The sequence below is a fragment of the Microtus oregoni genome, unplaced genomic scaffold (assembly GCF_018167655.1).
Source record: "Microtus oregoni isolate MIOR12 unplaced genomic scaffold, Mior012 000054F_ref0000373, whole genome shotgun sequence".
Classification (NCBI taxonomy): Eukaryota; Metazoa; Chordata; class Mammalia; order Rodentia; family Cricetidae; genus Microtus; species Microtus oregoni.
The window spans coordinates 10,917,609-10,986,111 of NW_024543830.1; the positions used below are offsets into that span (position 1 = coordinate 10,917,609).

General features: G+C 45.7%; 1 protein-coding gene across 1 annotated transcript; it reads left to right on the forward strand.

Moving 5' to 3' along the window:
• The first annotated feature begins 35,017 nt into the window (after window positions 1-35,017).
• Window positions 35,018-43,303, forward strand: LOC121437812 (loricrin-like). The gene is made up of 4 exons (XM_041637871.1): window positions 35,018-35,026; window positions 38,300-38,526; window positions 38,696-38,800; window positions 42,358-43,303. The coding sequence occupies exons 1-4, from the start codon at window positions 35,018-35,020 to the stop codon at window positions 43,301-43,303; spliced, it is 1,287 nt and encodes a 428-aa protein (XP_041493805.1).
• Window positions 43,304-68,503: the final 25,200 nt, after the last annotated feature.

Genomic DNA, 68,503 nt, shown 5'->3' on the forward strand with positions numbered 1-68,503 from the left:
CTGGCCCAGTGATTGACAGGTCCAGCTGGATTAGGTGTTAAGGGAGGAGACAGTTTTGTAATGGAGCAGATAAGAATGTCATGCCTCACCCTGGGAGCAGACTGAGAGCTCAGATGAGCAGGAAGAAGTAGCTTTCCCTTAGGGGCCTCAACTTTCCCTTTTCATTTGGCATTTTAAATTTCAAGGAGGAATCAAAACTGATGCTTCTCTTTCTAGTATTGCCTGGCTAGAAGAAGCTGGGACCTAAAGTCAGCTGTTAGGTAGGGCTTCCTCCTCATCCCTGTTAGATCTCTAACATTACCACCTCAAGAGTGAGACTCACAAATCGTTTAGGAGCTAGGCTTTGAGTCAGTCTGCCTCCTCTGGCCAACAAGATGGTAATTGCTTTTTTTTTTTGGTGGTGATGAAGTATCTCTGTCCTAAAATTGTCTGACTAGCTTCTATTCCTGTTCTCATCATCTCCAACAATATCTAAAACTGGGCCTGGCACATAATAGATCTTCAACAGGAAAAGGCTGATGAGCAAATGAGAAACCACAAAGCAAAACAGTATACAGTTTATGCCCTGTAGCTGTGCCAGCTGTTGCTGTGAGCTGGTCCTCCTAACCACAAAGCCGGGCTTGTTCTGAGTTTTCACTCTGTCCCCTTTCTTTCACTCCCCCGCGCAAACAAAGTCCACGGCCCCTACCTTAGCTTGCCCTTTGTCGCCTTCTCTTATTCTGCTATTATTGTAGCAAGTCCCAGACCAAATCCTATCTTTTTCTTTCTTCTCCCCCCCCCTGCTATTCAAACATTGCTGCCAGGGTTTTGAGATCACTAATCTGTTCATGTCAATCCCCTGCTTAAAATTCTTCCCTGGCTCCTGGACTCTACCAGGATAAAGTTTACAGCCTCCCTCAGCATACACCTCCCCTCCAGCTCCTGCCTTCTGACCCTGCCTGCCTCTGCAGCTGAAATTCTTTCTTCCGTGCTGTGTTCCAAGCAGACGGGGCACCCGAGGTTCCGGAAGAGCAAGGCTGTTTAAGCATCCTTGCCTCTGCATGTGCAGTTCTTTTATCTCCCACTCTCTTTCCTCAGGACCTCAGAAATCACACTCATCATTCACATCTCATCTCGAGCATGACGGGCCCCAGAAGTCCCTCCTGACCCCTCAGTCTGCCATAGAGAACACTTCCTGTCTGTGTCTCATCACAGCGCTTCATGGTCCTGCAGCTTTGATGATTTTCTCATGTTTGCCCGACTGGAGGACACAAACCTGAAGGGTGGAGGAGCTGTCACGCTGCACTTTGACCTCTGTGCCCGGCATCCAAATGAGGGGTCAGACGTGTCTGCTGGGTAAGTGGCAGTTGTGTGAGAACGCTTGTTCGAATCTTGAAGCTGTCTTATCTCAGAGAAGAGGCAGGCTGGAAGACACCCACAAGGGGACACTGCGGCTCAACTCTCTTTGGGGTTAGCAAGTACCACTGCAGACAACCTGAGAAAGGAGCTGGGCGAATGATCGACACAGCACTGATGGGGTAAACACCCTCTGCACACTTGGTCTGGAAAAATGTCTCTGCTATTTTCCTTGTGTCTGTCCCTTTCATTGTCTTTTTGTAGTCCACAAAGTCTAATGGAGAAACAAAAAATAACAGCAAAACCAACCCAACCTGCCTTAGATGCTCTCAAAGAATCCAGGAAGAGTGGCTTGGCTCTGTGATTGAGCTACAGTATTAAAAGGTAGTGCATTTCCCCTGGTGATGGCAGCAAGGGCTTTTTTCAAGGAGTGAAAGACGCATCTCAGACGTTCTGCTGTGGGAGGGCTGTGGACGCCCTCTGGTTCCCATCTTCACACACCTATTAATAAAGTTTGTGTTGTCTAGAACAACAAGGCTACCCTCCCTGCCTTCACCAAAGAGACAGTGAAATAGTATGCACTCGTCTCTCACAAAGTCTCTTCCTTGAGCTCAAGTCTCAAAACATTTATGTTTTTTGTAGCAGAGAGATGGCCATCTCTCACAAGCGCTTGCTTCCCAAGTGCTGGATGTGGGGAGGTTTTCGGTTGGCTCTTCAGGCACAGTGAGGCATTCTAATTGGTGGGCTAGGCTAGTGGGTGGGGGATGGAGGGGAGAAGGTGATAGGAAGGCCCTGAAAACTCTTAAACCTATCTCAGCCCAAAGACACAGCCACAGTGAGTCCACAAACACACGCTACCTGGGAGGACTTCCTGCCTTTGAAATAAGCTGTTGTGTAAGCAACAGTTGGAGTGTTTGTAATTATAACTCCCCCTGATGAATAGAAGATGCTAAACAGACAGCAGAGGACCATTTGGCTCAGAGCGGAGTGCTGAGACTGTGCTAACAGAAAGCAGTCTGTTCAAGGAGAGGTCTTGGAGGGCACGGGCAACAAAAACAAAACAAGCCAGCAAAGCGGGTAAGTGACTGGAGAGAGGCAATAACAACCACCTTATAATCGCCGTGAAAAGCCAAGATCGCCACATCTTGAGCTGTATGTGGGATGCTGAGGATGAGGGAGAGAGCTATCAGGACAGGGTTGGCAAAGGGAAGTCGTTACACGGGGAACAAGCAGCAAAAAATAGCTTGTGCCGGAAAAGCTAAGAGATGCTCACCTGCCATTTACTTTCTGTGGGTATAGATCGCATCCATCTATAGAGCTTCTTTCCTTCAGAAATGTCAGCCGCTCATGAATATTCATCTCCACGGAGGTAGGGGAGAGTGATTTTCGACATCAAATTTTACTGCTGGAGTGTAGAGGTCAGCTCTTCCAACCGCTGCCACTTATGGAGGTGGACTCAGAGGTCCCAGAGATGGCATTGTGAGTGTCACATTCCCAGGGAGAGCAGCGGGAACCTCTTCCCGTGATGCTTCCATGACACTGGGATCAGGAAGACATGCTTTTCATGCCAAATGCATTGAACACTCTCACTTGGTGGAAGCCATGCTTTCTGTATCCACTGATGGAATAAATTCCATCCAGCGGCAATAAAAGGCTGCCCTGAAGTGAGAAAGGCTCTTAAAAGTATCTGCATGGTGTTTATTACAATTACACGCCGCTCGCTCGAAACTGAGCTGTGTATCAGTGAGGGCCGTGTGACTGTCTACCGCTCCTGGTACTCTGGGCTCAGACCGCAGCCCTAGGTGTGGCATTGAGAGTGTCAGGGAGAGCGAGGTCAAATTCAGCATGTCAAAGAAAACAGTTGTCAGACAGGAAGACCGGAAATCGCATATACCAAGGCCAACAGGTAACCTAGTGCGAGCAAAAAAGTACACACTATACCAATTTTCTACAAGGGCCTCGACCACCTGGGCATGATACCATTGAGAGTCTAACCTCCCTCTCTGCTCTGGCCTGCTTTTCCCTTTGAAAGAGCACCCTCTCGATAAGCTCTCTCAGTCCCTCTTCCTATACACGTGTCTTTGTGCCTTTTCTCATTCTGGGATACAAGGAGCTGGAAATCACCTCAAGGTGCCCACTGGATTTCCGTACCTGCCTGCCACACCGTCGGTTCCCAGGCTAGAAATGGCGCCTGTGCTAAGAGGAGCTGGCTCTTTCCAAACCAAGTCAGAAAACCAATAATCCTACTCTCTGAAAAAGGAAGACAGTCGCAAGTGAAGCCAAGAAGTTTGGAAGGGATTTCTTAGGACTTTGGATAGCTTCAGGCCACAGGAGAAGGAGGAGCTCTTCTGGGAGCCCGGGCTGGGCTTTGATCTTGTCAGGATCACTGGTAGGGCTCTAATAAGCAGAAAGTCCAGAACAAAGAAACTGGGGAAGAGAGAAGCTCTTTTCTCCTCCGAGAGGGAGGGTCTTTCAGCCCACTGTGGGCTCAGTGCAGGGGAAGGAGTGAAGGCTATAGCGGCCCTGGGGGTCTGGAGCTGGTTGGGTCCTAGAGTCTGCAGGTCATGTGTGTAGGACTGTTCCGTGTGAGGTGGCAACACTGAATACCTACCGTGTGCTGGGCGCTCCGTGGAATGCTTCGCACGCGCATCTTCTCACTTAATCCTCAGGGTAGCAGCTCCGGGTGCCAGCCCCATCCGGAGTTGAGGAGAGAAAAGCTTAGAGAGCTTTGTCACCTGCCAAAACCTCAGGGGCTGGAACTGGCACCTGGAGGGAGTCTAATGCGCCCGCTCCTAGCTGCACTTTTTAGCAAGGATCTAGAAAGTTCCATCGAGATAATTCTCATAAACTGCTTAGCCTGTCTGGTTGTATGTAAGGCTTTATCCCACGGAGACAAAGGCTTCCTATAGCTTCAGCATCATACTTCGGAAGCACAAATCGTATAAAGGATCGAAAGAATAAGGAGCTGTGACGACACTCACGTGTGAAAGCTCTTGGGATGGGGTTAAAAATGAAAAACGAGGGGGCGGAGAAACGGCTTAGGGGTAAGAGCTCTTACTACTTTTGCAGAGGACCTGAGTTCAGTTCCCGGCACCCGCATCAGGTGGCTCACAACTGCCTGTGACTTCAATTCCAGGGACCTAACACCCTCGTGTATTCTTCATGGACGTATGTACACATGTGGCTGGATGGGGCTGAGCTCTCGTAGGGAGACAAAGGCATCCTGGGAACGGGCGAGCCTGGGATTTGGTTTAGTGAGGGTCTGACACATAATCGTTTCATCTCCACTTACTTTTATCTAGTATTTTCCATTTTCTTGTGTCCAGGGTATAAGAGGTAATACTTGCCAGAAAATGATGTCACCGTGGGAAAAAAAAATACAGCTATGGTCAGGATGCAGACAAGCTCAACTTTAACAGTCAGAAGAGGAAACGCTACACTTGGTTAATCCATTTACGAAGCCAGGTGCGTGGGACTCTTTGAGACAGCCATTGACTAGCCCAGCTTTGAAAAGTCATGAGACACTTTGAAAGTCATTTTACGGTTGCACGTAAAAAGAAGGCCACAGTTTTGGAACCCGAGTTTTCAGAAGGTCTACTACGCTTTTGCTTTAGAGAATTAAAACTGTGTGTTTGTACTGAAGTGGCCTTCCTTAAAATTTCAAGCAGGACCTTAAAGACGTCACGCCTGGCTGGATTTTCTCGTTCTCCGGGGAGAAACTTTCTTCCACAGAGAATGGTTTAATCCGTGAAACTGGCTGCTGCCGCTCCTGCTAGAGGATGACATTTTCTACTTAATATGATGAAATTACTGAACACATTTTGTGGAATTTGGCAATTTCTCCTGTGGAAGTTGATATTTTTTCTTGTTGGTAACTGAAAATTATATATATATATATATATATATATATATGACAACATTCACAAAAGCAAATGCATTATTTTCAATAATTGGTTTATTTGAGGAGGCTCAGCTGGCCCACTTTCCTGGAAATTGCTGGAAAATGAGACTGGACTGTCCTGAAAAGCTTGGGGAGGTTGGAAGTCTTGTTATTTCTGAAGGCCTCTGGTGTATACTGTTGATTCACCAGAGATCAATAGCGGGGGCGGGGTGGGGTGGGGAGAAGTTCGCTGATGTTTTCAGGTGTCATCAGCTGCAACTGTCCCAGGAATGACAACATTCGTGTGAAGAGGTTGGCACTCTGAAGCAGAAATGTATCATAATAGGGACAAATGGGTAGTAATGGCCTAAGTGGGCTGGGATGGGGATGTACCACGAACTGGGCCATCACATCGCCTGATCGGGTAGCAGAGTGATGAGAACAGAACATGTTTTGCATCTTTTCCCATTGGACCAAGGAGCAGATGCTGGCTGGAGAATGTCCTGTGGAAGAGAGTTGTGCTTTGTTCTCAGGGCCCCAGATTTCAAATCTAGTCTCAGGTCTGGATACTTTGCAAAGCAATAGCTACTCCCGTGGCCTGCAGGCAGCCAGGAGGTGGCTGCAGACATGAAGCCTTTTTGGCCCCATGACTGTGAGGAGATCCTATAGGCCATCCATCATCTTAGCAGCTGCAGTGAGACCTCTTCTCTTTAAAGACCTAGAAGGTTAATTTTCTACAGCTTGGCTGGGTCTTGGGTGCCCTGACACCTGGGAAAACATCATTTCTAGGTGTTTCTGTGAGGTTGTTTTAGGCTTCATGGACCTGGGTCGTATATAGAATTGCAGCTGCAAAGAGTCTGGGAAACGTAGTTTAAGTTCAGGAAGACACTGGAGAAGGTCACTGGACATGGTTGCGTGCCCATGACATCATCATGTCACAACTCTGTTGTCTACCTCCACCTATGGGAAGCCTGTGTGAGCTTCTTGTACTCCAGGCTGCTACTTTGAATTTTAAAGGTACCTTGGAGATCATTAGGTTAGCAGTTTTCAAACTCTATTTTGCATGCTCTCAGGGCTCCTGGAGTGGTAGTGATATTCAGGGCTGCCATAGTGATCACGGAGAGAGAGATGGGGAGGGGCAGGGAATAGAAAAGGCTTCATAATGTCTCAGCTTTGATGAAGTCAAGCCAGGCATGGTGGGTCACACTCGTAATCTCAGCAACTCTCAAGAGTCTGGGGCAGAAGCATCATGAGTTCAAGGTCAACGTGGGCTACAACACAGGGAGTTGCAGGACAGTTTGGGCTGCATAGTAAGATAGGGAAGGGGACAGGGAGGATAAGGGAGAGAAAGAGACAAAGGAGGAAAGGAGGGAGGCAGGCAGGGAGGGAGGGAAGGAGAGCGGGGCGGGGGGAGGAACTCAGTCATGCAGAAACTTTGTCCTGGGTCTTAGAACCAGTTGTGGATAAAAATGAGACCAAAACAGAGAATTCTAGAATGTGTTCCTGCTTCTGCTGTGCTGTGATGTCTAAGGGTACACGCTTAACAATGTGATGATGGAAGGATTTCTGGGTTCAGCATAGTTGGTGCCGTTCCCCAGGTTTAGCTTGACCACTGCCATAGAGACCTCTGCCTTGACCCACCAGACACATTACTGGTGGCTGGGGCTTGGGCCTCTTATCCGGAGAGTTGAAAATAAGGGTTTACACAGACGTGCAAAAGAAAGAAAGATAATTTTCTGAGTGAATCAAAAGCACAGATTATAGAGGGTCATGCGGTCAAGTGTGAGAGCGGCCACAGCGATGAGAATACTCAAGGGCCCCACGCTATGGCTTGGCTTCTCTTTCTCTGAGATCTGAAAGAAGAGACTGGTTCCTAAAGGGCATAGCTGGGATTGTTCTCTGTTTTAATTGATAGTTTAAACCAGAAAATTGTTTTTCCTACTGTGCTTGTCCTTTCCCACAATGTATCCGATTTTAATCCTATGCATGCCCAATTATGCATAGGCATAAAATGGCAAACAGAGGGGTCTCCCTAAAAGTTCTCTCAGAGGACAAAGTTTTCCTTATAGCATCCACCTAAAACCAGGAGTGGGCACTGTGCTGGGCTCCCTTTAGCAGCCGAGAATCTCTGGCCAAGGCACTGCATTGGCGAGATCTGAGAGGCTGGGACAGGGTGGGAGGAAGGGAGAAAGGACTGTTTTCTTTCTCTTTTCTCAGTCCATGTTGCAGTGCCCACCAAGCAGCAGCTGCTGTTGCCCACATCTGCCCACATCCCAGAAGCCTCTGTCTCGCTCTACCTTCTTTGGCAAGCTTTGCTGAGATTGACCACATTCATCTGAAGATTTTCCCAGATTGGTGATTCTTTCTCTCTCCAAAGCTGGCCCAGTGCTCTGGCCTTAACTATTGGTCCCAGGCTCAGGAGGTTACTTTGAAAACAGGGCACAGCTTTTAAAAGTTCTCCCTGTAGGTGGAGTTTTCCTGTCTGCAACTGCTCTCAAATAAACACACTGAGGCTTATATTAATTGAAAATGCTCAGCCAATAGCTCAGGCTTATTACTAGCTAACTCTTACATTTTAAATTAACCCATGATGTGTTCTTGGATTCTGTTTGCCACTATTTATTGAGTCTTCTGGCATCAATGTTCATGAGTGACATTGGTCTATAATTCTCTTTCTTAGTAATGTGGTTTGGGTATTAAGGTAATTGTTGCCTCATAAAAAGAGTTTGGCAGTGTTCCTTCCGTTTCTATTGTGTGGAACAATTTGAGGAGTATTGGTATTAGTTTTTCTTTGAAAATCTTGTAGAATTCTGCACCGAAACTATCTGGTCCTGGGCTTTTTTAGGTTGGGAGATTTTTTGATGACAGTTTCTATTTACTTAGTGGTTATAGATCTATCTAATTTATCTTGTCATGATTTAACTTTGGTAAGTGATATTTATCCAGAAAATTGTCCATTTCCTTTAAGTTTTCCAATTTTGTGAAGTACAGGTTTTTGAAGTATAACCTAATGATTCTCTGGACTTCCTCCTTTTCTATTGTTATGTCCCCCTTTTCATTTCTGATTTTGCTAATTTGGATATTCTCTCTCTGCATTTTGGTTAGTTTAGATAAAGGTTTGTCTGTTTTATTGATTTTCTTGAATAACCAACTTTTTGTCTAATTGATTCTTTGTTTTGTTTTCTTTGTTCTATTTTGTTGATTTCAGCTCTCAATTTGATTATTTTCTGTCATGTAGACCTCCTGAATAAGTTTGCTTCCTTTTGTTCTAGAGCTTTCAGGTGTGCTATTAACTCCTTAGTGTGGGATTTTTCCAGCTTCTTTATGTAGTCATTTATTGCTATGAACTTTCATCTTGATACTGCTTTCATTTGGGTATGCTATGTGGTCATTTTTGTTGAATTTTAGGAAGTCTTTAATTTCTTTCTTTGTTTCTTCTTTGACCCATTGGTGATTCAGGTGAGCATTGTTCATTTTCCATGGAGGACTGATCTCCAAACTATACCAAAAAAACCTCAAGAAACTTGACATCAAAAGAACAAATAATCCAATTAAAACTGGGGTAAAGACCTAAACAAAGAACTCTCAACAGAGGAATCTAAAATGACTGAAAGACCCTTAAGGATATACTCATCATTCTTAGCCATCAGAGAAATGCAAATTGAAACAACTCTGAGATTCTATCTTATACCTGTCAAAATAACCAAGATAAAAAAACACTGATAACAACTTATTCTGGAAAGGGTCTGGGGTAAGGGGGAATGCTCCTCCATTGCTGGCGCGAGTGCACACTTGTACAGCTACTTTGGAAATTAGTATGGTGATTTCTCAGAAAATTAGGGAACAATCTACCTCAAGACCCAGCAATACCACTTTTGGGTATATACCCAAAGGATGCTCAATCACACCACAAGGACATGTGCTCAACTATGTTTATAGCAGCATTATTTGTAATAGCCAGAACCTGGAAACAACCTAGATGCCCTTCAATGAAGAATGGATAAAGAAAATGTGGTACATTTACACAATGGAATACTACACAGCAGTAAAAAAAAAATAATGACATTTAAAAATTTGTGGGCAAATAGATGAATCTAGAAAAAAAACATATTCAGTGAGGTAACCCAGACCCAGAAAGACAAAAACCAATAAGACAAAACAACAAAAACAAACAAAGCAAAAAGAAATCAAAAATTCATAAAATACCACTGATTTCACTTTGTGTTGGGCAACTCCTCCTGGGAGTGGGACCTGCCTGAGGTGTGGTTGATACAACCAGTAAACTGTGTTGGAGAAAACTGACTTTCCTGCACCAGTGGTTATCAATTGCAGATAGCTTTTCAGTTAGGGGTTGGAGCCTGCGTCCGCTTGTCCCTCTTCCTGCTGGGACTCCATCTGGCTTGAACCAGTGCAGGCCTTCCTCATGCTTCCACAGTCTCTGTGAGTTCATATGCGCACCAGTCCACAGGATTACTTTTAAACCTAAGTCTCAACAAGGTTCACCATTTGACCTTTTTGGTTCACAGGGTCTCTTTCAGTGGTGAAGTTTGATGTCTTTCTGATGTAAATTCTCTAAATTGTTTCTAAGAGTACTCTTTGGTTAAATGCAGTCATGCTATATGTTCTTTGAGACACTTGCTAGAGCTCATGAATGTTGATTCCAGGTGTTGTGTATGTGTCCTTTTGTCTGCTGGCACAGCTGTTACTATGTGTCTTAGATTTGGTAGGTTTGTTCTGTATGCCGCCTTTAGATATGTGTTATGTCTGTATATCATTATTCAAAGTGGTCTATATTTTGATAAAATATAGTAGGTGAACATACATGTAAACTTACTCCAAATTCTTTTTAATTAGGAAAACTAAAACAAATCTAACAACTCACTAATTAATTAATTAATTTTATGGGTGTAGGTTTGTGCACCACTTGTGTGCCTGGTGCGCAAGGAGAACAGAAGTGCGCAGTGACTCCACTGGCCAGATGGTTGTGAGCCACCATATGGGTATTGGGAATAGAACCCAGGTCCTCAGTATGAGCAGCCAGTGCCCTTAATCACTGAATCATTTTTCTGGAGATGTTGACTGAAAAAATAGAAATGTCTCCAAATTGTTAACACATTGTTAGGTATTTAAAATAGTGTCCATGTTTTCTGACTTCCAAATACAACTTTCTGGGTTTTCACTAAAATAATGAGTTATTGACCTGCTCTTGGCAATGTTAAGAATAATTAGCTCATGAAATAAAGGTTTTATGTTTTATCAAGATAATTACTTGTGTTTCCACTACATTTAACTACTTAGGAGACTCTGGGCAGAGTCAAGATTTACTAACAAGTATGATTTTGTAAGCTTTATCTAAGCACCATCCAACAGCTAAATTTTAAGCCACTAGTCAACCTTCAAGACTGGTATGATCTGATTTTCAACAACCATACCTGTAGGCCAAATCAGTGAAGTAAAGGGCTAAGAGAACAGCGGTATTTTGAGCCCACCTTAAGAGCCTCCAAGTACTAGAGGTTGAAGAGATGCCTCTGAAAAGAGGGGGAGTTCACAGCTCTGATAAGTTACCTGTCCTGTAGTTCAGTGAGGCTATGGAGACCCCAGTGGCTGGACATTGACCAAGATACATTTGCAAAGAGGAGCATCATCACAGTGGAAATGTCTTCAGTGCTTACACAGAAGCCACGTGGTAAACAAGACCAACCCTTTCCAGCAAACGATACAATTGGCAGGAGAAAATGAGAGGAGCCGAGGGACTCTTCTGAAGTTCCTAAAAATATCCTCTAGGGAGCTTCACTGACCTCGATGGCACAAAGGGGTTCATTCTGGCCAAATACATCGTCTTAAATACCCAGTAGGAAAATACAGCCGAAGAGAGAACTAATTAGTAACATTACAGAACTGATCTGGACCAATCCCCAGCCAAAAGTCCCTGCTCCCGCCAGGAAAGCGGCGCTCTTAAGTACCCACAAAGGCTGTTCATTCCAGTAACCAGCTTTAGCCAATTGAGAAAGGACCCCAGGGTATCTCTTGACAACTGGTATACATCAACTGGCTATATCTAAATTCGCCTCCTATTTTGATTCCCGCTTGCCTCACGGGGAAGGCAAGCACCTGTTACGGTGTGGAAGCTTGCCTTCTTTTTGTCATCCCCAATGAGTACCACTTCTGCTTCACACCAAGCCTGATGCTTTATCCTTACTGCAGGCGTCTCTAACCACGAATCAGGTGAGAGCAGCAACGGTTGTTCCCTCTCACTTCTCCATCTAATCAGATTACTTATTTTACCCGACCTCCATGTTCCCCTATTCCTTCAATGGCTAATCAGATTCACTTCTTCCCAGATTAAACAGATTCAGCTTCAAATAATCATAAACACGGTTAAAGGAAGTCGAAGTCAGGATCCCATTCAAAGCCTGCTCACCTGAGCGCGAACTGTTCTACACACCCCGTTCTACAGGGCGCCTTACATCTGGGCTTATGTCTGCCTCCCAGCCAACTGAACAAGAACATGTACCTTGACCTCCGCTAGCCCCCAAAGCACATTCAATAAAGACTTCCTATTCCCGTGGTTTTCACCCATTGGTGAAGTTTGTTTCTTCTCGAAATCAATGGTTCCATCTCCAGGTGATGCCTTGATGGAGTTTTCCTCTTCTACTGCTAGAAATCCCACTTTTGTAAAACCCCTTGGACCAAGCGACATGGCCTTTTACTGAGTTGGTCCTAGTATGGCTGCCTCTCTTTCAAGCACTGCCTGGGGCATATATAACGATATAGATAACGATGTAAGTTGGGCTGGCATATAATTCCTGCTCAGAGTGAAGAAAGTGCTACAGAAGAGGTCTCTGTAGATCGCTGTGCTAGTTCATGTTAATACAAGCAGTGTCTGGGAGCAGGGAACCTCAGTTGAGAAAATTCCTCCATCAGACCCATCTATAGGGAAATCCGTGGGACATTTTCTTGATCGGTGATTGATGTGGAAGGGTCCAGTTCACCTCTGGGCAGGTGGTCCCAGCTGGTACAGGAAAGCAGGCTGAACAAGTCATAGGGAGCAAGCCAGTCAGCTGTGTTTCTCCATGGCCTCGGTTTCAGTCTCTGCTTCCAGATTCCCGCCTGGAGTTTTTGTCCTGATCTCCCTTCATGGTGGACTGTGACTTGTGAACTGAAATAAACCCTTTCTTCCCCAAAGTTGCTTTAGGCCATTGTCTTTATTACAGCAGCAGAAAGCAAACTGGGACAATGAGGTTTGCTGTTTTGCCAGTGGAGAATGTGGAGTCAAGGGTATGATTGAGAGATCAGGAAGCCAACAGGTCCTTTAATGTAAACCTGGATCTCCCAAACACATAGCCGGGTCTCCCTGCTGCCTCAAGTGGTGGGATAGTTGGCTAGTCAAAATTAGCCACAATCCCATAGGGCTGCTCTTGTTTGCATGGTGAAAATCGCATGTATAGTGTCTCACCACCCAGGACTGAACACCAACCAATCAGAACCACCCTTGGTTGCATGCTGGGAAACTAAACACAAAGTGGCTTACCACAATGGATTGAGGACTCGTAGATGGAGACCCCTGTATGTGCACCACCATGTGTTTGCTGTGCTCTCTGAGGAATACTGTACATGCTTACTTGCTTTCTTTATTTTTCCCTCTCTTTTTTCTGATATGCTTGGTTTCCATTTAATCTTTTATTTTTAAGCCCTTTTATAAATTGGAATATTTAAGGTCTTTGATTGTTTGCTTGGTTTTGTCGTTGCTCTTATTTTTCTGTTTTAAAGCAGGGTCTTACACTGCAGCTCAGGCTGGCCTTAAACTCAGACAATTCTCCTGCCTCATCCTCTTAAGTATTAGATTCAACATGACTAGTGAGTGGTTTAGTTTTTTTTTAATTACACATTTTGTTTACGAATGGTATTCAACAAAAAGACCTTCTCTTGACTCCCTAGTTCCTTTCATCAGCATAACTATGGTGAAGAGAAACTTTGTGTACTTGACAGTACTTTAGTCTTACACACACACACACACACACACACACACACACACACACACACACATAGAGGGGGGTCTTAATTTTGTGCTATTTTGGGATGGGGCCTTTAGGAAGTAATTAGAATTAGACAAGCTTTCCAAGGGCCTCTGTGAATGAATACTGGTAACATCATGAGACAGACCAGAGAGAAAGTTCACCATTGAGCTCTGTCTCTCCCACAGAAGGCTGCACCACCTCAGGACTTGGCCGGTATGAAGGTCCTTGCTTACCCCCTCAATTGTCCCGAGTTATTAGTGACAAGAAATGGGTCATAACATGCATTTTAACCAATGGTAACAACAATTCACCTCACAAAGTGGTGAAATCACTCAATTTATTTGCATCAACAGTGTGTGAAATAGCTACTTCTGCTCACCACCCCAATCCCAAAATTATTTTAATGGCTTATTAGTTCACCATAACGTCTTTAATAAGGCCTCATTATTGAGCATGTAGGCCATGACCTTTCTATTTCCACAGTGAACATCCTGGTAGAGACATCTTTTCCTACATTTCTGATTATTTCCTAAGGGCAAATTCCTGGAAGTAGAGTTTCTGACTCACAGACCTTGCCCATTTTAAAGACTTTTGCATATGTAATGCTGAATTATTCCTTAGAAAAAGTTATGCAATACTACACTCAAATGAAGAATGAGAAACTTTATGGAAATTTCAAATATGTACAAGAGAATAGAGACTATGACAACTCCCCCTTATATAACCATCACTTAGATTTAATAATTTATAGGCAGAGTCTTTCTCTTACTTCTCCCCCATTTGGTTGAGTTGTGTTGAATCAGATCCAAAGTGTCAGAGGTATTTTTAATATTTTTCCTTTGAGCAGGAAAGTATTCAGACCAATAAAAGCTTCCATTTTGGAGAGGCCTGGTAGAATCACTTGAACTGACATCCCAAGTGTCCGGGTCATGGGAGAGCCACACCATGGCGCACAGAGACCAGTAGGAAGCCATGATGTTCTACTTTCTTCACTGCCCTGCGGAAGCCAATAGTTCTACAGGAAGAGATCTCTGCAACCCCACTCCTGAGGGTTCTCAGGCCTTTTCTGAGCCCCCGTATCCCCCACTTGCACGTCATTCTTCATCTCAATCAGAGGCTCCTGCGTGTGTAAATATTGTGATTTGTGTGTGCAGTGATGGCTCCCGGGCAATTCGGCTTTTCTCTGACTTCTGCTTGCACTCGCCAGGCTGACTGAACTTTGTGTTACCAGCTGACATGGTGTGGCATCAGTGAGTCAGCACGGTCTTGGGATGGGAATGCCAACAGTTTCCTCTCACAGGAAAGTCCAGCCAGTACAATAACGGCCCAGACTCTTGCTCCCTCCCCAGGCATTTTGCATAGGCCTGTGCCGGGAAGCAGCCCGCACTATGGTGGAGGTGAGGCTCTGAGGGGAAGTAGGGGTAGTTGAAGGCCCAAGTCAGTCAGTTTGCAGATAAAGAGCAGGAAGCAATCTGGCTTCTAGACCAGAATGGTAAGTGGATGGCTGGGGAGTCCTCAAAGTTGATTTCCTAATAGCGGATTCAAGAGTTCACTGTAGTCAGCCCAGGTAACTGCTCCAGCTCCAGGACTCATCAGTGCTGCTTTAAATGACACGGGACAGTGTCTGTGACCTCAGAGTGCAGTGAGGTTGAGGCGAACGGGGCTGGGGCGGAATCTCAATTCTGGGCAAGTTGCTTGTTCATTCATTCTCTGACTCCAGGAAAGTGAGGTGGATGCCTACTGCATGCCAGATGCTGTGTCTGGCACCAACTCCGTGGCAAGCAAGGCACCACTGCTGTCTCAAGAAGCATTTATAACCTGGGACTGGGCAAATAGCTCAGTGGGTAGGAGCACTCAGCGGGCAGGAGCACTCAGCGGGTAGGAGCAAATATGAAGACCATCACGTTTTAAAAGCTTGGTGCAGTTGATCATGTCTGTAACCTCAAAGCTGGGGGTGGGGCAGAGACAGGGGGATTGTTGGGACTTGCTGGTTAGCCAGCCTAGCTGGGGGAAAATAAAAGAGGAAGGCAGTGAGATGACTGGGCAGGTGAAGGCACCTGCTGTTAAGTCTGAGGACCTGAACTGAATCTTGGTAACCCACGTGGTAGAAGGAGAGACCTGTCAAGCTTTCCTCTCGCCATGGCAAGCTGGTATCCACCTCCAACCTGACATGAATACATTAATAAATGTATTTTAAAATGTTAAAAACCCACAAAAGATTCAATGAAAGACACTGTCTCAAGGGGATAAGAGAGTGTTAATTTAAAGCTGGACACCAATGTCCTCCTCTGGCCTCTGTGTATTTGCACACGAGTGCGCGCGCGCACACACACACACACACACAAGCACGCTAATGGAAGTCATGCAATTCTGTGATAAGAGTAAGGACAGAACAACAAAGGAACAAGCAGGAGAAAGGTCAGGGTCTTCTAAGGGGAAGCAGCTTTTTAGGGAAAATCAGTTGGTAGGAGTCAACCAATCATGGTTAGGCTGCTGTCAGTGGGCCCTTCACTTGTGTGAGTGAGGGCTCCAGGCAGAGGAAACAGCCTCCGAAAGTTCCTGGAAAGAAAGGGGGCACCCTTTGAATTAAAGCGGTCAGCTGTGTTGGGTGCCAGGGATCAGAGAGGCTGTGGATACGGAGCTAGATCATAAATGACATTAGGGCAGATGCTGACAGATCAGGGAACTGTAGGATTTCAAACCAGGCAGCAGGAGGACCTATCTGGTGACAAGAATGATGTCCCTGGTTGTACTCTGGAATGGGCAAAGGGTGATCCATCAGGATGCAGTTACAGTAAGTAGGTGGCCTGGCTCAGAGAGGTGGGGGTGGTCAGGTAAAGATGGAGACTGGGCTCCTTCTCAGGGAAATAGACAAAGGACCCAGGGATAACCAGAGGATCAAGCACGGGACACAGCTCGTAGCTGAGGTGAAGCTAAAGGAGCATGTGGGCAACTGGGCAAATGTATGGGAACTCAGAAGGATGGTGGTGCCTGATGGAGTAAGATCATAAAAGCCATGTGAGCAGAGGTTACTGCCCCGGAGAATGGTTAGTGAGGAAAAAAAATGCCTTTATCTGTGGAGGGGCCGAGGCGAGAGATGAAAACAGTGAGCAGGCTGCCATGCCTTGAGCTAAGGTGGGTGCCAGGGTCCTTCCCTTCCCATGCAGATGGTGTGGTGACCCTAGTGTCAAGCTCAGCCTTCTACCTGACCTCTCCCGCCTCATTGCTTCTCTCTGACTTAATGCCAGCTATGACAACCTCAACCTGCCCACCCTCCTATCTGTGCTCCCCAAATGAAAGTATGTTGTCCTGACCTGTAGCCATAGTGTTTAGGCTTTTCCTAACCGGGCGGGACCTCAGGGGTGAATATTAAAGCCATAGCTTGCTTCATGAAATCTCCGAGAGAAATCTGGTTGGGAAACTCCAGAAAATCATTTCTCAGCCATCTGTTTTCCCTGGAATGGCAGCCAGAGATCGCTCACCAAGTCATGTGTGGCAGCCGATTGGAAAGGGGCCTAAGCCAAGGTGCCAGGGTGCCTGCACTCTGTTTGGTGATGGCAGTAGGCTGGCAGGCTGTTCCTGGGTCAAAGGGACCAGATGATTTAAGGACCCAAACCTTCCCAGATATTCAATGATGGAACTTACCTTCCATCTGACAGTGTTGGCTCACTGGCCAAGTCCTGACTGGGGTTGGGGGTGGGAGGCAGGGACAGACCCTTCTGATGTATTTTTTTTTGTTTTGATTTAGCATAATAATAGTTAGAGAAAATCAGGCTCCAGTTATGTAGAATAGACTCTTCCCCAGCTCTCTGAGACTCTTTTATGCCCAGGTGCCCTCGGCAGGCAAGCAGGAGCTAAACTCCTCAGTCACTCTGGTGAAAGCAGCTGGCCTGGGGAAGCTTCAGTCCTGTGAGCTATGTTGAGCCCTCAAGCCGGGAGAGGGAAGCAGAGCAAACAGGTGGTGTTCTCCAGGAGAGGCAGGGTTAGCCATGTGGGGAGAGCCATTGGACATCCTTCTCACCATCCAGGTGCAGCAGCCCTGCCTGTTTTCCTGAGGTAGCACAGGCTGGAACTGAGCAGGCGGGCAGGCAGACAGGCAGGCTCCCTTTACTTCCTGGAGATATTGCCGGGCAATTGTGACTGAGTTAGAACTTGGTTTTTGCCAGAATCCTCCTGTCCTCATCAAACTGCGCAGAACAAGGATTTTTGTCACCAGGAAAAGGGAACAAACAAGCAACAAAACAAACAAACAAAAAACAAGAAAGCAAAAGCAAAAGCTAGGGTTCCGTGGGTCTCTACTCCCTTGCCACGCTCCCCTCATCAGGCTGAAATCCCCAGAGGCGTTGAGGGCAGAGAGTGGTAAGGGGGTTTTCGTGGTGGTGGAGGGAGGGTGCCTTAGTCAGGGTTTCTATTGTTGCTATGAAACCCTGTGACCAAAGCAGCTTGAGGAAGAAAGGGTAATTGCCTTATACTTCCCCATCACTGTTCATCACTGCAGGAAGTCAAGACAGGAACTCAAAAAAGGGCAGAAAGCTGAAGGCAGGAGCTGATGCCGAGGCCATGGAGGAGTGCTGCTTACTGGCTTGCTTCCCATGGCTTGTTCAATCTGCTTTTTTATGGAACCCATGACCACTAGCCCGAGGTCAACCCCACCAACAATGGGCTGGGTTCTCCCCTGTTATGGAATAATCTTTTTGTACACTGTGAAGATGTGTTGCTCTCATTGGTTTAATAGAGAGCTAAATGATCAAAAGCTAGGCAGGGAGAGGTTAGGCAGGGTTTGCGGACAGAGAACTAGGGGATGAAGGGTCACTAGGAGCCGTGGAGCAAAATCAATATGCCTGAGAAGAGGTACTGAACCTTCTGGTGGACCATAGATAAGAAATATGGGTTAATGCAAGCTGTAAGAGCTAGCTAGTAATAAGTCTAGGCTATCAGCTGAGCAGTTGTGATTAATTATAAATCTCTATGTGGTTATTTGAGAGCTGACTGGAGGGACAGAATATTCTGCCCACACTCCCCCATCAGTCCCTAATTAAGAAAATGCTGTAAGGCTTGCTTACAGCCCAGTCTTATGGAGGCGTTCTCCAAACTGAGGTTCTCTCTCAGATGACTCTAGCCTGTGTCAAGTTGATATAAAACTAGACAGCACAGAAGGCTCCCTGAGATTCTGGGCACAGGCTGGGATACTTTCAAAACCCGGCAACACAGCATGATCCCAGAGTGGGAAGAGGTCACACCTGGCTCTCTGCAGAGAACCCACAGCTTGGGAAGACTTCTTTAACTGTAGCTAACGGGTAAGGGGGAGCTCTCAGAAAGAGCTGGCAAGGCGGCCATAGGCAGTGGAGGTGGATGGAAATGTTATCAGTGCCCAGCTTCTTATCCTTTGCCTTGGTTTCCCTAAATTCCAAAGAGAATTAGGATACAGATTATTTGTAGTTTGGCACAAACCGATGGGGAGAAGAGTCTATTTTTCTCTCCCCACCCTGAGTGTAGCTATTTTACAAGGTATAGAAAACCATGGACCAAAAGTCAGAATATACTAATGGGTTGTGAATGAAAGACCTCAAGTCCGGGGCTCAGGGGGACACAGAGGTGGATCGTCCTCTTGGGCCAGATGTTTATTAGAGTGCCCTGGAGAGACCGACAGCAGCCTGGCTGGAGAGGGGGAGTGTAAGAGGGGGAGGTGGGAGGGGCATGGGGGCACTCTGATGTGAGTTCAGGTCCAATAGGCAGAGTCGGAGCGAGTCTTTCTCATAGGTCTCAGAAAAGAATAGGGTTCATGTAGTCAGGCTGTCTCTGAATTTTGAGCAGCAGCGGGAGTAGAAGGAGTTCCAGGGAAGGAATGTGTCCTCTGAGGATATGGGGAAGGAGGGGAATATTAGTTCATGTGTATCCATTGTAAGGGGAGAGGGTTGGGCCAGTGATCCTGGAATCTAGGCTTCTGGGTGAGAGAGATAGTGGGCTTTTTGTTTGCTACCAATTGTAGTTAGCCTGACCAGGGTCTTTGTTTACGAAACCCTTCTCCTTTGAGCCAATTAGCCAATCATATTAGACTGTGCTGTTGAGTTCCCACCACTAGGAGAAGACGCAGTTACCACCTACATCAGGGATATGAGGCCATCTCAGCTGTGTGTGCTTGCTGGCTCCATTCGGGTGCTGACACTTGGTGTTTGGTAAAGGAAATTGCCTTGCTGAGTTACTTCTGCTTTATTCCTGTGCGTCTTTGTGGGAACCCAAGATTATTCTCTTCCCAGCGTGGGGAGCCTGTTAGGGAGTTGGAAGTTCACAGACAGGCTCTTGGTGGAGGGCCTGCCATTTTCTCTACAGCTGCCGAGAAAGGCTACTGCGGGTGAGTACACCTGACTAGCCTAGGACCTCAAACCAAGCAGCGAGACAGTTCAATCTGATCTTGATCTTTCCCTGGAAGGTGGCTCGGGTGACTAGGCCACAGGTTGCTTCCACGGTGTCCCTTCTTTGTTTATCTCAGGAAAATGGCATAGGCATTCTACCTGACAGACTCCTTCTGTATCTCTTTTTTGGAGGTCTGCTTCCAGCTCTGGGTTATTGCAGCCTGTTACACACACTAATTTTATAAGCGAAAAAGGTGATACAGGGCACAGTTTACTCCTCACTGTGGGGGCTTCAGCATGGGATCACAGAGGCTAGCCCACAGCCCATACATGACTCTCTTGTGTGGTCCCAGGACATAGCAGGCATTCCTTCAAAGGGTGTGTTGAGCAGGTGCAGCTGAGACAGGGAGGTGCTTGGAATGGAGCACCTACTGCAGTAAGGTGGGTGCAGTGGCTGTCAGATAGGAGTTACCAACTCAGAGGAGGTAAGGAGGTCTCCCTGGATGCTTGAGATGATTCAGAAGAGAGTCTTGAAATCACGTGACTGGGGGGAAATTGCTGTGGGGATGCACAGTTGCTGTAGTTTACCATATGAGTTCTAGGCAGTGCCGAAGGATGGCACCCACAAAGCTGGCGTTTTATCTGACTTCAAGTATGGAGTTCTGGAGAGGCTCTTAGCTGCATCAATTGTCATTTTAAGTAGAACATTTTGAAAAATATATTAAAATTATTTATGTTACATTAAAAAATATTAATGCTGTAATTTGGATATGAAATGTTCCCCCCTGGGCTCATATATTGAATACTTGTTGTCCAGCTGGGGGCACTACTTTGGGACATTCTGGAAAAGCTGTCAAGTGGGGTTTAGCTGTAGGAGGTAGGTCACTGGGGACGGGTCCTCGAGAGTGTGCTGTCCCTTCCTGGTCCACCATGTGATGTGAAAAACCACCATCACACATTCTTGCCACCAGGAACTCAGCTGACTGGCCGTTTCTTCCCCGCAGAATGGACTGAGCACTGTGAAGCTGTGAGCTCAGAGAAATCGTTCCTTCCTCAGATGGTCTCTGCAGTTATTGTGGTCCTAACAAGGCCAAACTATTAATAACAATGGTTTACTTATTTGTGTATTTATTTGTTTTTGAGACAAGAGCTTGCTGTGTGATACAGGCTGTTTTTAATTTTCTATCCTCCTGCCTTGGCCTTCTGAGTTCAGGGATTGCAGGCTTGCTCCAGCATGTACGGATGCATTGGTTTTTTTGTTGTTATTGTTGCAGTTGTTGTTTGAGACAGGGTTTCTCTGTGTAGCCCTGGCTGTCCTGGAGCTCGCTCTGTAGATCAGTCTGGCCTCAAACTCACAGAGATCCACCTGCCTCTTCCTCTTGAGTGCTGGGATTAAATGTGTGCTCACTGATTCTTATAACCTGACTTTCAACTTCATAAGTTTATCTTATGCAGTTTACCATCATTCTTGGTAATAAGATTTTCAGGGGCACACATATTGGGCTGTAATCATCTTTTTAATTCATTCTTTTGTATCTGGCATTTTTTAGGTTGCTTCTGATCATTTGCTAACATGAGCATGTCTTATGATACATTGCTATTAACTTTGGATAAATCCTTTTAAAGAAATTATGGTATCAGAATGTACGAACCCTTTCCTTAGCGTGCTGCCAAGCTGCCCTGAAGAAAAGTCGTGCTATGTGCATTCCTGCCAGCCTGGGATGACAGTGTCCTTTCCATTGAAGCTTTGCTCTGTAACAAGTCCCTGCAAAGACTTCCTATGATTTTTATCACAGTGCTTAGAAAGAAGAGAACGGGGCCAAGAGATGGCTCAGCAGCTAAGAGCACTTGCCGCTCTTGCAGAAGACCCAAGTTCAGTTCCCAGCACCCACAACTGCCCCCTGTCCTCCACAGACACCTGCACAGGTGCACATGCACACGCAGACATATGTGTAAAGAAAGCAAATCATTAGACAGAGGGGACTGGGGAGGGTGCAGTGTGAGATGTGCAGGCCGCACACTGCTGGCCTAGGGGAGGTGTGCAGAAGAGGGTGTGGTTTAGAGGTAGAGGGCAGACGATGGCTAAACAAGATCGCAGGATGCAGTCTCTCCATCCCTCTTTGCAGCACAGGTGTACTTTCGACCAAAGCCAGGGTTCCTGGGCCCTCTGGCACTTCACTAAAGCTCTGGATAAATACTGGAAACATATTTGCTTTCTGAACTGGAGAAGAGCTCCTCCTTACCAGGAATTCCTATGACCTGAAATCCCTGCACCTGATTCTGAATCCCACTGGAATGGTCTCCACAGACTCAAGAGTGTGTTTGATTATTGTGCATCTTCTGGTGAAGGGAACATGTGGTTCCCAGGGAACAAGGAGGAGCTCAGAGATAGAGGAGACACCCCCAACTCTCCTGTGCCTCAGTGTGTTGGGTCAGGTTCTGACAGGGAAAGCAAATGTTGGGGGCTCAGTCTGATGCCCCCAAACCAATGTGCAGCAATCTCCCACTGTTCCAGTTCATAGAGTGGGAAATGGTCTATCTAGTCACTAGGAGCCCCAGTCCTAGAGCAGCCCGGGCGACTCTGATAGAGATGTACTCTGGGCCACCTCCAGGGCATGGGGACCAGGAAAGGAGGTGTGGTCAGATCTACTGAGGATTGCATGGGTAGTCAGGAACTTCTCCTGTCTCCTCATGGCTACTTCTTTTTCATAATCCTCTTGGCTTAGTCATCTTTCATGAAATAGCTTATATGTCTCAATTGGCCCAGAGCATTTTATGGATGGCTCCTGGGAGATCCAGTCACCCTTGTTCCCTCAGTCACAGGCAGGGGGCAGATGATTGACAGCTGTGGGTGGAGCTTTTGTGGCCAAGTACAGACTGTTTCAATTTGGGATATGGACTTCAGTCCCCCTTATAAAGACAGCCACATGTTATCCATGAGACCAACCAAGGGAGAGAGGGGAAGGAAGAGAGAAGGACTTGAAGATCACATGAGGTCCAGAGGTAATGTGTGTATGAGCAGAGGCATTCTGGGTTTGGAGTATTCACATGGGACCCACTTTCCAGGATCTGCTTTAGAGACTAGACATTTCTCCTCACTCTTGTTTCTCATATGCAAAAGGTAGATTCTGTTGACCATCCAGAGAGGAGCTGGAGATAAAATATAACTTAGATGAAAATGAATTTTAAGCTATAAAGCATAACCTCTGCTATACCCCCCTCCCAAGTAAGAATATAGTGTTAGAGTCTCCAGCCTCTGGTCAGGCCATAGCATCTTCAGTGACTCCCTTTCACACCTGCCGATGGGCACCTTACTGAGACACTGACTGATTCCCTAGTTAATAGACTCTCTGGTGCCAGGATATGTCACCTGGGACGTGAGTTTACATCGAAGCCACACATTCTGTTTCTTACCCTCCCCTCCTGCCTGGGCATCAGAGAGCCCGGCTACAGGCTCTTACTGTGAAACTTCCCCCGTCCTCAGAAAGCTCTAAGAAATGGAACCCATTTCTGCTATGTGGGCTCTGATTCTTTTCTTTGGAGACCAGAGACCTCCACCAAGCTCTCTGTCTCTGGTGCTGGGTCCCGATAGTCCCCCAGAGATTCTGCCATGCTGTTGCCTCTCTGTCTATCTGCCCATAGCACTAAGAATCTGTAATATGAGGGCCGGCTTGTTGGGGTTTCTGTCCTGCCTGGTACCCTACAGCCGGCAAGTCCCAAAGAAAACCACACAGAGATCTCCATAAGTTATAAAACTGATTGGCCCATTATCTCAGGCTACTTATTAGCTCTTGTAGCTTATATTAACCCATTGTTCTTATCTGTGTTAGCCACATAGCTCGGTACCTTTCTCAGCCGGGCAGATTACATCCTGCTTCTTTGGTGGTCTGCATAGGAGTGAGAGGAATAGGCTTCCTCCTTTCCAGCATTCTCCTGTTCTCATCGTCCTGCCTCTACTTCCTGTCTGGTTGACACACCTATACTTCCTGCCTGTCCAATCAGCGTTTATTTAAAACATGATTGACAGAATACAGACAATTCTCCTGCATCAAGAATCCTTTCAACAAACTCTGTACTCCTCAGCAATCCATTTCAGTTTCCTCTTGAAGCCCAACATCCTTCCTCTTGGTGGCTGAGCTCTTTCCGGCCTCCAGAAAAAGTATTGGATTTGCTCTAGATCAAAACCGTCTCAAAATTCTTATTTATATGAGGTATTATTATTTTAATTGACAGGATCTCTCTATGTAGCCCAAAACTAGTCTGTGATGTATTCTATAACCCAGGCTGGGCACTAACTCCTGGGCCTCCTGTTTTACTGTCCTAAGGAAGGGATTATAGTTTTGCCCTGCACATCAGTCTCTCTCTCTCACTTTTGTGCTCTGAAAACTCGAGGAACTTTCAAGTGTTATTTATGTGTGTCATCATTGTTTATTATGCCCAAAGTCAAAACTCAGGGTTGTGCCAGCAAGATGACTCAGTCAGTAAAAGCTCTTGCTATGCAAGGGTGATGACCTGCGTTTGGCCTTGGATTTCACTGTGGAAGAAGAGAACCAACTCCTGAAAACTGTTTTCTGATCTCCTTCTAGGTGCTGTCACACATGTGCACCCCCCTCGTGTGCACACACACACCACCATCAGCAATAATTACAATTATTATTTATTAATAAATTTAAAAGCTCAAGTTTAAAGCAGCTCTATTTAGTAATTCATTTTAAGAAAAATGATGAACCCAACAAAAGCTAACATATTTGCATATAGCTTCCAATGTATTTCTATTTAATATTTGCATCTAATACTTCAAATGCATTTATGTTTAATACATTAAAAATAACTTTTTAATGTATTAAAAATGCATTTCCCAGAACAAAACGATTGAGCTAGAAGAGTAGCGTTATTTTAATGTCTGCAGTTCTCTTTAATGTCTGGATTATTACATTCACCTGCTGTGATATGTTGTTTGATTAAAGACTGTAAAGGAAATCTACACCCATATATCTGCGGTTAGGAAAAGTATTCTATTGTCCTTTCATAAAATTATGGATGTTATTTGAAACAATGTGTATGTAAGAAGTAGTTAGCTTAAAAATTAATTGCAGTTGAAATCTGACTTCAGAGTTCAATAAAGATACCCATCTCTGTTATACTAAATAATCCTTTAGTGTATTGTGTTTCTGGGTGATACATTTTTTTAAAATTTATTTTGTGTATGGGTGTTTTGCCTGCATGTCTGTGTACCACATGCATGCCTGATGCTTATGGAAAGCAGAAGAAGTCATCAGATGCTCTGAAACTGGAGTTACAGAAGGTTGTGAACTGCCATGTAGGTGCTGGGAACTAAACTTGCGACCTCTGGAAGAGCAGCCAGTGCTCTTAACTGCTGAGCCATCTCTCTAGTCCCACTATATAAGACCCACTTTTGTATGGTTTAGTAGTATCGTGCAATGATCACTGGGAAACAGTGTTTTGATGAGTTAAGTAGACCTTCCAAATGTGGAGACATCTCTTTACATGGTACTATTCCCCACCAAACCTCTGAAGGAAATGGAGACACAACTGCTCCACAGTATGGTTGAGGAGAAGGTTTGTATTGTAGATATTCAGGAGAGAACAGTCAAAGGCATCTGGAAGAGTTCAGAACCAGGAGAACTGAACCTGACCAGCAGACTGGACTGGTCCAACAGAGGAGAGGGAGGGCAAGAAAGGAAGAGAAGACATAGGGAGCAAAGGAGACCAAGAGGGTAGAGAGCAAAGAGAGCCAAGAGAACAAAGAGGAAGCCAAGAGAGCAGAGAGGGAGCCAAGAAATCGCATAGCTGAACCGCTAGGTTATATAAGAATCAGGAACTGGGAGAAGGGAAGCAAGGCTGGAGAGTTAGGGGCAGGATGGGAAGTGCTGAAAGGATCCTCAGGTGGAGTGAGCCTGGCAGCCAGTGAGCTTTGGAATGCTAATAGGCACCACAGTTAGCCATTTGCCCAGGTCTCTTTTGGACCTGACAACCCCATTGGTTAATTTCACCATCAATCTACTCAGAAGGGCACTAACCCACTGAAAAACTGTTCAGCTTATGGTTGTGGTTGGAAAGTTTTCCAAAATTCAAATTTTTTTTTTCTTGAAACTTCAGTGCTATCATTGGCAACAAATACTGTTCATGGGTTTTTGATGTGACAGGCTCATTTTGTTCATTTTAAAATAAACTGCCACATATCCAAGTCTGAATAACCACATTTTGTCTACCAGTGATTCTTCTAGGTAAAAGTGGTGCTCCATTAAAAAGGGAAACAAGAAAAAAAATCTTGCAGCTCAGCTCCCCCTCCCTCCCCAGCTTGTCATCCAGCAGCCTCCTCCGAAGGCTCTTCAGCACATCCCAGGGGTTGTCACAACACAGGGACTCAAGGTTGAGGGGATGAGCAATCCTGACTGCTTTCTCCAGAACATTCCTAAGGGCAGCTTCCTAGTGTGGAGATGAGCCCAGCCCAGCGCCAGGCCCGAATCAAAGGAGTAGACCTCGGTGTCACCTTCCATTCCTTCCAGCACACAGGCTTAGCACAGTGCCAGAGATGAATACCATCTTCAGGTTATTATGAGAAATTGTCTTCCCTGAAGGACCTTCTGAGTTTGGGGGCTCTTGGGGCTCCATGACCTACTCTCTAAAAGTCACTGTTCAGAGGCATCCGAGTCTAAAGCATTAATGATGATGATGATGAATATTACCTCTAGCTAGAGGAAGTCTGCTCTGCCTAGTTTAATAGAATTTTCCCTCCTGTGATTGGACTGGGTGTCAGGCTTGACACAGTGTTAATCCCACAGATAGGAAGAAAAAGTCCATCAACCCAAATCATGCCCACATTAATTAATGCAAGCTTTTCTTTTTATTTGTGTACATGGGCTGTCTCTCTCTGAAGGTGGGGTTCAATAGATTACAGTTGAATATTGGTAATATTCAATATTACCCATATATAATATGGGTTTTATAGTTCAGGAGTAGAGGGTTTCAGAATTGGGGGGTGGGTTGGCAGACAAATAGGTGGGGTTATAGAAGCAGAACATAAGCAAAACAAGTTGATCATGACAAACTTCTGAAACAAGACATGGTAGCAAGGCAGTCATAACAAGGTGATCATAATAACCCTTTGAAACAAAGACACAGTTGCCAATTCCTAGAACAGCCAGTACAGAATCATTTGTAGTTAAGGTTACAGGTGGGACATAGCCCAATCCTTGAGAAACAAATTTAATCATAAACAGGAATGGATCTAGTTTGTCTTTAATATGGCTTTCAAGCCTATGAAGGAGTCAGGGTATTCGTCAACAGAAAGTAGATGAGGGCTGTGGTCCCTCTTGGTGGCTGACATAACTACACTGCCCATCACCCAGGCACTTCAGACCTCCCCCAGGCAGGTAGTTTTGCTGGCAACTCTAGAATCACATCTTTAGCACTCTGGAATCTGAAACTCTCCATTCAGAAGATTTTGTCTTTTTCTACATCCCTTGTAGATGAGATCCATATATATCTCTCTTTGTTGTCTAGGTTCTTTGGAGTTGTGAATTGTAGGCTGGTTTTTCTTTGCTTTATGTCTAAAAGCCACTTATGAGTGAGTACATATTATATTTGTCTTTCTAAGTCTGTGTTACCTCACTCAACATGATGTTTTCTAGATCCATCCATTTGCCTGCAAATTTCAAGATATCATTATTTTTTACTGCTGTGTAGTACTCCATTTTGTAAATGTACCACATTTACCTTATCTATTCTTTGGTTGAGGGACATCTAGGTTGTTTCCAGGTTCTGGTTATGACAAACAAAGCTGCTATGAACAGAGCTGAGCACATGTCCTTGTGGTACCCTTGAGCATCCTTTGGGTATATACCCCAAAGTTGTAATGCTGGATCTTGAGGAAGGCTATTTCCTAGTTTTCTGAGAAATCACCACACTGACATCCAAAGGTGCTGTACCAGTTTGCACTCTGACTAGCAATGCAGAAGTATTCCCTTTACCCCACAACCTCTCCAGCATAAGTTGTCATCGGTGTTTTTGATCTTGGCCATTCTTACAGGTGTAAGATGGAATCTCAGAGTTGTTTTGATTTGCATTTCTCTGATGGCTAAGGATGTTGAGCATTTCCTTAAGTGTCTTTCAACCATTTTAGATTCCTCTGTTGAAAGTTCTCTGTTTAGATCTGCACTCCATTTTTTATTGGATTATTTGTTCTTTTGATGACCGATTTCTTGATTCTCTTGAATTAATTTCCTGTCCTATTTTATTTCTGTGGCTGTGGCAAAGAAAGCCCCCTAAGGGAGGAAAGGGTTTATTTGGCTTACAATTCCAGGGTATAGTCCATTACTGCAGGGAAGTCAGGGCAGAAACTTAAAGCAGCATATCCACAGCAAAGAGAGAAAGAGAATACACATGTGGATGCTTGCTTGCTTGTTGCTTGTGCTCAGAGAGCTTTCTCCACTATTATACAATTCAGCGCGCAGTCTAGGGAATGGTACCACCCACAGTGGACTGAGTTAAGTAACAGTGAAGACAATCACCCCCAGACAGGCCCAGGGGCCAACCTGATCTAAATAACCCTCAATTAAGATGTTCTTCCCAGGTGATTCTAAATTATGTCACCTAACAGTTCAAACCAATCAGTGCATCGCCAATATTTAATAATCCATACACTTATGTACTTGCACTTGGTTTATCGAGACTCATTCATACCATAAGCTGAGGAACACCTGTCTTCTCTTAAAGCATTACAGAATTTGGCATTTTTACTTTTACACGGGTAACTGGCTGAGAGAGACAAGGAGGCCTACCTCCTCTAGTCAAGACCCTACCATCTCCTGCTGTTCCACAGAAGCCCCCTTTACTCTTACTCCCTCCTCAGACCTCACTAAGATCAGAATTTGACGTCTCCACCTCTTAAAGAGAAAAGGCATTTTAAGATTAACTTTATTTTACTTGATAAGTTATGTATCAGTTAATGACAGTCCTCAATGAGTAATAGTTTTTCGTTTTGATTTTTTTAAAAAACTTTTTAATGTTACAAACACCATATGCATTCGATAGAAGCCATGCTTGAAAGTTTGGACTTCTGTCTTTTTCTGGGCTACTGGTGCTCCAGGGGGTGTCAGGCGGTGAGCACAGATTCACAGGTTCCAGTCAGGCTGGGATCTGGATAACAGACGACCTCACAGGGGATTCTAACCAGTACATGTGTTGGATGGTTCTGAGCTTGGCCCAAGGGAGCACCCTGAACTTGCATACCATTCTGAGGGGCTAGAGAGATGGCTCAGTAGTTTACACCATGTTCTGTTCCGAGAAAGGACCAGAGCTCAGTTCCCAGTGCTCAAGTGTCAGCTCACAACTACCTGCAATTCTAGCTCCCGGGCATCTGACACTCTCTTCTGATCTCATGGTTCTCAAGCATAAACTTTGCAGATGGCAGGGTGGTGTGGGAATATCCCAAGATTCCACATGTCTGCTAGTCAGCTGTTTGCAAAGCTGTGATGTTCAAGAGCTTAGCTGTACTACCTGAATCTTCCCCTCTGGTGCTGGGTTTATTGGCATTCAAGCCCACTGCAAGGCAAAGAACATCTGTCATTTTAAAAATCTTTCTGTTTTGGCCAGAAAGACAGAACCACCTGCCTGACGGTATCCTGAAAGGCATCCCGTAATACGTATAAACTGAGCTTCCCAGTTAACAAGCAGAGAGACTCAGAGCAGTGGGTACCTGGTGGCCCTGGAGCTACTGCCATAGAACCTGTGGGGTCCACAGAGCACTGGGTAAGGACCACAAATACTGCGTGTGTACAGCTCAGAAGAAGAGACGCACAGTGCTTGAATGCTTTTGTAGAAATGAGCGGGCCAGGCAGCTGGCTCTGCCACGGAGCGCAGTGTGATGAATGTTAAATAAGACAGCTTTGAAACATCTGCAGATTCCTAGCTCTGCAGCACCAGCTGAGAACCTAGGGTTCTCTCTCCAGCCATGTCTGAGCGGTCCTGTTTAAGGCCACTAGTGGCCCTTACTGTGTGCATGCTTCTCATTTGGATGATTCCTGGAGGAATCGTCTTGACCAGCTCCCCTTAGAGTGCTTCAGGTCTGGGTTGGGGTTGGCAGACAAAACCATGATCACTGTTTCAAGGAGTCCTTGGTATGTCCCTGACTACTGGTCACTGAGTGGGCTGAACCTGGGTGGGAACACAGGCCTGACCTGAGCCATCAAGGCGAGTCAACCGAGGGAAACCAGGGATGAGAGGCAGAGTTCAAACATAACATCGCGGTTCTTTTTCTCTTTTATAAAAAGATCAATCTCATGTCTAATTCATTTGAAAATTCTCCACTTCTCTGTGTGTGTTTTTTTGGTAAAAATAGAAGTCTCTGAGGATTGCAGGTTCCCGCTGAATTTTACCAACAACTTCTGGAAGCTTGGGAACCAGGTTCTTCTAATCTTTCCTTGAGTGAATTAAGCATCAGTGGGAGGCCTGCTTTCCGGATGATCAGTTTGGATAAAAGACTTTCTGCTCTGGTGTGGGAGGCTTTGAGGTCATCCAATCAATCCGCATGGCTAGAGAAAAGCACAACTAAGACAATGGACTAGTTGGGCTCTGGACCCTGCTCCTACCCCTGTCCCTTTTGTCCCCTCTCTGCCACTCTCTGGTCCTAGCCATCGCTGCAGCAGATTCCAGTGTTCCTCCTTGCCCTCTGGCAGAGTTTTTCAGCAGACAGATAGGTTTGAGTTTCCCCCTGGTTATGAGCTTGCGTGGTGTTTGAAGTTCTGTTTGAGGGGGTTGGTGATGGAGAAGGAGGAGACCTCTGAGGGGGGCTGAGGATGCTCCACTCTGTACCTTGGATGGTAGTGTAGTCATCTTGTGAGAATTTCTGTAGTTGAGCACTTCTGGGCACATGGTACTTCTAAAGACTTTTCAAAGTGGTTTAGTGTTAACCTAACCATCCTGTCCTTCCAAGGTGGGAGTGTAGTAGGGGAGGGGGATGCTGGGATTCCTGAAGGTCATTGGATTCTGTGTCTCTGAAGTAGAGCATCGGAATAAGGGGCAGATCTGTTGATGAATGGAATCATGGAACTTCAGAGTGCCGGGATAACGACAATTGCAAGAGATCTCTAGAATCCATTGCAAGAGGTCATGGTTTAGGGCTAAAAATGGAGAATCAATCCTGGTTCAAGTCCTATCCAAGAAGAGATTTGTTTCGGATGAAGGCTGATCCGGCGGAGGCTGGCTGTGGCTCTTAGCAGGAGTGAAAATGTTCTAGTGCACGCTTACTGAAGTTTACAATCAGGACAGCTAGGGGGACAGAAGGCCACAGGATATGGGACTGATGTCAGCCCTTCCTCAGACACAAGCTGGGAAAATGTCCTTGAGAAATGACCTTCATGGTTGAGCCACACAGAGACCCTGGAGGAGCTGAGACTCAAGGTTTTTTGGTGTTCAGCAAGTTGCAGGGAGTCAGCAGAGAGAACACGGCTTCCAGTGCCAACTGAGTCACCAGCTTGAACGGTCTGCGCAGCCAGCAGTCTTTCTTATCTGCCTTTTAGTGGGGGAAGTGCTCTTTGCACCAAGTTTGGGGTCACAAACTTATCATACCAGCACTCGGGAGGTTGAAACAACAGAACTGTCACCAGTTTGAGGTCATCCTGGGCTATGTAATGAGAACCTATTTCAAGAACAAACCAACCAACCAACCAACCACTCAGTGGCCACTCTCCCTACTTAATACTTCCCGGTTCACCTTGACATTCACTGGCTATTGAGTTGGCCTCGCTGGGGGTCTTTCTCACTTTGGTGGCCATCTGTATCATTGTATCTTATTCCCACACAATCCTGGGACCTCGTCAATATTTGTAGAACAGCCGGAGGTGTCCAGGTCCTGAGAAGGAGGTCCTGACACTCCATAGCCAACTGGCCTAGTCCTCTTTCTGCTATTATAATACCACAGACTGGACAATTTACAAAGCAAAGAGAAAATTTATTTCTCATAGGTTTGGAGGCTGGGACAGCCAAGAGCAAGTGCCAGTGTTGGGCAAGGGCTTCAGGGTTGCCTGCCAACCCAGTATAGGGAAAGCATCCCTGCCAGAGACCACCTTCCAAACTCTCGCCAGCAACCCATGCATTAAACAATGCAGCGGTTTGAAAGAAAATGACCCCTGAAGGGAGTGGCACTGTTAGGAGGTGTGGCTTTGTTGGAGTAGGTGTGGTCTTGTTGGAGGAAGTGTGTCACTGTGGAGGCAGGCTTTAAGGGTTCATATACACTCAAGGCATGCTCAGTGAGACAGTCTACTTCCTGTTGCCTTCTGATCAAGATGTAGCCAGCACCATGTCTGCCTGCACACCACCGTGTTTGTTACACCATGGTGATAATGGACTGGACCTCTGAACTGTATGTGGGGGTTTTCCTTTATAAGAATTGCTGTGGTCATGGTGTCTCTTCACAGCAATAGAAACCCTAACTAAGATAATCATATTGAAATGTCTGCAGCTGTTAGCACATATCAGCTTCCTTCATGGATTTCTCTGTCTAGAATTTATAACTTTTCCATTGTTATTGATGTGGGAGAGTATAAATAAATACATAGATATGATGATGCTCTTAATTAGAAACTGCAGAAAAACCCCACCCCAGGGATCTAAGTATCAAGAGGGAATATTATAATTTCACATAATAAGAAATCCTGAGAGGCCAGACCTGGGGAACTGGAGGCAGGTGGATCTCTGAGTTTGAGGCCAACCTTGTCTACATAAAGAATTCAAGGCCTACAAAGTCAAAACAGTGAGACCCTAATTTAAAAGGAAAAAGAAAGAAAGAAGGGAGGAAGAGAGAAATGAGGAAGGAAGGAAGGAAGGAAGGAAGGAAGGAAGAAAAGAAAAAAAGAAAGGAAGGAAGAAAAAGAAAGAATGAAAAAGAAAGGAAGGAAGGAAGAAAGGAAGGAAGGAAGGAAGGAAAGAAGGAAGGAAGGAAGGAAAGAAGGAATGAAGGAAGGAAGGAAGGAAGGAAGGAAAGAAAGAAAGAGCCCCAGGGAGGAGAGGCTCCAATACTGGGCCTTGGCTCTGGGATCTTGCCTCAGCCTCTCTGTACTGGCTTCACCCTCAGGCCAGCAGCAAAACGATGCTGGTTCCAGATCTCACATCAGACACATCAACACTCACAATGCATTCCTTCCCTGTGCCTCCCACCCCAGAACCTGCTAGCCTCTCACCCAGTGCTGTATGGACTAATTACAGACTCTCCCTAAATCAGGAGGAATGTATTAACCCCCAGGTTAGTCTAAGCCAAGGGTTGGGGATTGGGCCACGCCAGGGAAGATGAGCACCCAGAAGTGGATCTGTCTATAAGGAGGGCTCAGGGTTGGAGTGTATCTTTTATTTTTGTAATTAATTAATTGGTTAATCACTTCTTGAGACAGGGTAAGGAAGGGCACAGGGTTGGACTGGATCTATTATTTTTTGTAACGAATTAATCGGTTAATCACTTCTTGAAGCCAAGAAGTCTTTGACCTCCTTGGTCTTCCTGCCTTTGCTATCTGAGTGTTAGGATTATAGGTATTTTCTGTTTCATCACGTTTTGGAGTGGATCTTAACTGGCATCTGCTTCCACCTTGCTAAGGAGCAGGTTCCTCCGGTTCTCAGTTCCACCTCTTCACACCTCCAGTTCTCACTTCTGCAACCCCTCTCTCTCCCCATGGCCTTTCTGCAGCGTGACCCTTGGTGTATGCATGACCCACTGGTCCCACATGCATACATCAGCTCTCTGTTCACATGTGTTTCTCCAACCCATTCCTCCTGGTGTGATACCCACCTTGTGCCTCCTTCCTAAAGCCTTCCCCAAGCACCCAGACTAACCCTCCCACTGCAGTCCCTTCCCTTATCCTCTAGTCCTGGGAAGGAAGCCTCTCCATGTGTTCACTTAGCGCCTTGCTCACCAACTTTCCAAGCTCCTCATGCATTTTATAATGCGCCTTGAGTTTCTTCAGTGTATAGCAGTGTCTTCCAATTTTTTTTTTTTTTTTGACATCTCTAGCAGCAGGATCCTCACACACATCTCTGTCCTCAGAGAGCTCCACAACTACATTTGGAAGGTAGACAGCCTGGGCGCCCTCAGCGGCATCTCTCACCCCCCCTGCTTGCAGGGATGACAGCTGCGTCTGCACATGTGAAAGCTTGCAGGGCCAGCTGTAGCACGAGGGCCAGAAAATCCTGGACACAGTTGATCTTTGGAGTCAGGGTGTCATTTCTTCTGTCACACTGCTAGGCTACAACAAAAGGAGAGAGCTCAGAGGGCACCGAGATGGCGTCCTTTGCCCGTCCCTCACCGGCTTCAGGAGCGGGGAGTCTACACATCCTAAGTCTCAGCTGAGGCAGCATCTGCAATCCTCCCTTGCCAGACCCTTTATTTCTCCCTTCCTCTGCTGCCACTCAGCTTCATGCAAATCCTTTGTTCCTGCCTTAGCCCAGCATTAAACAGCCTGCCTGCTTCCACCTAGGTGTGAGTTCCTTTAGGGACACACCATGTTTTTCTGACCATTGAGTCATATGAGGACAGATCCATGCCGGTCAGGTAATAGGAGCTTAACAAGTCCATGTTGGTTTAGCTTGCATTAATCGTTGCTTAAAACAACGATAGCAGAAAGCAAGATTCTGAAAACGTGAATATGAAACTTAATAAACACAATGAATTACACAGGATCTGTTCTGAGCAGAGGACAGGAAGGGACAGAGTGGCAATTGATAAGGACCGCCCTTCTGGGAATGAGCTGTTTTGTTTTCGAGAGAAGGTCTTGTTCCATAGCCCAGACCAGTCTTGAATTCTTTGTATGGGCTGGGCTGACTTTGAATTTGCGGTGACCCTTCTGCCAGCCTCCCAAGTGCTGATGTTACATGCAAGGGTTATGTGCTCTCTGTAATGCCAGAAACCATGCTCCCAGCAAAGGGCTGGGATCACAGGTGTGTGCCAGCACACCCAATGAAACAATAAAGCGGTAACTGTCACACATCCCCCTCAGCCTAGCCCAGTGCCTGGAAAGTGGGCGGTGTTCCGCTATTCTTGCAGACAGCTAAGCAGAAGGCCAGAAGATGGTCGTGCTTGGGACTGGATTCTAAACACCGACAAGGGAGGACTGCTAGGAAGCTGGAACCTAAGGCAGATGAGGGAGGGCCGCAGTGTATGTTTGCTCATTTTGCCCTGGCTCAGCAAGCCATACCCCATCCCCACCCATCCTCAGACCTAGATCCCCTGTGGTCACATCTCAGGTCCTGGGCTTAGGCCTCAGGGCAAGAGGACGAGGCAGGCCTGGAACTCTGGTGGGCGTCAGGACAAGTGGAGGCCTAAGACCATGCACGATAAACCAGGCAAGTGAACCTCAATAAAATACACCATAACTTCCCACACAGGCAGGCACAGCAGAACAACAAAATGCAGGTCTGGGGAGATGGCGCAGGTGAGAAAGTACGGCCTTGTAAGCATGAGGACCTGAACCCAGTTCCCAGAACTCACTTTTGAAAAGCAGGGTGTGGTGTGGACTTGTGACCCCAGCACTGGGGAGGGAGAGACAGGAGGCTCCCTGGGGCTCACTGGACAGCTTATCTTTATGGCAGGCTCCATATCAGTAAGAGGCCCAGTCTCAAAAGCAAGGTGCAGTGGAAGAATGGCATTCTGGCTTCTACGTGCACACACGTGCATGTACCTGCACTCACATGCACACATACATACCCAACACGTGAACACACACATTTGCACAGAACAAAAACAAAATGCGAAATGCGTATGAAAATGTTGTTTTTACGTGACAGGAATTTAACCAAATACCAAAGGCGGCTAAGTTAGGTTCTTGTGAGGTCATGATGTTGGGCTCAGAGCAAATGTGTGGCCATGATGCTGTGGATTTGAACCCAGGTCCTTGTGCTTGTGCAGCGGATGCCTTTACTCACTGAGCCATTGTTTTTAGCCCCCATGAATTTTATTTTCCATGATTTTATTTTAGCAAAATCGCTTATTATATTGGCATATAAATCAAGATATTCACATTGTTTATTAGGGTGAGGTGGTATGTTGAAATACGGAGCAGCGGGCTGTGTCCTGCCACCCAGCTAGCTTTACCCGAAATAATTACACGGAAACTGTATTCTTTTAAACACTGCCTGACCCATTAGTTTCAGTTTTTTATTGGCTAGCTTTTACATATTGATCTAACCCATTTCTATTAATCTGTGTAGCCCAAGAGCTGGCTTACCAGGAATGATCTTAACCTGCGTCTGTCTGGAGTGGGAGAATCATGGCGACTCCCTGACTCAGCTTCTTTCTCCCAGCATTCCGTTCTGTTTACTCCGCCTACCTAAGGGTTGGCCTAACAAATGGGTCTAGGCAGTTTCTTTATTAATAAGAAATCACTCCCACATCATTTCCCCTTTTTCTGTTTAAACAAAAAAGAAAGGCTTTAACTTTAACATAGTAAAATTACATATAGCAAAACAGTTATCAAGCAAGAATTACAGTTACAATATTTATATCTATTTTATCTTTTATCATAACTAAGGAAAACTATAACTATCTATTCATTCTTCAACTCCATCAAAGACTCCAGAAGGATATAATATTACCTAAGTAAACAAGAAATAAGAAAACTCTAGAAATGACAGAGACATCTTGCTGCCTGGACAGTCACCCAAAGTTCTTTTGTATGGTTGGGGCATCCATCTTCAGCCTTCAGGCCCATAGTATCCAGCAGACATTTCCATGAAGCAGGAAATTCCAAAGACAGTTCAGTCACTATCTGCTGTGTCCTGCAGAATGTCTCGCAGACTCTTTCAAAATGAATCAGGAACCCCGAAAGATCATCTCACCTTAGGCAAGTTCAGTAGTCCTCTCTCTGCGGGTTCTCTGTGTCCAGTCCAGGCAAGAGCAGTTTCTTGCCCAAATGGCTATCCAACTCCATAAGGATCCTCTTCGATGCCCATCTTCCTCTCGAAGTAGATTGGTGCCACCAGGAGCAGATATGTCTCATTGTCATGAAAAGTCCTAAGTTATTAAAACATTAAATGCCATATTCTGCAGTCTTTGAAAGATATGAAGAATGTCTATCTAACTGAAATGTATCTCTATATATCTAGAAAATCTAACTAACATGACTACAAGCTTGACTATTATTGATGATTAACCATTAACCTATATTTTTTAATTATACATTACATTTTTAAATGAACTACACAATCACAATACCTTAATCAAGATCAGAAATACATATACATATAACAAAATTGACTGTAAAATCCACACCAATGCAAATTACTCATACTTATATCATTTCCCCCTTTAAATGTAAAAGAACATTTACAAACAATATTTTGGGAACATGGGCGCAGTTTTTTCTCTCCAAACTGCTTTAATCTTAGCACTTACAAGGCAGAGTCAATGTGGATTTCTGTGAGCTCAAGGCCAGCCTCAATTACATAGCAAGTTCCAATCAGAATGAGACTCTGCCGAAATAATAATAATAATAGTAATCATATCTGTTTTCTGTTGTAAAATTATTTGAATTTTAAAAATTTGATTCTACCATGTCTGAGGTTTTAACATATTTTATCATAAGTTATAGAATGAGTTGAATATAGACTATTTGAGTATACTTTTTTTTTACACTTTCTTTTTTGTTATTGCTGTCCTTTTTTTCTTTTTCTTTTTCTTTTTTTTGAGACAGGGTCTCCCTACATAGCCCTAGCCATCTTGGACTCAATCTATAGACCAGGCTGGCCTTGAACTCACAGAGATCCACTTGCCTCTGCCTCCTGAGTGCAGGGATTAAAGGTGTGTGCCACCATGCCTTCTTTATATTTTCAATAAAGTAATTTTCCCTTGGTCAACTAATATGTTTGCTGAAATTAAGGGATAATAAGCACAATAATAGCTAATGGATATAACATTTTAATGTCTAATTATTATTTTAAAGATTTATTTATTTTGCATGATGGGTATTTTGCCTGCATGCATGTCTGTGTTGCCATGTACGTGTGTGGTGCTTTTGGAGGCCAGAAGAGGGCATTGGATTTCCTGGAACAGGAATTACAGACAGTTGTGAGCCGCCATGTGGCTGCTCTCCTAGAGCAGACTGTGGTTTAACTGCTGGACCATCTCCCCAGTGCCTGAAATCAATATGATTAAAAGAAAACTTTATTCACAGCCAGGTGTGGAGGTACACCCGAGCACTTGTTCACAGCCAGGTGTGGAGGGAAATCCCAGCACTGTTCACACCCAGGTGGGGAAGTGCACGCCAGCACGTGTTCACACCCAGGTGTGGAGGTGCACGCCAGCACGTGTTCACACCCAGGTGTGGAGGGGAATCCCAGCACTTGTTCACAGACAGGCATGGAGGTACAGCCCAGCATTTGTTCACAGATAGGTGTGGAGGTGCACCCCAGCATTTGTTCACAGATAGGTGTGGAGGTGCACCCCAGCATTTGTTCACAGATAGGTGTGGAGGTGCACCCAGCATTTGTTCACAGATAGGTGTGGAGGTGCACCCCAGCATTTGTTCACAGATAGGTGTGGAGGTGCACCCCAGCATTTGTTCACAGATAGGTGTGGAGGTGCACCCAGCATTTGTTCACAGATAGGTGTGGAGGTGCACCCCAGCATTTGTTCACAGATAGGTGTGGAGGTGCACCCCAGCATTTGTTCACAGATAGGTGTGGAGGTGCACCCCAGCATTTGTTCACAGATAGGTGTGGAGGTGCACACCAGCACGTGTTCACACCCGGGTGTGGAGGTGCACACCAGCACTTGTTCACACCCAGGTGTGGAGGTGCACATCAGCACGTGTTCACACCCAGGTGTGGAGGTGCACACCAGCACTTGTTCACACCCAGGTGTGGAGGTGCACACCAGCACGTGTTCACACCCAGGTGTGGAGGTGCACACCAGCACTGTTCACACCCAGGTGTGGAGGTACACACCAGCACTGTTCACACCCAGGTGTGAAGGTGCACGTCAGCACTTGTTCACACCCAGGTGTGGAGGTGCACGTCAGCACTGTTCACACCCAGGTGTGGAGGTGCACACCAGCACTGTTCACACCCAGGTGTGAAGGTGCACGTCAGCACTTGTTCACACCCAGGTGTGGAGGTGCACGTCAGCACTGTTCACACCCAGATGTGGAGGTGCACGTCAGCACTGTTCACACCCAGGTGTGGAGGTGCACGTCAGCACTGTTCACACCCAGGTGTGGAGGTGCACGTCAGCACTGTTCACACCCAGGTGTGGAGGGGAATCCCAGCACTTGTTCACAGACAAGTGTGGAGGTGCACCCCACCACTTGAGAAGTTGAGGCAGGAGAACTCAGCACTCTGGGGTACATAGTGGAACTGTCACAACAAATACCCCAAAGGCCACAGTTTCATGCTGACAGTTCTAGAGTATAATAGTCCTGTGGTTCCTAGTATAAGAACAGAGGGTCTCATGCGCACTGTGTCTAGAGATGTGGCTCCCAACTGGGAGAGGCATTCTTGCTCTCCAGGAGGCGGTATTAATGTTTGAGTGATTGACACAACTTGCTTCTGATAATCAGCTGCTGGAGTCACAGGTAAACATGGACCAGCCCTATAGCAAAGATCTAACCATTCAGAATGTCAACAGTGCTGAGGTTCCAAAACTGCTCTCTCTCTTCCCCCCATCACACACACACACACACACACACACACACACACACACACACACGAAAATAAAACAAAAATACAAATTGTTTTATTCTGCAAAATGTTCTAATATACTTGAAGTTGTTGCAAATAATGCATTCTAGAATCATAAATGGGAACCCATGGATCTGCGATATATTACACTACGCGAGACTGCTGCATTCTTGCTGCATGCTAGGAGCCAATATGCTGACTGCCAGTCAGTCGCCTCCTGCTCCCCAGCTAATACATATTCTGAAATAATGTCTGTCTCCAGTATTGGAAGAACACAACCCATAACTCTAGATATTCACCTTGTTTCAAAGACACAAGAGAGGCTGAGAAACACTATCCTGATACCTGAATGGTGTCATTTCCTAGAGAGCATGTCCAAGGTGACACGTCATGCTGTACCAGGGTTGAGTAGCAGGTCCTGGGGGGACAGGGATGTCCATGCTGTCCTTCATAAACTTGAGTTTGTGGTTTGCAAGTGGGGCTGTGGGTGCGACTCTCCAGACAGTATCTTCTCACAGGGCAGAGGTGATACCAGGAGACGTCCCAGTATCAACCCTGGATCCTGAGTGCAGCTCTGGCGAGCAGGGAAGCTGTTGCTCTCAGATCGTGAGCACTTTCCCCCATCGTCTGCAGAGCAGTGTGCTGTTTGGCTGCCAAAATATTAGGACTAAGAGCAGCTGGCAGAACCGTTCACCAGGGAAGTGAAGCTGTATGCAGGAGCCAAAGGAAAAACTTCATCTTTGGCAATGGCTGGAGGAGGAAGGAACTCACTGTGGGTCTTCTTTTAGAAGGCCTCACTCCCAGAGAAGGGCTTCCAGACCCCAGCTTACCCTAAGGATGCCCTCGAGGCAAGTGTATTGGGGAGCCAGCACTGAGGGCAGGTCCTTTCTGGCATGGTGAACCTGAGGCAACTCTGTCTCTGCCCTAAAGAGATCCACAGCCTGATAGTAAGCTAATTATCAGCATATGATTGAAAACGTAGAAAAACTGCTGTCTCAGCTGATTTTTCTAAAGAGTTGGTCCAAAGGGAATCGAGGCTGGGAAGCCTGTGAGGAGAAACTTGAAGGTACACGGATCTCTAGAGTCTCTAGAGCTGTGCTTCTCAACCTGTGGGTCACATCCCTTTGGGGGTCAAATGACTCTTTCACAGGGGTTACCTCAGACTATCGTCAGAAAACACCAATATTGCATTATGATTTATAACAGTCGCAAATTGCAGTTATGAAGCCGGGCGGTGGTGGCGCACGCCTTTAATCCCAGCACTTGGGAGGCAGAGGCAGGCAGATCTCTGTGAGTTTGAGGCCAGCCTGGTCTACAAGAGCTAGTTCCAGGACAGGAACCAAAAGTTACGGAGAAATCCTGTCTCGAAAATCCTCCTCCCCCCCAAAAAATAATTGCAGTTATGAAATAGCAATGAAAATAATTTTGTGGTTGGGGGTCAGCACAACGTGAGGAACTATGTTAAAGGGTCTCAATATTAGGAAGGCTGAGAGCCACTGCTCTAGAGAACAGACTGAATAAATATGTGTTCTAAAAGATTTATTAGCTTGGCTTCTACAGCATGGGATGGGCCGTCCAGCAATGGCTGTCTACATGCTGGAGAGGCTGAGAACCTGGTAGGTATGTTTAATCCGTGAGGCAGGATGCCTCAGCAGTTCCGGACTGGCTCTGAAAGGCTGGGGAATTTCTAAAGAGCTGCTGACCATCAGCCCACACAGGGAGCCTGAAGGAGCTGAGTTCTGAGGCCAGCAAGCATGGTACCGGAAACAGGGGGATAGATAGCTATCATCACCAGCAGGAGGACAAGGAAGGTTAGCAAGCAAGCAGCACTGAGTTTTCCTAGGATCTCTTCGAGTGTGTGTGTGTGTGTGTGTGTATGCACATGCATGTACACAGCTGTGCATTGGTATATGTACCTGTGTATTGGCACTCACAGAGGACAGAAGAAGGAATCAGAGTTATAGGTGATTATGAGCAACTTAACACGAGTACTGTCAACTTGAGACCTCTGCGAGAGCATTACACGTTCTTAACTGCTGAACCGTTACTCCAGCCACCCAGGAGCTGGAGTCATTTGCTCTCTCAGTTAATCCTTCTGGAAATGCCAAGATAGAAGGTCTGGGTCCTGTGACTTTGACCCATACTGTATCAAAGATCTCTTGGTAGGGAGGTGGCATCCTTATCAGTGGGAATTAACGGTTCACTAAAATTCCTAGAGGTAGAAATAATCAGGATTGGGGCACAAATGTGAGGCACATGTTTGGGGTGCACTGTGTACTGACAATTCAGACAGAGAGCCACACGCACAGGACACAGTACATGCTCAAAGGTTTTGTAGAGCGTGGGCTGGGTCTGCGTAGAAGCTGGGGGCTAAAGGTGTCACCAGCCTCCTGATGGTGGTGGGGAGGGAAGTCAGTCAGCAAACCCCTCACCCATCAGGGAGAAAAGATGGAAATACACAGCAACAGAGTTTGGCCCAGTGTTAAACACTGGAAAGCCGCTGCTTCAGAAATAATAACACAACCGTACAATCCCATTAGAGATTCTAATGGGGAGAGAAAAGAAACACTCACAGCCGATTTCCTTCCCGCTCCTGTAATTATTAGCACAATTTTAAAGAGTAGGGTGTTATGTTCTTTCCCACCACTACTAGTTCATTCGTTAATTCATCCATTCATTCATTCAGTAGCTTTCTCAGAGTAGCTGTTCTGTGCCAGGCACTGATGGTCATGTTTGGGGGTACAGCCATGAGCAGGACACTGCCTTCATGGAGCTTACATCCTAGACAGCAAATAAAGGGTTAACTACATGCGATGCCAGAGGGTGGAAAGTACTGTGGGAACAAGGGGATGTGGGGGCAAACAATCTGAAACAGGATGGTCCCTGTCTTGAGAGAAGATCGGGGAGTCGGGAAAGCCTGGGTGTGCTCTAGGACAGCCATGGAGTAGGTGGGAGAAAGAGTGAGAAGGCAGCCTGGGGATAAGAGTAAGATGGGAGGAAGGAAGGAATGGAGTAAGAGCTAACAGGGCATTGAAAAGGCTCTACAGTTGTTCTAAGGTAGGGGAGTGACATGCTCTGACCTGCGTTTTAGTAGGGCACCCTGGCTACCGCTGCAAATAAAACTAGAGTCAACGGCAGGATCCAGCAGACCAGTTAGCAGTGTCAGAAGCAGTGAAGGGGATGATGGGAGCAGTGGTGCAGGGGAGGATGATGGGAGCAGCAGTGCAGGGGAGGATGGTGGGAGCAGCAGTGCAGGGGAGGATGATGGGAGCAGTGGTGCAGGGGAGGATGGTGGGAGCAGCAGTGCAGGGGAGGATGGTGGGAGCAGCAGTGCAGGGGAGGATGGTGGGAGCAGCTGTGCAGGGGAGGATGATGGGAGCAGGAGTGCAGGGGAGGATGATGGGAGCAGCAGTGCAGGGGAGGATGGTGGGAGCAGCTGTGCAGGGGAGGATGATGGGAGCAGCAGTGCAGGGGAGGATGATGGGAGCAGCAGTGCAGAGGAGGATGGTGGGACCAGCAGTGCAGGGGAAGATGATGGGAACAGTGGTGCAGGGGAGGATGATGGGAGCAGCAGGGCAGGGGAGGATGGTGGGAGCAGCAGTGCAGAGGAGGATGGTGAAGGCAGCTGTGCAGGGGAGGATGGTGAAGGCAGCTGTGCAGGGGAGGATGGTGAAGGCAGCTGTGCAGGGGAGGATGATGGGAGCAGCAGTGCAGAGGAGGATGGGAGCAGCTGTGCAGGGGAGGATGGGAGCAGCTGTGCAGGGGAGGATGGGAGCAGCTGTGCAGGGGAGGATGGGAGCAGCTGTGCAGGGGAGGATGATGGGAGCAGCAGTGCAAGGGAGGATGGTGGGAGCAGTAGTGCAGGGGAGGATGATGGGAGCAGCAGTGCAGGGGAGGATGGTGAAGGCAGCTGTGCAGGGGAGGATGGTGGGAGCAGCTGTGCAGGGGAGGATGGTGGGAGCAGCTGTGCAGGGGAGGATGATGGGAGCAGGAGTGCAGGGGAGGATGGTGGGAGCAGCTGTGCAGGGGAGGGATAGTGGCCTAGTCAGCAGCGGCAGTGTGGCTCTGGATGGTGTGTGAAGAGATGGGTCAATCACAAAGTAGAAACAGAGGTGGTGGGGGCTCATCGAGGAGGAATTTCAAGTTCTGACCCGGAACAAAGAATGGAAGAAATGGAAGAATACATACGTTATTAAATGGCACAAGTATAGGGACAGGGATTGAAGAAAAGAATTGATTTTATATATGATACATACATATATGGTTCCTATGTAACATAAAAGCTGTCTCTCATACACACACACATCAAGGGAGAGGTATGCCTTTAGACAGAAAAGGAGCCAAAGGCTGGAACCCTTGACCAAGTTGTGATCCTCAAAACAAAACCGCAGCCATGTGGCCATGGGGCAGGATGTAACCAGAACACAGCTCCAGCAGTCAGATGAATGGGGGTCACAGGCCTCTGAGAAGCTGAACAGGGTGAGGAATGAGAATCAACAATTGTATTGAGTATTGTGGAAACCAACAGCAAGCTGACTAGAATTATTTCAGCAGGTGGGGGTGGGGTGGGGTGAGAACCTGCCTGTTCAGGTTTAAGAGCAAACAGAAGGAAATGTGGTAAGCAAATATAGGCAATTCTTGGAGAAGAGGAGCTAGGGGGGCAGTAAACAGAGGGTTTGCTTGTTTAACGTGAGTGATTCTTCAGTGTGCTCAGGAATGGCGGGACCATCTCAGGGAAAGAGGCACATGCTGACAGAAACTAGAGGTGTCCCTGAGTAGGCACAGGGAGGCTGAATGCAGAGCCTGGCCTGGGGCACGTCTGAGGCCAGGAGGAAGCCGAATTCGGGCACAGGTGGAGGCAGGAAGTCGATGAAACAATGAGAGATTGCGGACGTTTTCTTCTCTAAAGGAGGGAAGAAGAGCAATGCTGGAGGTCTAGGAAGGGATAGAAGAGGAAGGGCACGAACAGGCCTGGCACGTCAGAGGAGAAGCTACTAGACACATGCAATGTTAATGCCTTCTCCCGTCCTGGAAGGAAGTCCTTTGTGACCACAGTCCATCAAATTTTTATTCGGAAATTATATGTGTGTGTGTGTGTGTATTACAATGGTTTTAGGTTTATTTTACGTGTATGAGCATTTTGCCTGCATGTTTGAGCACCATCTGCCTTCCTACCCATGGTTGTGAGCTGATGTGGAAGAAAATCCCTCCTCTGGGGAAGAATGCTTTGGAAGCTTCTGGAGAGTCTGGGCTGATCCCTTTCAGGGGCAGGTCAGGAAGCTGTGTGAACCATCCAGGCAAATCCCTGAGCTCAGAGTTCTCCTGCCTCTCCTCCAGCCCCATCCTCCCCCTAGGTGGCACCCTCCACATCAGGGTGACTCAGCTGCTTCTGCAAGATTCCTCCCAAAGCCCACGGGTCAAAAGCCCTTCTACTATTCCCTGAAGAGTAGAGCCTTTCATCACACCCAGGGCCGAGCAAACAAGAGCCCAGTGGGAGAAGACATGGCTCCAAACAGGGGGGCGCTCTTGTTCCATTCCTGCCTGGGCAGCGTCAGAGCCTGACCTGAGCAAAATGAAATATTCCTTCTCACCCAACTCCAGGAAACGGAAGCCATTGCACTGACAGCACATTTAAAACAGCCCCCCAAACAGCCTTAGACTTCATTTTGCTTGTTGAGAACAAGCTTTTCCATCTTTTACCCAGGGCACCGGGGACCCCCTGAACAGAAGCTGTAGCCAGAAAGGAAAGAGCTCTTGCCAGTTTTTAAGGAAAAGAAAACCTTCCAGTCAACCAGCGTTTTGCATTAGAGACGCCTGCAGTCCCAGTGTGCCTCATTATACGTGTCCGTGTGCAACTACCATGCCCAGCCACCCACTCTATCCTCGTACCACTCAGATCACACACATTTGTACTACCCTTCAGACACACTTAAGCACACATCCCATACCTCTTTGAACATGTGTGCATACAACTCTTTGTATAACATATACACATATATTAGTGTGTTACATATCCTATAACACACACCATTTGTCTCTACGTCCATGCCATCTATACACACACATTGCACAGCACACAAGACAATTGACCTACTCAGCAAGTCACACCCTGTCACACACATCATCACGCCCTGCCACCACCACCTTCATCCTCACCACACCTAAAGCCCTTACATACACACTCTCTCCTTGCTCCAATCTCCCTCACTCCCAGCTTCCTTGTTTGAGATTTTAAAACACGTGTGTATGTGACTTACATGCGGGTCAAAGGCCCATGTGTTGGTTGCCCTGCCCACTCTTCCTGGGTCAACAGGCACTGAGGCCACCGTTGGCATCTATTACCATTGCTGTCTGGGAAGAGGGAAGGAAAGGGCAAACTCTCCGGCCAGGGATCTGGGATGGATCAGAGGATTAATTAAAAATCAGCGAGTCATTTATGAGGCAGTAACTTGAGTCCAGAGCAGGCCTTGGGCTGAGAGCATCTCCCTGTTTGCTCATTAGCATGACACATGGAACTTGCAATCTGGATGGGATGGAGCCGAGGGCAGATGGTCAGGGTTAGACAATAAGAACCTGGAAGCCTCCACTCATCTCGGTTTCCTCCACATTCCTCATTGAAAGATAAAGAGATTTAAAATGTGAAGTCTCAGAGGTTCGCAGGACGAAGGAGCCACGCCACATGGTTCCAATTAGAAAGCAGATCTAATCACCCCGCGGCCATCAGGACATTATCTCTCGTACCATTTTCACGCCACACTGCCTCCCCCATTCCCAACCCTCCTTGAGATTCACTCCCCTCTTCCACCTAGTGAGGGTGTTCTCAGAGAGCCTGGGCTATTTTTACTCCTCATTTGGAAAAACACCATTCCGAAAGCAGATCTGCAGCATCCTGTCCCAGCAAGACGGTCCGAGCTGAGGCTGAATGACTCCCCAAGTAGCTATGCGTGGGCATTATTTGGGCCACCTGTCCTTTCCAGTAGGTTTAGATGGCTGAAAAGTATCCCCTTTTGGCCAGAGGTGTCAATCTCGAGTCTCTCAGACTGGGCAATGATGGCCACCATTGGGCTATTTGTGGACGGCAATACAGGTTGAAGGTGGTTAATTAGAATCTGGATCCAGCTAGTCTTATAGTTTGAATCCTGGCAGTACCCCTGGGCCTCAGACCCTGAGCTCAGGGGCTCTCACTGTAAAATGAATGACGCCAGGAGTCACCTCCATGGCGATGTTAGGAATAACCAACAAGGCCGCAATGCATGGCAGCTGCTCTCCTTATGAACGGACTACAAGTTTCTGGTCTGGAAATAAAGACCTGCTAGATGAGCTCAGCACCACAAAGGGTTTCTCACCGTGACAGCATCCTGCAGGATGCAGGAGCGTTTAGCATCATAATTTTAAAGACTTGCACAGAGGTCCCAGATCAGCAGGATGTCCCACGGTTTCACACTCCCTCTTCTCAGTGCCACCGGGTTATCAGAGCTAGGAACAATGTGATAATTGTGTCCTTGCCTCTCCCCTAGTTTCGCTAATGAAACCCCCTTTATCTCGGTCAACTTGTTCACCCATTTGGAACAAGAGCTCTCTTCTAATTGGCAAGTCATCATCTGAGCAATAATACCTGTTATTACCACCTGATCTCTCTTTCAATAGTAGGTTATTATTATGTACTTGGATAAAAATGCCCGTGCTGTTATTTGGAAAGCCAGGTTAAGCAGAGCAATATGATCTCGGGTAAAAATAATGACATCTTGCATACCCACGGTGCATGGGTTTTTCAAGTACATAGTATGTCAGCAGGGTGCTCCCTGGGCTCCCTGGGCCAAGAAGTCCTGACATTGTGCCTTTTGTTCTCTTTGGAACTCTTAAGTTTTCAGGTCCCATGGACCTTTAGAAGTCTCTGTGCGGAGCCTCTGCAGGGTTCGGTGACAGCCGTGCCAGACCAAGGCAGGCCTGGTTGAGATGAAGTCGGGCCTGTTTTGCTGCAAACACACACCTCTGACCCCCAAAGAGGCAGTTTCTTTCTTATGACCATTTATTATTTACAAAGCGCCGCAAGTGTACATGACATTTTATGAGACACAAAGACAAGGTCTCTGCCCCGTGAACTGAGAAGTTTCATCTGTCTGAGCTTAGCTGTGGGGAGGCAGGGGAGGCAGGTAGGGCTGAGAACCTTCGTGCTGTCTGGGGCAGCTGGCTGGAAGTAAGGCTTTCTGATGAGCCATTTGAAAGGCAGGGAAGCCGAGCCAGATGCACACAGCTCTTTGGGATCACAGCAGTTGGAGAGGCGTCTGTATTCGAGGCCAGGAAAGTCAAGTTCTGCCCATGTGCCTTGGAATGGTTGGGGGAGAACCAAGACTGCCCGCTGGGAAGAGATGGCAAAGGTCCCACTGTCCTGAGAGCCCCTTATGGTATCACATACTTCACCCTTACGGGCTCTGTAGAAAGCTGTTTTGTTTAGACCTGTTTTGGCTTGTTTTGGGGTGTAGTGCAGACAGGAAAGAACATTAGTTAGATGTTTTTTAAAAAGTATTATTAACTTATTATATAGCTTCAAACAGATTCACTTTCCTTTTCTAGAAATAAAAACTTCAGGCTGTTTGGACATCTTTGGTTTCTCCCTGCTGCTCACCCAAAAGCTCATCTGTTTGTCTCTGTCCCAACCAGGCTGGCTCTAATGGCGCCCCCCAGTCACCCACAGCGCCTGAATTATTCATCTGTTCACCCTACCATCTCCCACCGAGTAGCTCGAGGGGACAGGCCTTGGCCTGAGAAGATGCATACGAGCATGGCCTTCCCCTGAGAAGCACCAGACAGATGGGAACAAGGATGTGAAAAAGCAGAGGTTGGGGCCAAGGCTGCATCCTCCTGTGGGAGGAGACAGAGGCTTTGGCCCTGTGAACACATTTCTTTCAGCACCTCCAGTCATTCATCTGGAACACATCTGAGTTCCTACTCTCAGGAACGGGGGCTCACATTCTAGGGGGGCTCAGAAATCTAGCTTTGCCCTGGGCTCAGGAAGCACTGATCACGTCCCTGGCATCGGATTCTTCCTGCTCTGAGCTCAGGGCTTGGTCCAACACGCGGCAGATTTTGCAGCCAGAAACAGATATAAACTTGGCTGAGTAGAACCAGTGGAAACAGAAGAGGTTCTGTAATGTACAGAATATGCAGCAGATGGCTCTGCTTCCCACCAGCCCTGCAAGCCTGATTCACACAGCCTGTGCCGTCCACCATCATCACCATCACCATCATTATTACTATCATCAGCAGCACCATCACCATCACCACCACCACTACCACCATTATAACCATCATTATTACTATCATCGCCGCCACCACCACCACCACCACCATTACAGTCATCACCATCACTACCATCACCGTATCTTATTAAAAGCCTCTAGTACGTACATGGCAAGTGCTCTGAGCCTGACGTCTGGATGAGAATGTCTCCTCTATCCATCCTTCCCTCCCTTCCTCCCTCCCTCCCTCAGCCATACATCCAGCCCTGTCCGTGCTCCTGTTACAATCGGCTCCACAGTCTTCCTTTCTCCCCACGTCACTGTCTTTACTCCACTTCAGCTCCACACTCCCTCTTCCTTTTCACGCCACTTGTCTTAAATACGGGACTTGGTCAAATCATCTGAGGAATTGTGTTCATCAGAGAGATCTCTGGGAACCAGAGTGGCTAACAGTGGCGTGGGGGCATCTGTGCTTTTAGTAATTTCTTGTCCAGAGCTCAAGACATGCTGCCCTATAGTCCTCAACCCCCAATCAGAGCCCCAAACTTAATATTTCAATTTCCCATGTTAGACAGAAAGGCAGCCATCCAAGGGGCCAGACAGTGATCTATCGCCCCTGGCTTGTACCGACGGCACAGCAAAGCCTTCAGGAATTCTGCAGCTGCTTGTTAAACCTTTGGTTGCTTGAAAGTCATGGTAAGAGGAGCATTTTAAAGAGAGAATTTACTAGACATTGCAAATGTAAGGACTGAAAAATTTACTGGTTTAAACATGGCACTGGACCAGGTATAGTCCAGCTCAGCAAAAGAACTGTTGACCAAAGCCCAAAGGTCCAGGGAGGAAAAGTCCTGCTACAGAAAAGGCCCATCTACGATGAAGGCCTTTTCTTCCTTCATAAATGCTTTGTGCCTATTGGAAGGTTACTTTGCAAAGATCTTTCTATTGAGTTCACATGAGAGTCTGCCACCCGTTAAATCCATCGAGACTCTGATTAAAAGCCACCATCTGTGACTTCTTCACGCAGAAGGGGTTTCTGACTAGAGTTCTCACCGAGTTCACACAGTTGGTAGGAAGACTGGAAAGTGGACTCAATGGAGGATTGAGTGTTAGCACTCAGGCATTGACCCTGACCTGCTCCCAGGGGATGTAGCAGGACACATCAGCAGCCGCAGTTAAGATGGGATACTGTAGCTACTCAGCCGCCAATAGAGCACTCTTGTGCGCATGTGTTATATCCCTGTGTGAAAGAAAAGCAAACCCCTTCGCCTCTGCACCTCCTCCCAAGAAACCTCTCGTGTGTTTCCTCGTGTAGAACCTCTACATGGTGTGGCTTTGTGGTGCCTCTTGGCTCCAACCCACAAGGCCACCTTTCCTTCTGCTGCTAAACTATATCACTGAGCTAGGCTATTTTGGAGGGCATGGAATTGGAAATAGCAAGGGCCATTCAAAAAGACCAGGAAGATACTCCCGAGTTGGACCAATACCAATTTCTTCTCTCTTCTCCCTTGCTCCCTCCCTTGTCCCGTCCCTTCTTTCTTCCCTTCTTCTGTCCCTCCCTCCCTCTCTCCGCCCTCTGTATAACTCTTAACAAGTTTTCTAGGCTGGTTTTACATTCACTATGTATCCAAGTGTCCTGGTTAGTTTATGTCAGTTTGAAACAAACCAGAGACATTGGGGAAGAGGAAATCTCAATTGAGAAAATGTCCCCATGAGATTGACCTGTGGGAAAACCTTGGTGAATTTTCTTAATCAGCCATTAATATGAGAGGACCCAGGTCACTGTGGGAAGTGGCACCTCTGGTCTGGTGTACCGAGTACTATAAAAATGCAAGCTGAGTAAGCCATAAGGAGCAAGCTAGTAAGCGGAACTCCTCCATGGTCTCTGCATCAGCTCCTGCCTGCAGGTTCCTGCCCTTTTTGAACTCCTGCGTCAACTTTCTTTTAATGATAGACTGTAGTGTGGACCTGTAAGCTGAAATAGCAACAGAAACCCCAAGACACCACAGGCAGTCTGAACTCTTGATCCATCTTCCTCTACTTCCGTAGTTCTGGGATTATAGGCATTGGCCACTATGCTCAGCTCCCAAACTCTCTTTCCCAGCCTGGCTTCACTTAGACTAAAATCAGAAGCTCTCATGAGAACAGTCTGATTTCCCGAGCCCCATACTCACTCTTAGGGTCGGCAGGGTACCCTCACTGACGGCCCCAAGACTCCCTAGAATTGGTGAGAGATCATTCTCTAAAGAAATAAGGCTTCGTTACAATAACAAGATTCCAGGTAGCCAGAACAATGTTCTCTGTGCAGTCACCATGGCACTGAGGTCCAGGAAGCTGGGCCAAGCATCTCCCCCATCTGTCCACTGATACCCCAGCATAGGTCACAACTGAGAAATCTGACTTATGCTTTCTCTGCCTAACTTTGTGAGTTCCCAGACATGTCCTGTTCATCTCCTGTGTCCTATAGCATTATATTGACTGATATCTAAAAGTTAATGATCCCCAAGTCTATGTTGGATTTCTTTTGTTCATTATTACTTTGGCGGGAGTCTTCAGATCCAATTTTCCATTCGTTCCTGTTGCCACCTCCGGAATCCAGGGGTACACAGTTTCCTCTTGTCCTTCGCCCCACCTCAGGGCTCCTCATCTATCTTCACTTCCTTTTCGATCCCATCTACACTCTACACCGCATAGTTAGCTTCTTAAAAACAAGCAGACCAGGGTTTGGGGAGTGGCTCAGTGCTGAAGAGTATGATCCACAAATATGGGATCCTGAGTTCGATCCCCAGCACCCACATAAAACCTGGGCACTGCCATACACTCTTGTAGCTCCAGCCCTAGAGATGGGGAGCAGAGATAATATGATCCCTACAGCTTTCTAGCCAGCCAGTCAGCCAACTGATGCACTGCAAGGTAAGTGAGAGACCCTGCCTCAAGGGAATAAGATGGACAGGAAAGAACAGAAAGCCCAATATTCTCCTCTAGGTTCTGCAGGCATGCACATGGGATGGTCTTGTACACATGCACACACTAAAATGAAACAAAACAAAGTAATACAGTGATATCATATACCTCTGTCTTTCCATTTTATCAACACACACTCTACCAATCATTCATACCTTCTACCTGTCATTCATACCTTCTACCCGTCATTCATACCCTCTACCCATCATTCACACCCTCTACCCATCATTCACACCCTCTACCCATCATTCACATCCTCTACCCATCATTCATACCCCCTCCCCATCATTCACACCCTCTACCCATCATTCACACCCTCTACCCATCATTCATACCCTCTACCTGTCATTCACACCCTCTACCCATCATTCATACCTTCTACCCATCATTCATACCCTCTACCCATCATTCACACCCTCTACCCATCATTCACATCCTCTACCCATCATTCATACCCCATACCCATCATTCACACCCTCTACCCATCATTCATACCCCATACCCATCATTCATACCCTCTACCCATCATTCAAACCCTCTACCCATCATTCATACCCTCTACCCATCATTCATACCCTCTACCCATCATTCATACCCTCTACCCATCATTAACACCCTCTACCCATCATTCACACCCTCTACCCATCATTCACACCCTCTACCCATCATTCACATCCTCTACCCATCATTCATACCCCCTCCCCATCATTCACACCCTCTACCCATCATTCATACCCTCTACCTGTCATTTACACCCTCTACCCATCATTCATACCTTCTACCCATCATTCATACCCTCTACCCATCATTCATACCTTCTACCCATCATTCATACCCTCTACCCATCATTCACACCCTCTACCCATCATTCACATCCTCTACCCATCATTCATACCCCATACCCATCATTCACACCCTCTACCCATCATTCATACCTTCTACCCATCATTAACACCCTCTACCCATCATTCACACCCTCTACCCATCATTCATACCCTCTACCCATCATTCACACCCTCTACCTGTCATTCATACCTTCTACCCATCAGTCACACCCTCTACCCATCATTCATACCTTCTACCCATCAGTCACACCCTCTACCCATCATTCACACCCCATACCCATCATTCACACCCTCTACCCATCATTCATACCCTCTACCCATCATTCATACCCTCTACCCATCATTCATACCCTCTACCCATCATTAACACCCTCTACCCATCATTCACACCCTCTACCCATCATTCATACCCTCTACCCATCATTCATACCCTCTACCCATCATTCACACCCTCTACCCATCATTCATATCCTCTACCCATCATTCATACCCTCTACCTGTCATTCATACCCTCTACCCATCATTCACACCCTCTACCCATCATTCATACCCTCTACCCATCATTCATACCCTCTACCCATCATTAACACCCTCTACCCGTCATTCACACCCTCTACCCATCATTCATACCCTCTACCCATCATTCATACCCTCTACCCATCATTCACACCCTCTACCCATCATTCATATCCTCTACCCATCATTCATACCCTCTACCTGTCATTCATACCCTCTACCCATCATTCACACCCTCTACCTGTCATTCATATCCTCTACCCATCATTCACACCCTCTACCCATCATTCATACCCTCTACCCATCATTCATACCTTCTACCCATCAGTCACACCCTCTACCCATCATTCATACCTTCTACCCATCAGTCACACCCTCTACCCATCATTCATACCCTTTACCTGTCATTCATATCCTCTACCCATCATTCACACCCTCTACCTGTCATTCATATCCTCTACCCATCATTCACACCCTCTACCCATCATTCACACCCTCTACCTGTCATTCATATCCTCTACCCATCATTCATACCCTCTACCATCATTCACACCCTATACCCATCATTCATACCCTCTACCCATCATTCATACCTTCTACCTATCATTCATACCTTCTACCCATCATTCATACCTTCTACCCATCAATCACACCCTCTACCCATCATTCATACCTTCTACCCATCAGTCACACCCTCTACCCATCATTCATACCCTCTACCCATCATTCACACCCTCTACCCATCATTCATATCCTCTACCTGTCATTTACACCCTCTACCCATCATTCATACCCTCTACCCATCATTAACACCCTCTACCCATCATTCACACCCTCTACCCATCATTAACACCCTCTACCCATCATTCATACCTTCTACCCATCAGTCACACCCTCTACCCATCATTCATACCTTCTACCCATCAGTCACACCCTCTACCCATCATTCATACCCTCTACCTGTCATTCATACCCTCTACCCATCATTCACACCCTCTACCTGTCATTCATATCCTCTACCCATCATTCACACCCTCTACCCATCATTCACACCCTCTACCTGTCATTCATATCCTCTACCCATCATTCATACCCTCTACCATCATTCACACCCTATACCCATCATTCATACCCTCTACCCATCATTCATACCTTCTACCTATCATTCATACCTTCTACCCATCATTCATACCTTCTACCCATCAGTCACACCCTCTACCCATCATTCATACCTTCTACCCATCAGTCACACCCTCTACCCATCATTCATACCCTCTACCCATCATTCACACCCTCTACCCATCATTCATACCCTCTACCTGTCATTTACACCCTCTACCCATCATTCATACCCTCTACCCATCATTAACACCCTCTACCCATCATTCACACCCTCTACCCATCATTAACACCCTCTACCCATCATTCATACCTTCTACCCATCAGTCACACCCTCTACCCATCATTCATACCTTCTACGCATCAGTCACACCCTCTACCCATCATTCATACCCTCTACCCATCATTCATACCCTCTACCTGTCATTTACACCCTCTACCCATCATTCATACCCTCTACTCATCATTCACACCCTCTACCCATCATTCACACCTTCTACCCATCATTCAAAGCTTTTGGGGACCTGATCTTGAGCCATCCCCTCAGTCTAACTGCCTCTGACTCATGGGTCCTCTCAGCAGACATTCTGACTGTTACTCCTTCCCTTCACTTCTCAATTTTCCTCTGTGGGCAGCACCTCTCATGAAAGTCTTTCCCCAGAAAGTCGTTGCTCATCTTCCATGACCCAGAGCAGAAAAAAAGAAGGTGTGAGCAGACGGATAATGCCTCTGGCCTTGTCCATTTACACGCCAATGGAATGGTGGAGATTGCCTTGGTGAACTCTTCGCTGACATGCATTAGCTTTGTTATCTGGCCTCTGCTTCTGTTGCTCCCTGTTTATCACATGCTCATTCCATTTTAGTTTATGCAATTGTGGTGCTTTCTACCTCATCGTGACATTTACTTATTTTTTTGATCATCTAGGATTTTTCCAGGGAAATTCTATTTTGTCAGTCCCCACATCCTAGCTCAAAGGGATGTTATGTCCTTTCTTAGCCTTCCTGGTAGCTAGGAGACCAGCACATCTGAGTCCCACACATACCACATGGGGAACTCTGAACCTGACACAGTGATGCGCAGTGTATGTGGGGGGACCTGGAGAAGAAGAGCCTAATAGAAGGCAAAGGCCCTCTTAAGAAGAGTGAATGAAAGGGTATTACTTAAGTCACAAAACCTTCAGGGCACTATGCACTTAGGAATAACAGGTCCCTGCACCCCCAAACACTTTTTCAGAACGAATCTAAAGAGACCATGGAGGTTCAGGCATGCGCTTGAACCAGTGACCTGTTGAGGTACCATTCTTAAACTCGGCCTAGAGTCACTCCCCAGGTTTTACTGCTGGGATTCTGTGTCTGCAAGATCTTAGATTAGCAGGGGCTCCAGCTTGTTTACTTCTCTGAGCAGAGTGTAGCATCTGAGAGGCCTCTGTGTGTACGGTTGTTGAGGAAATGTGAGTTCTCCTTGAGGAGGCTTATGGGAGATTTGACTTTAACAGCCACAGGCTATTCTTCATTGCCTAGGAGCTGAGCTTAATGCTGAAGCTGCTTGAGGCAGATCTCCAAGTCTTACAATCGCTTTCTTTCCTTTCTTTTTTGCTAGGGGTTCAGGGAGATGAGACAGTACCTGGCAATGTAGCGTAAACTGTTCTCAAACTCATGATCCTCCTGCCTCAGCCTCCTGAATGCTGGGATTACAAGCGTGTGCTACAGAGCCCAGGCCCCAAATCTTCCTTTAAGAAGTTCGTGGCTATCAACAGAGAACAAGTGAGCTGAGGGTGGAGCTCTGTGATACAGCTATGGCCTGTTGTACACAAGGCCCTGGGTTCGATCTCTAACTCCACGAAATCTGAAGGAAATAAGCATATTGGATACTATATAGGGTCATGTCATAAATCTAACTTTAGAGTGTGCTGTGGTGGGCGAGCAGAGGACAACTCTTGGGAGTTGATTCTCTCATTATCCTATGGCATCTGAGAGCAAACTCAGGTCATCAGAGCTGTGTGCAAGCCCTCCCGCTCACTAAGTCATCCTGACGGTCCTATATGGTTAGTTTAATTACTTGACTTGAATTTTATCTGTTTTTAAAAATTCCACTATGCTCTTGTGTCCTGCTCATTTCTTCTTCACAGTAATGAAAGAATTAATCACCTCCAAAAATATGAAACAGTTTCTCAGAGACAGTAACAGTTTATCTGTCATCTCCCTAGGAGGCCATGGATGTAGTTTCCTTTTCTGATGGGGGTCTTGGCTATCATCAGGGCAGGATGACGGAGGCCTTTACTTCAGAAAGTAATAGGCAGAGTCTTATTTCTTCAAGGTCAAGACAGAAAATAAGAGTCAAATGATAGCGCCTCAGATGGGTGGGGCAGACAGAGATGGCTATCTGTCCAAGACAGTCTCCGGTCTCTCTCTCTCAGAGGACTGGAGTACAGTCACAACCACACTGTGCCTCCCACCTCCCACACGGGCAGGCCCGCCTTGTGTCTAGGTTCTTCCCAGAGTGTGAGCAGAAGTGATGAGTATTACCTCTGGGCCAGCCCCGGAGCCTCCCTTACTTACTCCTTCATAATCTTCCCCTTCCTGTTGCACGCAGTGGTGCTCAGATCAGCTTAGGAAGCCACGTGTTGGGCCTGGAAGAGCTGATGTCAACCCTGGCTGAAGATGGGGAGACAGCCTCAGAGGCTCCCCCTTAAGAGGAACTATCTGTGTAGATGGGAGGGCTAGCCTGTGCTACGCTGTGACAATGGCCCATTATCCGCTGAGTAGTTTATAATAAACAGAAATGTGTTTGGCTTTTGATGACAAAGTCTAGGAAGTCCCAGAGTAAGGCACAAGCAAATGGCCAAGGTCGGCATCACCCCACAGTCGGAGGCTGAAGAACAAAAGAGCTTTTATAACAACATGCTCTAAAAAAAAAAAAACTCATTCTTATGTTGATGAACCTTAAGTCATGGTCACCTCATAGAGTCTCACCGTGACACTGGCTGCACTGGGGATTACGCTTCCAGCATATGAACTCTGGGGAACACATCAAACCACAGCAGAGAGATGTAAACTTGCATATCTATTAAGCCTCTGAGCTGCCCAGAGGTCTTGTTACTGGCGTGACTTTCCTTCAATATATATGCCAGAGTAGTTACAGCCATAGCCGGTATGACCCGTGCTTTGACACTGACGTGCAGGGAGGACACCAGTGGCATGCCCCAGGCTTCCGGATTTTGACACTGACAGGGCTATTTTAAGCAATAACTCAGACAAAGCTGAGGAAGCTGTAGCTTTAATTCACCAGATTTAAAGATGACAGGGTACTGAGAGGCCTCCTGGTCAGATCCACAAAGTTCTCAACAAGTTGAAAATAACAGGTGGTATTTTCTAAGCACTTAGCGTGAACCAGGCTGAAGGTTGCTTGCTTTCTACACATGATTGTATTGACACAGTAACCCTAAGGTGTAGGAATATGCTCACTCTTTCCAAAACAAATAACAGAAACACTGAAAAGAATCATGAAGACTCAGTGGTAGCCTGGGATCTGTGAGGGATTCTGTGGTCCTGACAATTTACTTAGGGTTGGTGCTACGTGTAAGTTGCTGGTGTCATTCCTGGTGATATATGTCGTTTTGATATATTTATTAATGACAAAACAGTTCTTTCTTTCAGTATTGAAACTGTCACAATTTGGTTGATAAATTGCAGTCACCTTAGTGCTTCTGCTTAGTCTTCAGCTGGCAAGATCAGAGGGAAGGGAAATCAATGAGGCGCCATGGAGTCCTGTATATCAGATGCTCAAATATGGAAAATCCGATGCAGGGCTTTCATTCTCTCTAAGATTGCCTTGAGCCAGTGGTACGATGAGACTGTAAAAATGACAGTAGAGCCCTCTATGCATCTTAGAGTTGTGGGAAGCCCAGCACAAGGCATTGGAGGCCTGAAGTACTTGGACAGGCTGTTTCTGGATGGTTTTATTAGTTATTTTCCTTATTGCTGTGACCAACATCTGAGAAGAAACAGCCTGGCAGGAAAAGGGTTTTGGCTTGCAGTGGGAAGGGACACAGTCCATCCTGGTGTAACTGTCACGGCTGTAGGAGAGTGAGGCAGCCAGTGACGTGTCTATGATGGGGAAACTCTGTCAACCAATCACATCTAATTAAGGCGTGGCTACCTGGAGCCCAGGAAGAAAAACTGGGAGGACCCAGGTGTACAGCCCCCTCTGGACAGATAGGAAGTCAGACCTCCCACTCTTACAATATGAGTTTCCCCTTATAACCATTAAAATATAATTGTTATTCTTGAGCTGGCTTGGTTATTTATCGTACCGACCTAATTTGCAACAGGTCTATAGTCAGGAAGCAATGAGAGGACAGGAAGTGGAAAAGTTCAAGGCCTGACCCAGTTCCTCCAGTGAGGCTCTGCCTTCTAAAGGTTCTACAATCTTCCAAAATAGCGCCACCAGCTTTTCTGTAATAAGACTGCCAATTGCTTGTAACACCAAGTATTCAGATGCACGAACTTTCCAGAGGTTTTCACTTTCAGGCCACAGCTCCTGTTATTACCGACTGGGCAACCACAATGTGGGCCTGTTCAGAGGCTAATGGGCTGATGCAACCCTGGGAACCTGAGCCGTGGAAGAACGAGGCAAGGGCACAGGGGATGTTTTACCTAGAGTCAAGCAGCCTTCAGGGACATGTGAGCTGTCCTCACATATCTCAATGGCTGCTGTGTGAGGAGGGATCAGGCTGATGCCAGGGACTCCAGATGGCAGATCCAGGACTAGGTGAAATGACAAGGAACTGGATTCCAGCTCCGTGTCAGAGAGAACTTTCTAACAATCTGAGCCTTCTGGCAGTGTGCTCACACAGCAAAGGATGGAGCAGCCGGTCCTTGGCTGTGTTCAAACCCAGCAGGGATAAACCCTGGCATTGGTGGCAGTGATACTGTGGGGATGGGGTCGAACCTGGTGACCTCTCCACCTTCCTGCTGAGTTCTGTGATTCCATCAACAGAGATGAGAGCAGATCACTGACCGGAGAAGCACAGGGTTTACTTGCTGTTTGAGAGCCAGAACCAACCGCAAACCGACTTTTCTTAAAACACGACAAGTAGCTAGTGCCCAAGTTGCTCTTTGAGTGACCCCACAGCCATGGCCAGCCCTGGGTTACCTTGGTCAGCTAATACAAACTAGGACTGGAATGAAACTTGTCTGGAATGATTCCATGAATGGAGGTGTGACTTTGAGACCGGGTCTTGCGGCAATCAAAGAGAAAGTCTTCAGAGGTGGAGGGTGGGGTGGGGCTGGCAGGTGGGGGGTTCTCACCAGGCTTTGTGTGGGAACAGGGCAGTAAGAAGTAGAACCCATGTTGTGACACTCAGCTGGGAGCCAGAGTGCTGCCACCTGCCTTGTGCCAGCCCCGACAGTCCTGTTAGGCCCCAGATTTCTTACCTAGAGCAAAGGATTCTCTATTCAGCTATGACTAAGCGTAAGATGTTCAGGGCAGGAGGCTGAGGGTGCAATGATGAATAAAGTAGAATTTAAAATGAAGATGTCTCTTAGTTGCTAGTAACAAGAAGAAACAAAACCTTGAGGTTGTTTGTATATAAAGGGAATTTGTTGCTCTGTGTTAGCTGAGAAGAGGCAGTTCCATGCAGTGGTTTGAACATGATTTGCCTCCTCCAAAATTTATGCTGGAATGTAGTCTCATTGTGAGGAATTATGAGGGGAACTTAGTCTGCTGATGTTTAGGGAGGGTCTTTCTCTAGGTATTAGCATTAGATAAAGACAATAGGGTGGGATCTCCATGGCCGGATATAGGTACCTTGATAAGAAAGGGGAAGGGCAAGGAGATGGCTCAGTGGGTAGAAGAGTTCAAGAGAAGCTTGCTGACCTGAGTTTGAATACCAGCACCCATCTGGAGATAGATGGAGAGAACAGGCTCCACAGAGTCATCCTGTGACCTCCACACAAGAGTCATGTCATGGACCCACTCACATACATCATACATACAAGATACCAAACAGAAAAGTTAACCGAAAGAAGAGGGGGTATACACATGTACACGTTTTTGGTTTTGTTTCTCTCTCTTTGTCTCTGTGCTCTCCTGGGCCACCGGAGGATGCAGCCAGCAAGAAGATGACAACCAGAAGTGGCTCCTCGACGTTGGATGAGAACTGTGAGCCAAAGAAAGCTCTTCTTCACAATCCACCCAGTGCCTGGTGTTGTGTTGTTTACAAGAAGAGATGAAAACACTCTAGTTTCAAGCAATGCTTGACCTCCTGGCTCCAACGATGTGTCCAGAATCCCATCTCTTCCCATTCATTTCTTAGTTCTGCTTGGCTCCATGGCTGACTGGAGCCCCAGGATGTGACTCTGCCACCACCTTCATCACCTCCACCCTTCCTGCTTCTTCCAGTCTCTCAAGAGGATGCGTAGCCAGCAGGGCAGAAAAGGCCAAGAGCTCTCTATGTGTGGGTAGAGCCCAAGTCACATGCCAACTCTGAGCCAATCACCGAGTGGGAGGACGGTGGTGGGTATGAAGGTTACATCAATCCCCAGCTGTATCTGGGTGTTGATGTTAACTCGACCCAAATCACACTGCTGTCTGGGAAGGGAAGGTTTTCTGAGGGGAGATTTTAGTGAAGCCTTTTCCAGAAAAGAGAAAAATCAATGCCAAACAGACACAGGTGTCCATCAGGCCAAGCTCTAAGCTCAGAACTTCCGTGGAAGTGCTGGGTAATTGTGAACCTAAGGCAGTAGGGTCACCAAGAAGTCTAGGGGCCCGCAAAGCGGAGGAGTGGCTCGTGTGAGCCGGGATTGATGGAGTTAGGGAAGCTGCCAAGAGGAGGTCACATCTGTACTGGGACCTGAGTGAGAATAGGGTGGTAGATGCTGAGGACAGATTGTTTAAGGTAGAGTCACACACATGAGTTATGTCAGCAGAGAGCGTGACAAGCTCAGGGGCTGCAGGAATTCGGAGTGGCGGGAACAAGGAATGCTGGGAACCAGAGACGTCTGGGCGGTGTGGTGCCTGCCGCTGTGGCTGTGAAGGAAGAGTGGGGACCTTGTGTATTTGTAAGTGTAGCTGCCCATGGCAGCAGAGGAGGCTGATAACCTCTGACTCAGCGCAGCCTAGGACTCTGGAAGAGAACATGGCATGGTGAGCGTGAGTACGGAGGGCAGAAACCAGGGGCTACCCACGCCTCAGTGGGTCTCTGGGCACCCCGGGCTAGCCACGGTGTGTGCTAGGCTAAGTCACAGAATTAGGTAGTCCCTGTGTTAATATTTTCATAAACTTTTCTTTTACATAAATTCTTGCCCTGCAGCTCAGACCAGCCTCGAATTCACCATCCTCCCGTGTTCGCCTTCCAACACATACATCACTGGCTTCATTAGATCCGAAAGTAAAAGGTATCATTTTTAAAGAGAAAAGATTCGTATCCCAGGCCACACATCAGGGTTTTCCAGGGAGCCACTTTAGAAATAGTCTTAGGGGTCCATGATACTACGGTAGTGGGGCTGAGCCCTTCCTGTGCCCCTGGTACCAACCAGCACCATGGTCCCTGTCTTGGGTGTTTATTATTAAACAGGCATTACTTAGAGGTGAGGAGTGTGGGCTATGCAGTCAGACACCCCTGGGTTTCAGCTCTTTCATGTACCGTGTGGCCTTGCACAAGCATCCTGGCTCGCCAAGCCCCCGCTTCCTCCTCTGTAACACATGCAGTGATAGTGCCCACTCCCGGCCTCTAAGGTTAAGATTAAGTGTAGTGATATCTCATTTGTATTTTAATAAATAAAGCTTGCCTGAAGATCAGAACACAAAACAGCCACACTAGTCAGCTATCCAGGCCAGGCAGGGGTGGCACACCCCTTTAATCCCAGCAGCCACACTAGCTAGCCATAGGCTGGGTGGTGGTGGTGCATACCTTTAATCCCAGCACTAGAGAGGAATATAAGGTGAATGAGACAGGAACTCTCTCTCCTTCAGTCTGAAGATTTCATAGAGGTAAGAGCTCTCTAGTGGTTTGGCTGCTTTGCTTTTCTGATCTTCAGGTTGAACCTCAGTATCTATCTTTGGGTTGTATTATTCGTGTTACAATCAGTGCCCAATATTTGGGGTATGAATTCACAAAAAAAGGCCATTTGCCTGTAGCTTTTGAGCCACTGGCACAGGCCAGAGCTGTGCATGGGGCTCCCGCGGAGCTGCATGTGGAGTTCCAGCCACACCTGGCTAAGCTTTCTTTCCTGCCCCCCCCCCCCCCCAAGACTCTGAGCAAGTTCGGGATTTTCTTGTTGTAGCCTCTCTGAAACAGCTTCCAGCTGCCACCCAAATTCCAGAAGCACCTGGGCTCCAAATGACACAGGACTCACCCAACCTAGACTGGCTGGTTCTGCCTTCAGGCCGCTCCCCCATCTCCTGCCCCCTCCCCAACCACATGTGCTTTTCCCAAACAATCCCTGTGCATTTTTCAGACAGTCCCCCCCTCTCCTTCTCTCTGTGTCTCTCTGTCTCTGTCTCTCTCTCATGGATTGAGGTCTTTCTCTGACCCCCCCCCCCCCCTTCTTGGGATGCTACCAAACTAGGCAGCTGCTTTGAAATCCAGTCAGGCTTTTACCGTTCTATGCAGCAGCAATAAGCCTTACATCTTCGTCAACATCTTCGGTAGAGTTGATAAGACAATTGGGAATTTTTAAAAGGAGGAATTAGATAAAAGAAAGAGTTTTTCCCACATTAAAAAAAATGGGAAAAGCCATACAATGAAGGGATTTGAGTCTCTGTATGATAATATGCTAGACAGTTTGAAAATGGAATGATTAAATGAGATGATATCTAATTTAGATGGGAGTTATGTAATACCAATTGTAAACATTATAAGCTTTATCATTTTTGTCTTATCACTAGAAAAATTGGTTAATCTGAGTGTTAAGATACAGGCCTTAGAAAAACTAATAAAACAGATCTCAGAGATATTCAAATCCAGACAGAGGAATTTAATAAAGAACCAATTTCAGCATTGCATTATAAGAATAGAGAGGAATAGCCTAAGGTTTTCAGGCAACCAACCTCAATATATCCAGTAACCTTAAAAGAATTACCAAATGGTAGAAAGTCTGTTACAGCTAACTGGACTCTAATGCCAATGTTAGATTTAAGGAGATTCAAGGAAGCAATAGTCTCATACGGCATGCATTTACCTTTTGTGAAACACGCATTAAACTCGTGGTTAGTAAGCACTGGATAGAGTTGGTTAAAGGTGTTTTAGATCCTGGTCCACAATTACAGTGAAGTGCCTGGTTCAGAGAAGAGGTTAAGATTGTTGAACAACAGAGGATGGCTAGAGATAGGAAAATCTCCCAAGATCAAATTCTTGGAGAAGGAGATTATGCTACTACAGAAAGGCAAACTGTATATGATGACCACACCTGAGTTTATGTTGTATAGCAACTTTGAATGCTTAGAGCAGAAATGGAGAAATAGAAAAGAAATTTGAGTCATTTACTAAAGTTGTACAGGGCCCAAAGAAACCTTTATGGATTTCTTACAAAGATTGACTTTAGCAGTAATTAGAATGATATCAAATTCAGAAGCTATACAAATAATAATTGAATCTCTAGCTTTTGAAAATGCTAAGTCTCTATGCAAAAGGATAATTAGGCCGTTAAAGGCAAGGTCAGCACCTTTGGAGGAATGAATTTAAAATACAATTCAATGAATTGTATTCAATGAATCTCATGACCATATAATGCATGGATAAGATAGGTGATTTCCAGAGGTTTGATAATTGAAATGTCAAATGCTATAATTGTGGTAAACAAGGTCACCTTAAAAGGGATTATAGACAAAGCATTCCTAGAAACAAGGTTTTTTTCCTAAGCCTAATCCATTCAGAATGCCTCTTACTTCTGTATTGTGCAAAAGCTGTGGCAAAGGCAGGGATTGGACTAAGGAATGTAGGTCAGCAAAGAATATTTAAGGTAATACTTTGCCATTGGGAAACTCCATAAGGGACCTCTTGCAGGCCCCTATGCCAAATCCAGTCCAGTCATTTCCTGCCATTGTAGAGGAAACTCCTTCCAAGAACAATTAAAGAACCTAATGCCTATTGTAAGAAACCATACTGCTCTGGATGATAGAAGAGCTATAGAAGAGAGAACAAAAAAAAAAAAATCCAGGAGAAACCATAAAGTGAGTATTTTAGCAAACCTCTATAAATGAACAAAGACCAAAATTTAAAAACATGAATAAATGATACTGTCATTGAAGGTCTGGTAGACACAGGTGTCAATATAACAATAACTTCATCAGAATCTTGGCATCCAAATTGGCCTCTTCAGGATGTAAATGTTCAGTTTTTAGGGATTGGAACTTTATCTCAGGTGAAGTAGAGCAAGGGATGGGCAGAATGTATAGGGCAGGAGGACAATGAGAAACATTAAAACCATATGTGGCTAACATAGCAATGAATTTGTAGGGATGGACATGGTTTGTTACAGCAATGGAATACTCAGATTAACATTTCCCCCAATCTTAGAAACAATCCATAAATTAATGTGTGCTCCTGGGGAAAATATTAGAAGATATTATGAAGAACAGTAACCAACCATTCAGGTTGTACAAGAACAGGGCACAACAGCTACTGATATTTGAATGGTACCAACAGCCCTGCCTTTAAAATGGTTGGGAGAGCCGGGCGGTGGTGGCGCACGCCTTTAATCCCAGCACTCGGGAGGCAGAGGTAGGCGGATCTCTGTGAGTTCGAGGCCAGCCTGGTCTACAAGAGCTAGTTCCAGGACAGGAACCAAAAGCTACGGAGAAACCCTGTCTCGAAAAATCAAAATAAATAAATAAATACATAAATAAAATGGTTGGGAGACAAACCTGTATGGGCAAAGCAAAGGTCTTTAACAATAGAGAAACTGCAGGCTTTAGAACTGCTTGTACAGGAGCAACTAGATGCTTACCATATTGAAGAATCAACCAACCCTTAGAATTCTCCTGTATTTGTTGTTAAAAAGAATTCTGGAAAATGGAGAATAGTAACAGATTTAAGAACTGTTAATCAGGTAATTCGGCCAATGGGTTCTCTACAGTCTGAATTTCCTTTGCTTTCCTTACTACCTAAAGGATGGTCTCTTATAGTTATTGATTTAAAAGATTGTTTTTTTTCACTATACCTTTACAAGAAAAAGACAGAGAAAAATTTGCTTTCACAGTGCCTACTTGAAATAATTCATAGCCTGCTAAGAGATAGCAATAAAAGAGTCTCTCACAAAAATGTTAAATAGCCCTCCCTATTCAGTGAAAATATTTTTAAATCAGTGACTGGAAATGATGTGTAAGCAATTTTCTGAATCTATAGTTTATAATTACAGGGATGACATTTTACTATCTGATTCAAATATAGATACTTTAGAAAAATGTTTAAAGAAGTAAAGAAAATCTTGCCTTGTTGGGGATTACAAATAGCTCCTGAAAAATGCAAAGGGAAGATTCTATTATAATTTAGGTTATAATATATGTTTATAAAAAATTATACTCCAAAAGGTGCAAATTAGGAGAGATTGATTGTAGACTCTTAATGACTTCCAAAGATTGGTAGGAGACACTTGCCATCTCTGGTGCACTGTTGGGATAGGTCCTGATAACCTGGTTAATTTAAACAAAACCACAGATGGTGACATAGATTTAAGTAGTCCCAGGAAACTATTAGCTGAAGCTGACAGAGAAATGGCTTTGATTGAAGAGAAATTACAGAAGGCACATGTGGATCATGTGGATCTGAGTCTTACTGTAGTCTGGTTATATTACCCTCCAAACATTCCCCTACAGGAATTTAATGCAGAGGAAAGGTATTGTCTTAGAATGGATCTTATTGCCAAATAAACAGAGTAAAAAACTAAAAACTTATGTTAAAAAGGTCTCTGAGTTAATTCTAAAGGGAAAATTGAGACTTTTTTTAATTGGCAGAAATATACCCAGCAGAAATTATAATACCTTTTAACAATGAGGAAATTGAAAAATTATGGGAAGAAAGTGAACTCTTGCAAAGAGCTTGTAGTAATATTTTGGGAGTGATTAACAACAACTATATCAAAAGCAAGAGAATTCAGCTTACAAAGAGAACTAGCTGGATCCTTCCTTGCATTGTATCTGCAGCTCCTACATTCTATACTAATGCAAATGAATCGGGAAAGGCAGGTTACAAATCAGAAAATTTAAGTCAATTGGATCAAAGCCCTTATGATTCTGTCCAAAAGAATTATATGCTATTCTTATGGTACTAAGGGATTTTAAAGAACCTCTCAATATAGTTACCGATTTGCAATATGCAGAAAGGCTTGTTTTACATATTGAAACTGCTGAATTTATACTAGATGATACAGAATTGATTTTATTATTTATTCAGTTACAAGATACCATCAGGAATAGGAATCATCCCATATATATATATATATATATATATATATATATATATATATATATATATATATATAATACACATCCGATTCCATAGGGGTCTGCCAGGTCCTCTAGCACAGGGCAATGCAGAAATCAATCAATTATTGATAAGAAATGTGCTGAAAGCCTCAGAATTTCATAAAGACATCACACCAATAACAAAGGTTTAAAAAAAGACCTTCCCATCATGTAGTAACAAGCCAAGGAAATTATAAGGAAGTGTCCTTCTTGTTCTTTATACAACCAACACTACTGCTTGCAGGAAGTAACCCAAAGGGGTACTCAAAAGAATGAAATCTGGCAGATGGATGTGTTCCATCTTGTAGAATTTGGAAAACTAAAATACAGCACCACACCATTGATACCTATTTAGGTTTTCCATAGGCAACTGCTTTGAGTTTGGAAAAGATTGATTCGATAATCACACATTTGCTATAAGTTATGGCCATCATGTGTATATCTGTACAAATAAAGACAGTCAATGCTCCAGCACATGTCTCTAAGTAAATGAAACAGGTTTTTGTTTATTATAATATAAAGCATATTACAGGTTTTCCACACAACCCTACAGGGCAGGCAGTTAAAGAAAGATCAAATCAAACTCTAAAGGATATATTAAATAAACAGAAAAGGATGACAAATACCCCCAGAAATAGATTGCATAATGCTTTATTAACTTTGAATTTATAAATGATAATGAGAAAGGAACAACAGCTGCAGAGAGAGAGATTGGATAGTAGAAAAAAGCTATGGAATTTAATCAGCTTATATGCTTTGAAGATGTACTGACCTTAGAATGGAAATCAGAACATGTGTTACACTGGGGAAGGGGTTATGCTTCTGTTTCCACAGGAGAAGAAAAACTATGACTATCATCAAAATTGATAAGAAAAATTCAGTTTGAACATGACACCTCTTAATTAGAAGAGATGATAGTTCATTAAGCACCAAGTTCAGATTAATCTAAACTAACCTATAAAAACTCACAAATGTTCTTCATTTGATCAGATATAACCTACCAAAAGAGAACCTCCCTAAAACTAGGTTTGGGGAAGGGTTTTGTTTCTGTCTTTTCAGGAGAATAAAAGTATTTAGTTAAGGAATCTGAAGACCACTGGACAAATAAGACATCTGAAGAAAAAGGACAAATTATCCAGAAAAAAATGTCTCAAGAAAAAGAGTAAATCATCCTATTGGTATATCACATTTCCAATAGGATAAAATTTCATAAATCTTCCCAAAATTTTTTTTTGCTATTCTCTGCAGACATATAATGAAAGTAGTCTTTTTGTGGTCCCAGTCTAATAAAATATTTAGCTGAGTTTGGAGTTCTCTCCTTCTCTAAGCCTAAGCATGAAATCCAAAATCTCTGTCTCATGTCAGAAGAGCCACCTGATATAAGACAGAAGAAAAATAAATATTTAAGGACTGTTTTATTGCCACTAATCTCATAATACTTTGATTTTATACTGGCTCTTTAATAGCTTGTCTTAAGGTATAATTTTTTTAGATTAATTCATATATATGTATATATTTTAAACTTCTTATCATGGTATTAATGCTAATTAGTTAGAGTACCAACTAATTATAGAAAAAGGTTTCATCAACCTTCCTGGACATGGTTTTGGGTTTGAGTTTTTATCAGTTTTCTGCAGTGAGTCATGAGCATGTCTAACATCCAATGGGACCCCACAATGATGATCCCTCCAGGACTCTGATAATACTACTAAGCTGAAAAACACCACCTGAAAATTGGCTTTAGACTACAAACTGGTCAGAACAGTTTCAACATGGCTAGCTGAGATGATCCAGCCTCACAGACTACTCTAGCCAGGACCTGAGCCACGCCCTGCACTTTCCCATTATGCAGAGACTAAACAGAGAGGGAGCTACCTCTCCCAGGACTTGACAATTAGCCCAACTTTTTTTTTTTTTAATCAGGATCCCCTCCCTAAAGATGCTGTTGCTCCCAGACAGTAGGAAGTAAATTTAAGAACAGAACTCTAACATTCCCAAGAGGTAGCATGGGTGGTTTTTAGTTGTTCAATGGTATAGGTATTTGTTATTGTTTAGGGGGATTGGTTACAAATTGTTATTGCTTATGGCCAG

Excerpts from the sequence above, each read along its gene's own strand:
- LOC121437812 (XM_041637871.1), top strand. Across the intron at positions 38,527-38,695 it reads GTTCACACCCAGGTGTGGAG|GTGTGGAGGTGCACGTCAGC; the intron begins GTACACACCAGC and ends GTTCACACCCAG. Across the intron at positions 38,801-42,357 it reads TCAGCACTGTTCACACCCAG|TAGGGCACCCTGGCTACCGC; the intron begins GTGTGGAGGTGC and ends CCTGCGTTTTAG.